Source organism: Erinaceus europaeus, chromosome 18 (genome assembly GCF_950295315.1).
Source record: "Erinaceus europaeus chromosome 18, mEriEur2.1, whole genome shotgun sequence".
Classification (NCBI taxonomy): Eukaryota; Metazoa; Chordata; class Mammalia; order Eulipotyphla; family Erinaceidae; genus Erinaceus; species Erinaceus europaeus.
This window is the reverse complement of record NC_080179.1, coordinates 74,848,187-74,918,131: the sequence shown is the minus strand read 5'-3', so window position 1 is coordinate 74,918,131 and position 69,945 is coordinate 74,848,187. Positions and strand designations below refer to the sequence as shown.

The 69,945-nt window shown below is 47.9% G+C and overlaps 3 protein-coding genes across 8 annotated transcripts in view; 2 read left to right on the top strand and 1 right to left on the bottom strand.

Annotated features, from left to right (window-relative positions):
- The window catches only part of FAM168B (family with sequence similarity 168 member B), a 34,664-nt gene extending 28,343 nt beyond the window's left edge, over window positions 1–6,321 (bottom strand). For 2 of the 3 annotated variants that reach the window (XM_060178184.1, XM_060178185.1), the window contains exon 1: window positions 6,058–6,282. The gene's annotated coding sequence lies outside the window, so the exon portion shown is untranslated. The other variant, XM_060178183.1, reaches the window with a different exon arrangement.
- A 5,637-nt stretch (window positions 6,322–11,958) lies between these two features.
- PLEKHB2 (pleckstrin homology domain containing B2) lies at window positions 11,959–43,368 on the top strand. Of its 4 annotated transcripts, none has more exons than XM_060178171.1 (8): window positions 11,959–12,085; window positions 27,214–27,258; window positions 29,367–29,519; window positions 30,418–30,520; window positions 31,584–31,623; window positions 32,547–32,636; window positions 33,256–33,376; window positions 40,617–43,368. In XM_060178171.1, exons 2-8 carry the CDS (start codon window positions 27,222–27,224, stop codon window positions 40,751–40,753), a joined length of 681 nt encoding a protein of 226 aa, XP_060034154.1. In that variant the 5' UTR covers window positions 11,959–12,085; window positions 27,214–27,221; the 3' UTR covers window positions 40,754–43,368. The 4 variants fall into 4 exon arrangements, with proteins under 4 accessions (XP_060034154.1, XP_060034156.1, XP_060034153.1 ...); XM_060178173.1 differs by having other exon boundaries at window positions 11,961–12,085; window positions 33,256–33,361; XM_060178170.1 differs by having other exon boundaries at window positions 11,961–12,085; window positions 33,253–33,376.
- Window positions 43,369–51,051: 7,683 nt separating this feature from the next.
- On the top strand, window positions 51,052–52,307 carry LOC103111608 (vitelline membrane outer layer protein 1 homolog). The gene is made up of 3 exons (XM_007520912.3): window positions 51,052–51,551; window positions 51,658–51,773; window positions 51,960–52,307. The coding sequence occupies exons 1-3, from the start codon at window positions 51,354–51,356 to the stop codon at window positions 52,255–52,257; spliced, it is 612 nt and encodes a 203-aa protein (XP_007520974.1). The 5' UTR covers window positions 51,052–51,353; the 3' UTR covers window positions 52,258–52,307.
- The last annotated feature ends 17,638 nt before the right edge of the window (window positions 52,308–69,945 follow it).

Sequence of the window (69,945 nt, the reverse complement as noted above, 5' to 3'; positions counted from 1 at the left end):
TCAGAAAGAAAAAAAAAAAGCTAAGCAAAGTCATGGGCCCTTCGGAATATAACTAAAATAGGCCTACTTTCTATAAAACGGAGACCCCGGGAGTCGGCCGGTAGCGCAGCGGGTTAAGCGCACGTGGCGCCAAGCGCAAGGACCAGCATTAAGGATCCCGGTTCGAGCCCCCGGCTCCCCACCTGCAGGGGAGTCGCTTCCCAGGCGGTGAAGCAGGTCTGCAGGTGTCTGTCTTTCTCTCCCCCTCTGCCTTCCCCTCCTCTCTCCATTTCTCTGTCCTGTCCAGAAAAAACACTATCATGTGTTTACTATCTTCCCACCAGCTTCCAACTACAATGCTGGCAGAGAGCAGGGGCCTGTACCCCAGTACTGCAGAGCAGTCAAGTGGGCAGGTCAATTACCAGCCGGCTTCACTTTTCCCCTGGGGAGCTGGGGCCTCATGTAAGCACAATGCCGCCACTCCAGGGCCAAATGTCCATTCAGAGAGAGAGAGAGCCAGAGAGCGACTACAACACTTCCCTTTTGGTGCCAGGTCTTAAACCTGAGCAGCAGATAGCAAGGCACATGTCCGGCCATTCCAGTCCTGCACGCCAGCTTTCTATAAACACGTGCCAAAAAACAGATAAAACACAAAGGAAAAATCCCACTCAAATGTTCAGCTCATCTGATTAAGAATATTCAAAACCGGGAGTCGGGCGGTAGCACAGCGGGTTAAGCGCAGGTGGCGCAAAGCACAAGGACCGGCATAAGGATCCCGGTTCGAGCCCCCGGCTCCCCACCTGCAGGGGAGTCGCTTCACAGGCGGTGAAGCAGGTCTGCAGGTGTCTCTCTTTCTCTCCCCCTCTCTGTCTTCCCCTCCTCTCTCCATTTCTCTCTGTCCTATCCAACAACGACAACAACAATAATAACTACAACAATAAAACAACAAGGGCAACAAAAGGGAATAAATAAATATTTTAAAAAATAAAAATAAAAAATATTCAAAACCAGGGGGCCGGGCGGTAGCAATAGTGGGTTAAGCACATATGGTGTAAGGATCCCAGTTCAAGCCCCCGGCTCCCCACCTGCAGGGGAGTCACTTCACAGGGGGTAAAGCAGGTCTGCAGGTGTCTGTCTGTCTCTCTCCCTCTGTCTTCCCCATCTCTCTCCATTTCTCTCTGTCCTATCCAACAACGACAACATCAATAATAACTATAACAACAATAAAAATAAGAACAGCAAAAGGGGAGAAAAAACTAAAAAAAAAAACAAGTTGCATTTGAATTCAAGCTACACAGCAGTTACATTTTTTATGAGGACTTTTGCCTCTCTTGAAACGAATCAAGCTTTTAAAATCTAAGTAAGGGGTTCAGAGGTGGTGCACTGGGCCGAGTGCAGACGTCACGGCGCACAAGCACTCTGGGTCAATCCCCCGGTCCCCACCTGCTGAGACAAAGCTTCACAAGGGCTCTAACAGTGTTGCAGGTGCCCCTCCCTAACTCCTCCGCCCTCTCAATTTCTCTTAGACTCTATCAATCAATACATAAAATATGAAAAATGAATGAATGTGGCTTTTAAGTTCCAGAGAATTTAAAATCATAGGTAATACGATTTACACACAAGGCTAAAAGCGTCTTGTCATGACGCCAGGGTCTCTCTGTGTCTATTTAGCAGCACCAGCAAGTGGACCGGTCGTGGAATCACACACGTGTGAGAAGGAAGAGAGAGGGAGAGACCACACACACACACACACACACACACACACAGCCCTTATCCCCTGGTACCACAGGAAAGCACTAAACACAGGGGAACTCCACCTGTGACGGATCTCTCACTTTCTGTCCCTCTGTCTTCCTAAAATTAAAAAGAAGAGGACTGTGAAGACATGATTAAGAATAGGCCAGGTATCAGATGGTGTAAACACTTGCTGATTTTAGGGCCAGTGATGTAGGTCAGGGGTAGAGTGCATGCCTGGCATGATGAAGCCATGGAGTCGATAGCTATACTGTTAATATCGGTAGGTATGGTGGGCCGGGAGGTGGCGCAGTGGATAAAGCATTGGATTTCAACCATGAGGTCCTGAGTTCGATCGCCAGCAGCACATGTATCAGAGTGATAGCTGGTTCTTTCTTCCCTACCTTTCTCATGAATAAATAAATATATTTTTTAAAAAAACACATATATAAGGTAGGAAATGATACCTTATATATGGTATGATAATAGAATTTTGTCTATATAACACTGTATGATGCCTCTGAAAATACACAGAAAGTAAAAGGATAAAAATGACATATTGGGAGTCGGGCGGTAGCGCAGCAGGTCAAGCGCACGTGGCACCAAGCACAAGGACCGTCGTCAGGATCCCGGTTCGAGGACCCAGCTCCCCACCTGCAGGGGAGTCGCTTCACAGGCGGTGAAGCAGGTCTGCAGGTGTCTGTCTTTCTCTCCCCCCCCCCCCCCCCCGTCTTCCCCTCCTCTCTCCATTTCTCTCTGTCCTGTCCAACAACGACGACATCAATAACAACAACAATAACTACAACAATAAAACAACAAGGACAACAAAAGGGAAAATAAATTTTTAAAAAATTCTTTAAAAATGGCACACTGAGGGGCCAGGTAGTGGTACATTCACTTGAGCACACAAATTATCTTGCGCAAGGACCCAGGTTCAAGTCCTGCTGCCCATCTATCTCCCCCTTTCCTCCCAATTTCTGTCTTTATACAGTAAAATTAAAATAAATCAAAAATATTTTTTAGGGGCCAAGCAGTGGTGTACCTGGCTGAGCTCAGTTATCATGCTCAAGGACCTGGGTTCAAGCCCCTGGTCCCCACCTGCAAACAGGAGGCTTCACAAGCCGTGAAGCAGGTCAGCAGGTGTCCCTTTCTCTTCCTCCCTGTCTCCTCTTCCTTTCTCAATTTTTCTGTCCTTTTTAGTAAAAAAAAAAATATATATATATATATATATATATATATATATATATATGAAAGTATATAAAGGGAGTCGGGCAGTAGCGCAGCGGGTTAAGCGCAGGTGGCACAAAGCACAAGGACCGGCCCAAGGATCCCGGTTTGAGCCCCCGGCTCCCCACCTGCAGGAGAGTCGCTTCCCAGGCGGTGAAGCAGGTCTGCAGGTGTCTGTCTTTCTCTCCCCCCTGTCTTCCCCTCCTCTCTCCATTGCTCTGTCCTGTCCAACGACGACATCTATAGCAACAGTAACTACAATTTTTCCTGCAACCTAAATATATATATATAACACATACATATATATTTTAACCAGAGCACTGCTCAGCTCTGGTGTGGGGGGACTGCACTGAGTCCTTGGAGCCTCAGGCATGAGAGTCTGTTTGCATAACCATTATGCTATATACTCCCACCTCCTAAATAAAATGTTTTCAAATAGACTACGGAACCAACTGATCGTCAAAAGGGTTTATTTTTCAGATGCATTTACGCTAGGGAGAGAGGCATGCTGCCTACCTGATTCCACCCCCAACCCGCAAAGATCATGTGCGAGCGCGTGAGAGCACTGCTCGGCTCTGGCTCTGGTTTATGGGTGTCGAGGAGGACCGAACCTGTGACCTGGAGCCTCAGTCTCGAGTCTCTTTGCATAGCCATTAAGCTATCTTGCCCCCCCCCCCAATACTCTTGGTGTGCGGTAACCCTCTTCACCTTCATTTTTTAAGTCATTTATTTACTTACTCTTGTTACCCTGATTGTTTTATCACTGTTGTGGTTATTATTATCGTTGTCACTGATGTCGTCCTTGTTGGCTAGGACGGAGATAAACGGAGAGAGGAGGGGAAGACAGGGGGGGGAGAGACAGACAGATACCTGCAGACCTGCTGCACCGCCTGGGAAGCGACTCCCCTGCAGGTGGGGAGCCGGGGGCTCGAACCGGGATCCTTAAGCTGCGCGCCCCCCCCCCCCCACTCCCTCCTTCATCTTCAGCACCACTCATTTCCCGCCTTTCAGAAACGCAAGTATCGGGGCTGTGAGGTGGCGCACCTGATTGAGCGTGCCTGTGCCAATGCACAAAGACCCAGGTTCGAGCCCCCGGTCCTGCAAGGAAAGCGTCACAGGTGGTGAAGCAGTGCTGCAGGGGTCTCTCCATCTCCCCCTTCCCTCTCAACTCCTGACAGTCTCTATCAAATAAAGATAATTAAAACATAAAAAAGTGGCCCGGGAAGTGGCACAGTGGGTAAAGGCGTTGGACTCTCAAGCATGAGGTTGCCGAGTTCAATCCCCGGCAGCACATGTAACAGAGTGATGTCTGGTTCTTTCTCTTCTATCATTTCTCATGAATAAGTAAATAAAATCTTTAAAAAAAAACATTAAAAAAATACAGGGAGTCAGGCGGCAGCACAGCGGGTTAAGCGCACGTTGCCCAAAGTCTAAGGACCCGCTTAAGGATCCCGGTTCGAGCTCTGACTCCCCATGGGGAGTCGTTTCACAGGCAGTGAAGCAGGTCTGTAGGTGTCTGTCTTTCTCTCCCCGTCTTCCCCTCCTTTCTACATTTCTCTCTGTCCTATCCAACAACTACAACAACAATAATTTAAAATAAAAAAAAAAAAAACACAAGGGCAACTAAAGGAGAAACAATAATAAATAAAAAAAAAGAAAAAAGACTGGAGCTCCGATTCCCCAGAGCCCTGCCCTACTAGGGAAAGAGAGAGGCAGACTGGGAGTATGGGTCCACCTGTCAACACCCATGTTCAGCGGGGAAGCAATTACAGAAGCCAGACCTTCCACCTTCTGCATCTCACAATGACCCTGGGTCCATGCTCCCAGAGGGATAGAGAATGGGAAAGCTACCAGGGGAGGGGATGGGATGCGGAGTTCTGGTGGTGGGAACTGTACCCCTCTTATCCTATGGTCTTGTTAGTGTTTCCATTTTATAAATAAATTAATTAAAAGAAAGAAGAAGAAAAAAGCAAGAAAGAAAAGAAAAGAAACGCAAGTGACGTGGGCATTCCCCGCTCTGACTGGATGGGCATTTGGAGCCCAGAGAAATCGCTGCAAAGCCCCCAGGCTCTCAGGGGGGCCTGGGCGCGCTGGCTCCTTCCTGCGGGACAAGGCGAGGACGCATCCCTGCACCGGCCTGGCATGCCCAGGGCCTCCTGCGGGCGGGGTGCGGGGGGGGGGGGGGGGACACGGGCGGGGCGCGGGCGGGATACAGGCGGGGGGGGGGGGGGACACGGGCGGGACACAGGCGGGGTGCGGGCGGGACACGGGCAGGACACAGGCGGGGTGCGGGCGGGACACGGGCGGGGTGCGGGTGGGACACGGGCGGGGTGCGGGCGGGACACAGGCGGGGTGCCGGCGGGACACAGGCGGGGTGCGGGTGGGACGCGGGCGGGGTACAGGCGGGGTGCGGGCGGGACACGGGCGGGGTACAGGCGGGGTGCGGGCGGGGTACAGGCGGGACACAGGCGGGGTGCGGGCGGGACACAGGCGGGGTGCGGGCGGGACACGGGCGGGGCGCGGGCGGGGTACGGACCGAGCCCGCGGCCTCTGCTGGGAGCCCGGCCCCTCTGCGGCCTTTCCTTCCCTCCTTCCCGCCCGGCCGCAGGCCCGTCTCCGGCGCGCTCGCACCCGGGCAAAGGCGGCCCGGCCTCCGAGACCCGCAGCGCGCCTCTCGGCGGGGCTGTCACGGCCCGTCGTCCCGCCGCAGCGAGTCAGCCGCTGAGCCCGACCGGCCCGGACCCGGGGCCGCCTCCCTCCGCGCTCCGCCCACGTGGGGCCCCGCGAGCTGCACCTGCCCGCGCGCGCCGGGAACGGGGCCGCCCCGCCGGGAGCGCAGGGGGCCCCGGGCCGCGGTCAGGCGCCGCCCCTCCCGCCGGCGGTCGCGTCACGTGGCGGCCGGGACGGGGGTCCCCGGGGCCGCCGTGCAGGGGCTCCCGGGGCGCAGCCGCCTCGCCGCCCGCGGACAAAGCGCCGCGCGCCCGCCGCCCGCCCGCCCCCCGCCGCCCCGCACAAAGCGCCGCACTTCCGGCCGGGCCGCGCCGCCACCGCCGCCGCCCCGAGCCGCGCTCCGGCCCGCCCGCCCCGCCCCGCCCCCACCGCGGCCGCCGCACTCACCGCGCCGCGAGGCGCCGCCCGGGCCTGGGAGAGCGCGCCGGCGGCCGGGGGGCTGGAGGGCGGGCGCCGCGGGGACCGGCTCCGCCGCACAGCTGAGGCGCGAGGCCCAGCTCCTCCGCCGCCGCCGCCGCCGCCCGCCGCCCGCCGCACTCCCGCGCAGGCTCGGCCCGACCCGCCTCTCGCAGCCCGCGCTCCCCGCCGCCCTGCCCGCGCAGACACCGCAGCCGCCGACCTCACTTCCGCCCGGGGCGCGCCGCGGCGGGGACGCGCGGGCACGTGATGAGGACGCGCCGGGGGCCTCGCGGCGCGGCGTGCGCGCTCCCGAGCGGCTGGAGACCCGGATGCAGAGGGGGCGGGGCGCGGCGGGGCGGGGCGGGGCGGGGCGCCCACGTGGCTCATTGGCCCCCGGGCGCTTCTCTCGCCTCCTGCCGCTCTGATGTTTGAAATGTTTGATTTTTTTTTAATTAATTAATTTATTTTTACTTATTTGTCTCCAGGGTTATCTCTGGGGCTCAGCGCCTGCACCATGAATCCCTACTGCTCCTGGAGGCCATTTTTCCCCCCTTTTTTGTTGCAGCCTTCTCGTTACTATTGTTGTGTTGGGTCGTGGGCTCATTCTTGAGCACCGAGCTAGTCTCTCCTCCATTTTTTATTTTTTTGCAGGTTTTTTTTTAAATTAATTTATTTATTTTCACTTTCCGTTGCCCTTGTGGTTATTATTGTTGTAATTGAGGTCGTCGTTGTTGCATAGGACAGAGAGAAATGGAGAGAGGAGGGGAAGACAGAGAGGGGGAGAGACAGACAGACACCTGCAGACCTGCTTCACCGCCCGGGAAGCGACTCCCCTGCAGGTGGGGAGCCGGGATCCTTATGCCGGTCCTTGCACTTAACCTGCTGCGCTACAGCCCGACTCCCCTGTTTAGAAATTTCTATACCAATAATAAACAGGACTAGTAATATATATATATATATATATATATTTTAAATATTTTTATAAAATTATTTTCCATTTTGTTGCCCTTGTTTTTTTATTGTAGTTATTATTGTTGTCGTCATTGTTGGATAGGACAGAGAGAAATGGAGAGAGGAGGGGAAGACAGAGAGGGGGAGAGAAAGACAGACACCTGCAGACCTGCTTCACCGCCTGGGAAGCGACTTTTGGGGGCTCAAACCGGGATCCTTACTCCGGTCCTTGCGCTTTGCGCCACGTGCGCTTAACCTACCGCATTAGCGCCGGGCCGAAACGTTTTATTTATTAATGAGAGAGCCAGAGCACCACTGTGGCACATGCAGTGTTAGGGATGGAACTAAGGGCCGCATGCTTGAGAGGCCCACTCTTTTATTTTTTTATTAGTGATTTAATATTGATTTACAAGATGGTTAGATCGGGCGGTGGTGCAGCCGGGATTAAGTGCACGTGGCGTGAAGAGCAAGGATCCGCACAAGGATCCCAGTTCGAGCCTCCCTCGAGTTTTACCCTCATCTCTCGATTTCTCTCTGTTCCATCTGATAGCAATAATAACAGCAACAGTAAACAACAAGGGCAACAAATTGAGAAAAAAAAAAATAGCCTTCAGGGGAGTTGGGTGGCAGCGCAGTGGTTTAAGCGCAGGTGGCGCAAAGCGCAGGGACCGGTGTAAGGATCCCGGTTCGAGCCCCCGGCTCCCCACCTGCAGGGGAGTCGCTTCACAGGCGGTGAAGCAGGTCTGCAGGTGTCTGTCTTTCTCTCCTTCTCTCTGTCTTCCCCTTCTCTCTCCATTTTTCTCTGTCCTATCCAACAACAATGACAGGAATAACAACAATAATAACTACAACCATAAAACAAGGGCAACAAGGGAATAAATAAATAAATATTAAAATATATATTTAAAATATAATATAACATTTATTTACTTAAAATATATATTTATAATATAAAATTATATTATATTTATAATATAAAATATATATATAGCCTTTAGGAGCATTGGATTTGTCGTGCAGACACCAAGCCCCAGCAACAACCCTGGAGGTAAGAAAAAAAAAAAAAAAAAGGTCTATTTTACCAAACACAATACAGACCTGATGCAGCCCCTATTAAAATTGTAAAATTGGGAGTCATGCAGTAGCACAGCGGGTTAAGCACATGTGGCGGGTTAAGCGAAGGACCAGCTTAAGGATCCTGGTTCAAGTCCCGTCTCCCCACCTGCAGGGGAGTCGCTTCACAGGCGGTGAAGCAGGTCTGCAGGTGTCTGTCTTTCTCTCCCCCTCTCTGTCTTCCCCTCCTCTCTCCATTTCTCTCTGTCCTATCCAACAATGACGACATCAATAACAATAATAACTACAACAATAAAACAACAAAGGCAACAAAAGAGAAATATTTTTTAAAAAGTAGAACATTTTTTTTTAAAATGTGGAATGTGGGAGTTGGCGTAGCACAGCGGGTTAAGCCACGTGGCACAAAGCACAAGGACCGGCCTAAAGATCCTGGTTCGAGACCCCCCAGCTCCCCACCTGTAGGGGAGTTGCTTCACAAGCTGTGAAGCCGGTCTGTAGGTGTCTTTCTCTCCCCCTCTCTGTCTTCCCCTCCTCTCTCCACTTCTCTCTGTCCTATCTAACAACAACGACATCAATAATAATAACAACAACAATAACTACAACAACAATAAAAATCAAGGGCAACAAAAGGGAAAATAAATTTTTAAAAAGTGGAATGAGTTTAAATTAATAGAAAAATTATAAAAACCCTTCGGTTAGTTTTCCCTATCGTTAACATGTTACACAATCACAGTATAGTTGCCCCAACTAAAAATTACTAATTGCTACTAAAATCAAGACTTCTTTTTTGAAATTACTCATTTTTTTCTTGAACTTTTTTTTTCCTGCCTCGGGGTTTCATCTAGGACATCACAATGCACGTGAGGTTTCTCATGTATCCTTTCAGTGTGATTTGTCTGATCTGTTTTTCATAGCTAGAGTGGGGCTATGTTTTTGTGGAAGTGCCACAGGAACCAGTGCCATTCTCATCATATATTCCCAGAGGTAACTCTTTTTTTTTTTAAAAAAAGATTTAATTTATTAATGAGAAAGATAGGAGGAAAGAGAGAGAAAGAACCAGACATCACTCTGGCACATGTGCTGCCGGGGATCGAACTCAGGACCTCATGCTTGAGGGTCCAAAGTTTTATCACTGCGCCACCTCCCGGACCACCAAAGGTTATCAACACTGAGGGATGCATTGGATCGACCTTCTCGTGGTGCATCCCGTGAGTACCCATGCATTGGGGAAACTGATGATCCTTCCTAGCCAACTGAATCCACATGGATCCCAGTCACTTTCAAAGCCAGCAACAAGCAGCTCCTGACAGCTTTCAACCTGACCTGTTGACTGGCTACGGAAGAAGGGCAAACGCTAGAAGAAGAAGAACACTGACTCATTACTGATCATGTTAACCTTGGTCATGTGGTTGGAATCATGCTTGTTAGGTTTCTGTGCTGTTCTTTTTGAGAGGAAGTCACCATGCACAGCCCATACTCAGAAGTAAGGAAGGTGAAAATTGCCATCTCTTCAGCCTGGGGAGATAGCACAATGGTTATGCGAAATGACTGTCATGCCTGTGGCTCAGAAATCAAGTACCACCATCGACTAGAGAGAATAGACACTTCCTCTGGATGGTTTGCAATTGAGTAGAAATCCTCTTGTCAACTGAAATAGTCAGCTCTGTGAAGCAATTCAAGGAGGAGTTTACTGAGATATTGAGAGTAAATTGAGGATTGAAAGCTGAAGAGATAGCATGGGCCTCCCCTTTCAGCGATGGTGTCATCCTTCTGACGTCTTAGTCTCAGTTATGTGTGGTTTGTATGGGTGCATTAAGTGCACAGAAACTTCACAATATCACTTTACTGGGGGTTAATGGTTTACAGTGCAGTTGTTGACACATGGGTACCATTTTTCATCTCCCTGTGAAAAGTGTCTACAGAAACACCTCCAATTTAGGGGCTTTGCGATTATCATGCATCAGGACCCCAAACTACGTAGTTCTTCTAATAGGGGTAGAAGGTGTCATCTAGCTACATGAGAAAAAATGTAATATATGACATCAAAAGTGATGGCTTGGGCTGGGAGATAGTTCAACCCATGCTTGTGTGCCCAGTGCGCTGGCCCAGAATTCAAACTGTAATATCCCATGGAAGTATTTGTGCACTGGGGACACTCCTGTACGAGGGTCTCTCTCCCTCCCCCCCCCTCTATATATATATACATACATATATATATCAAGTGAATGAAATATTCAGCCTGGGGATGGATTCATACACACTTGAGTTCTCAATATATGTGGGCAAATGATCTCTTATTCTGCACAGATCTGATCTGTGGAAAGAGCATAGGGACCAAAGTTTATACAGGTTTTGTTCAATTCTGGAGCTTACTCCTACAGATGTGAGAGAGATCCAGAGGGAAAGAAAGAAAGATAGATAGATCTGGTTTATGATGGTGGGGATTGAAACAGGGACCTCAGAGCCTCAGGTAGATAAAGCCTTTTGCAGAATCATTATGATCCTTATGCTGTGTCTCCTCCCTCCCTCTCTGCTCTCTCTCTCTCTCTCTCTCTCTCTCTGCTAGGCTTATCACTGGGGCTTGGTGCCTGCATGACGAAGCCACTGCTCCTGGCGGCCATTTTTTTCTTTATTCCATAAGACAGAGAGAGATCGAGGAGATAGAGAGGAAGGGAGAAAGACAGGCAGACACCTGCAGCCCTGCTTCACCGTGCTTCCTGAAGCTTCCCCTCTGCAGGTGGGGAACGAGGTGGGGCGGCTCCGGGGCCCTTGCACCTGGTAATTACTGTGTGCGCTCAACCGGCCGCGCCCCCCCCCCTTTTTTTTTTTTGCAATCAGTGTTGTGGTCGTTGGAATTTGGTGCCTGCACAATGAATCCACCGCTCCGGGCGGCCATTTCTCCTTTTTTTTTTTTTTTTAATTTTACAGGACAGAGATTGAGTGGGGGTGGGTAGGGAGGGAGGAAGACACTTACAGACCTGTCTCACTGCTTGCGAAGCTTCTCCCCTGCAGGTGGGGGGGTCCCCCCCCAGGATGACTCAACTGGATGTGCCACTGCGCAGCCTCCTCTTCTTTTTCTCTTTCTTCCTTTAATCCCCTCCCCCCCACTTCAAGTCTCTCCAGCTGCTGCTTCCGCAGTTTCCCAAAGCACAGACATCTCTAAAAAACATCCTCGGAACAGCAGGATTTGTTTTTCTTTTAGTCCACAGCCCTAAGGAAGGTTGACCACTTCTTTCATGTATTCAGTGACGTCGGACAGGATCAAACATATCTGTTTTATAAGATGTTATAATCTAATGCTTTATGTCTTATCTGGTCGCTGAAATCGTTCCAGCCTTGGCCTTGGCGACTCTTTCAGATCAGTTCCTGTGTCGCTAGACATGTCTGCGTGCACTCACTTAATTCAGGTGGTCTGCCCAGGCTCAGCCCTAGTCCTAGAGACACCGATTTTTCTTTTTTCTTTTTCTTCTTTTATTTTTTAAAAAAATTTCTTCATTGGGGAATTAATGTTTTACAGTCGACACTAAATACAATAGTTTGCACATGCAGAACATTCCCCAGTTTCCATAGAACAGAACAACCCCCACTAGGTCCTCTGTCATCCTTTTGCGACCTGTGTTCTCCCCCCACCCCCACCGGACTCATCTACTTTGGTGCAACCTGCCAATGCCGGTTCAGGTTCCACCGGCGCCCGCGTTTCGAAGGCGCCCTGCAGGCTTGCCGTAGAGGGGCCACCGGCAGCAGCAGCCGAGCCCCCTCGACCCAGCCGCTCGCCGGCCGCGCAGAGGCCCCGCCCCCTCAGGCCCCGCCCCGCCGAGGCCCCGCCCCCAGTCCCCGCCCCGCGCACGCGCGCTCTGCGCGTGACGTGACCCCGCGTCGAGCAGGGCGTGAGGCAGTCGGAGCCGAGGAGCCGCGGCGGCCGCTTCCGTTCGCGCTTCCCTTCCCTTCCCTTCCCGGTCTCGGTCGACGCCGGCGGCCGCTGTGTTCGCAGGTGAATGGCCGCGCTCGTCGGGGCCGCCCCGGGGCCCCCTCGGGCGAGACCCGCCTCCCGCCCTTCCGCGGACGCGCCCCTCAGCCCGGGGCCGGGCGGCGCGGGGGGGCGCCCATCGCGAGTCTCTCCGAGCCGACCCGCGACCCCCGCTGCCCTCCCCCTCCCTCCTCTCGGCCCCCTCCCCCCTCCCCTCCCCCGGCCCCTCCCCCGCCCTCGCCGCCGCCCCCCCTCCCCGGCTGAGCCGGGCTGAGCCGGGTGTTCGGGCCCGGGGAGTCTCCGGCGGGGGCGGGGCGGGGCGGGGTGTCCGCGGAGCCGCCTGAGGAGCCGGCGGTTGGGGGGCGGGGGGCGGGGCGGGGCGGCCTCGTGCGGCGGGGCGGCGGGGGAGGGGCGGCGGGGGCGGAGCTGTGGGGGTCGCGGGGGGGCGGGGCTGTGGGGGTCGCGGGGGGGCGGGGCTGTGGGGGTCGCGGGGGGGCGGGGCTGTGGGGGTCGCGGGGGGGGCGGGGCTGTGGGGGTCGCGGGGGGGGCGGGGCTGTGGGGGTCGCGGGGGCGGGGCTGTGGGGGTCGCGGGGGCGGGGCTGTGGGGGTCGCGGGGGCGGGGCTGTGGGGGTCGCGGGCGCGGCGGGGCGGGCGCCCCTCTGCGTCGTGACCTGCGGCCGCGCGACCGTTGCGCGTGGGCGGCAGCGCCAGGGGCGAGGTGGGTGGGAGGCCCTCCCTCCTTCTGCCCCCTCCCCCTTCTCCCCTCCCATCTCCCTTCTCCCCTCCCCCTTCTCCCCTTCCCTTCTCCCCTCTCCCCCTTCTCCCCTCCCCCTTCTCCCCTCCCATCTCCCTTCTCCCCTCCCCCTTCTCCCCTTCCCTTCTCCCTTCTCCTTCCCCCTTCTCCCCTCCCCTTCTCCCCTCCCCCTTCTCCCCTTCCCTTCTCCCCTCTCCCCTTCTCCCCTCCCCCTTCTCCCCTCTCCTTCCCCCTTCTCCCCTCCCCTCTCCCTTCTCCCCTCCCCCTTCTCCCCTCTCCTTCCCCCTTCTCCCCTCCCCTCTCCCTTCCCCCCTCCCCCTTCTCCCCTCCCCTCTCCCTTCTCCCCTCCCCCCTCCCTTCTCCCCTCCCCCTTCTCCCCTCCCCCTTCTCCCCTCTCCTTCCCCCTTCTCCCCTCCCCTTCTCCCCTCCCCCTTCTCCCCTTCCCTTCTCCCCTCTCCCTTCTCCCCTCCCCCTTCTCCCCTCTCCTTCCCCCTTCCCCCCTCCCCTCTCCCTTCCCCCCTCCCCCTTCTCCCCTCCCCTCTCCCTTCTCCCCTCCCCCCTCCCTTCTCCCCTCCCCCTTCTCCCCTCCCCTCTCCCCTCCCCCTTCTCCCCTCCCCTTCTCCCCTCCCCGTCTCCCTTCCCCCTCGTGCCCCCGGCTCTCTCCTTCCCCCTCATTTCCCTTCTCCCTCCCTCTTCCTCGTCCGTTCCGGGTGGGTGCGGGACCGTCCCTCCCCGTGGCGCAGCAGGTGGAGGGGGAGGTGGGGAAGGGCAGGTGCCCCAGCGGCGCCCCCTGCCCGGCGTGGGTGTGTGAGCCCGTGGGGTGACGGTGACGGGTGACTGACGTCTGCGCTCCCCCTCCCCCCGTTTGCCTGATGACGAAGCGCCGGTGCGGGGTGCCGGCTGGGCGGTCGTGCTCCGGGAGGGAGGAGGAGCGGAGAGGGACCTGGAGCCCCAGCTCGGGAGGCGCTACAGGTCGGGTACAGATAGATCTGTGCGTGTGCGTCTGTGTGCGCGCGTCTGTGTGTGTGTGTGCGCGTCTCTGTGTGTGTGTCTGTGTGTGTGTGCGCGCGCGTCTGTGTGTGTCTCTGTGTGTGTGTGTGTCTGTGTGTGTATCTGTGTGTGTGTGTCTGTGTGCGCGCGTCTGTGTGTGTGTGTGTGTGCGCGTCTCTGTGTGTGTGTCTGTGTGTGTGTGTGCGCGCGTCTGTGTGTCTGTGTGTGTGTGTGTCTGTGTGTGTATCTGTGTGTGTGTGTCTGTGTGTGTGTGCGTCTGTGTGTGTCTGTGTATGTGTGTGCGTGTGTCTGTGTGTGTGTCTCTGTGTGTGTGTGCGTCTGTGTGTGTGTGTGTGCACGTCTGTGTGTGTGTGTCTGTGTGTGCGTGTCTGTGTGTATCTGTGTGTGTCTGTGTGTGTGTGCGTCTCTGTGTGTGCGTCTGTGTGTGTGCGCGCGTCTGTGTGTGCGTTTGTGTGTGTCTGTGTGTGTGTCTGTGTGCATCTGTGTGTGCGTGTGTGTCTGTGTGTGTGTGCGTGTGTCTGTGTATCTGTGTGTGTCTCTGTGTGTGTGTGTGCGTCTGTGTGTGTGTGTGCGTCTGTGTGTGTGTGCGCGCGTCTGTGCGCGTCTGTGTGTGTGTGTGCGTCTGTGTATGTGTGCGTCTGTGTGTGTGTGTCTGTGTGTCTGTGTGTGTGTGTGTCTGTGTGTGTGTGCGCGTCTGTGTGTGTGTGCGTCTGTGTGTGTGCGTCTGTGTGTGTGCGTCTGTGTGTGTGTCTGTGTGTGCGTCTGTGTGTGCGTGTGTCTGCGTGCGCGTGCGTCTCTGCGTGTGTGCGTGTGTGTGCGTTTGTGCGTGCGTCTCTGCGAGTCCGTGCGTGCCTGTGCGCATGCGCGTGCGTGTATGTGCGCATGCGCGCGTGTGCATGTGTGACTACGTGTGCGCATGTCTGTACGTGTGTGCGTGAGTGTGTGCGCGCGCTCATGCTGGGGGCTGGGCCCCTCTAGAGTCCAGTCACTGCTCCTTTTTCTCTCCAACCAGAGCTCAGGCTTGGGGGACTGTGGGGCATGAGAGTCTGATAACCGGTATGCGGTCTACCCCCGCCCCGCCTCGCCCGCCTCGGTCAGGGAGACAGAGAGAGACAGAGACAGAGACGCGCTGCCCTGCCAGCTTTCTCCAGATGGGGTGGGGGCCGGCTGGAGCCTGGGCCTCAGGACTGCGCAGCGCACTAGCAGCGGTTGCTTCTGCCCCCAGGCCTTATCCCCCCACCCCCCCCCCCATTTTAATTAGCGGCAGGGACACCACAGCACCTCTCCTGGTAACTGAAGGGCTGACTGGATGTCGGTGACGCCAGGGCACAGGCTGCCGCTCCTGCAGCGCCTCTTGCTCCTTGGGAAGCCAGGCTTCTCTTGACTGCTCACCCTCTGTGCGCTGCCCTCACTGACCGTGATTGCTTTCTCCATTCCTTCACCTTTTTCTCATTTTTTTGTATGTTTATTTATTGGATAGAGACAGTCAGAAATCGAGAGGGCAGGGAATGATAGAGACAGAAAGACCCCTGCAGCACTGCTTTACCACTTGCAAAGCTTTTTCCTCTATAGGTGGGGACTGGGGCTTGAACCCAGGTCCTTGCACGTTGTAACGTGCGCTCAACCAGGCGCGCCACCACCTGGCCCCCCTTTACCTTTCTTTCTTTCTTTCTTTCTTTCTTTCTTTCTTCCAAGGTTACTGCTGGGGCTCCAGGGTTATCCATGAGTCCACTGCTTCTGGAGGCTATTTTTTTCCCCTTTTGTTGCCCTGGTTGTTTTTATCGTTGTTGTAGTTACTGCTCTTATTGCTGCTGTTGTTGGATAGGACAGAGAGACATGGAGAGAGGAGGGGAAGACAGAGAGGGGGAGAGAAAGACAGACACCTGCAGACCTGCTTCACCGCCTGGGAAGCGACTCCCCTGCAGGTGGGGAGCCGGGGGCTCGAACCTGGATCCTTATGCCGGTCCTTGTGCTTTGCGCCACGTGTGCTTAACCCGCTGCGCTACTGCCTGACTCCCCTTTACCTTTTTTTCTTCACTAGAAGTCTAAAGAAAATACTTTATTAGTGGGGAGTCGGGCGGTAGCACAGCTGGCGCCAAGCACAAGGACCGGCGTGAGGATCCCGGTTCCAGCCCCCCACTCCCCACCTGCAGGGGAGTCGCTTCACAGGCGGTGAAGCAGGTCTGCAGGTGTCTGTCTTTCTCTCCCCCTCTCTGTCTTCCCCTCCTCTCTCCATGTCTCTCTGTCCTATCCAACAATGACAACATCAATAACAACAATAAAACAACAAGGGCAACAAAATGGAATAAGTAAATAATAAAAAAATAAAATACTTTATTAGTTTTAGTGACTAAAAATTAAAAAAAAAAGTATTAAAAATGTTGAAATGGAGGCCAGACGGCGCACCTGGTTAAAAGCACATGTTACACTGCACAGTGACCCACGTTCAAGCCCCTGGTCCCCACCTGCAGGGGTAAAGCTTCATGAGTGGTGGAGCAGGTCTGCGGGTGTCTCTCTTGTCTCCCTCTCCCATCTCAATTTCTCTGGCTTTATCCAGTAATAAATGAGTATATTGAAAAGAAGCTTTCTTATAAGAATATTAAAATAGGGGTCTGGGCGGTATTGCAGCGCAATAGTAGTGTAAGGAACCCGGTTTGACACCCCCCCCAGCTCCCCACTTGCAGGAGGTTCGCTTCACAAGTAATGAAGTATGTCTTCAGGGGTCTGTCCTTCTCTCCCCCTCCCTGTCTTCCCCTCCTTTTTCAATCTCTCTGTCCTATCCAACCGCAGCAAGAACAATAGCAATCACAATAACAACAAGGGCAACAAAAATGGGGAGAATGGTCTCCAGGAGCGGTGGGTGGTTCCTAGCAGTCACTGAGCCCCAGCAATAACCCTGGAGGCAAAAAAAAAAAAGTTAAAATGAAACTATTATTTAGTCTAGGAATTCCACTCATGGGAATATATCCCAGAGACCTGAAAACACTAACTTAAGAGGTTATTGTGCCCCATAACAGCGTGATTTATAATAGCCAGAACACAAGTACCACTAGTGATGAGTGGATAAAAATGCAGGCCTAGGCATATACATAGGAGGCATGTTATTCAGCCATAAACATGAGAATAATCCATGGCTACATGAATGAATCTTGAGGGCATTATGCTAAGAGAAGTTCAAAAGACAAATATTCAATTATATGTGGAATCTAAAAAAATCTAAAAAAAATAAAGTGCATAGAGAACTTAGATAAGATTTGTGGTTATTAGAGTGAGAGGAAGGGGAACTATTCTAAAGTGTTCCGTTCAACTTGAAGTTACAAAAAGGCAAGTACTTTGGATGGCATGTACCATATGTCTAGCTGTGTAGTGAGATAATTTCATCACTAGGTTTGTATGTAATGATGAATTGAGATTGTTGTCATACTCTGCTCTCAAAATAATTCAAGCCAATATATCATAACTCACACGCTTAAGTATATGCTTATGTTACGGTGTATTACTGCATACACCATAAGCATACAGTGCTGTGTCAGTTACATTTCAATAAAATTGGAAAATAAATATTTTAAAAAGTGGGCTCATGGAACCAGACATTCTCTTGGTTGTTAATGACTTCAGAATTATTTATTTTTAAAGGTTTTTAAAAATTCATTCATGAGAAAGATAGGAGGAAAGAAAGAACCAGACATCACTCTGGCACATGTGCTGCCAGGGATTGAACTCATTACCTCAGGCTTGAGAGTCCAATGCTTTACTCACTGCGCCCCCTCCCGGACCACAGTTACTTCAGAATTTGATCATGGGGACAGAAAGCTGAAATTTCTTTTTGATTTCTTTCATCCTTCAGTGAGTTCTTGTGTGTGGCTAGTTACTAATTGGTTGGGGGGTCAGGGAGGATAGCTAAATGAGTTAGACCACCGACAAGCATTTCTTAGGCGCCGGAGGGCCCTGGTTTAATCAGACACCATTATAAACCCAAGCTGAGTGGTGCCTGGTGTCTTTCTCTTTCTTAATAAATCTTAAAAAGAAAAAAAAAAAATTGTTGCTGGTAGTGGGCCAGTGTCCTATATGAACTGATCTCTAAATGATCATGACCATGACCTTTCTTGTACATTGGTTCTTCTTATTGCCTTCCTATTACATTCTTAAACGGGTGTTTTCCTCCCCTTGACAATAAAGTAGCTTTTTTTTTTTTTTTTCCCCCAGGAAGTAGCTCTTATCGTTAAAGTAAAGAGGAAGCCAACTAGAGTAGCCAGAATATGGTGAGGCAGTTGTAAATTGGTAAATCTGAATTGTAGTAAATGGGACAGAATGAATATATTTGTACTGTGTTCACATTTAGTGTACTTACTGCAGAGCTATTTGGGCATTTTACCTTGTCTAATTCTCACAGTAATCCCTTGAGGTTATTTAGTAATGTCAGATTGTACAGGTACGAAAAGGCTTAGAGGTTTAGGATCTTACCAGTTAGTAAAAGGCAAGGTAGGTTTCATACTTGGAACCAGCAGAGACCAAAGGCAGGTACTTTCTACCTCTTAAATAGGTTGTTTTGGATTCACTGCTTGCAAAATAACGAGTTCATGTTTAAAATAATTTAAATTGTTAAATACAGCTCATATGTCTAATATTTCTATAGATTTTATTGGCATGTGAATAATGTGGCCAAACCTGCAGCAGGCTTGCTGGCGTCCCGTTCTCAGTAGATTTAAGAGCAGGCCTTAGACTTCATCTGATGAGTTTCAGTCTGTGCTCCAGGATAGAAATAGTTAAAATGTTGACATAAGTTATGAAATGGCGTGGCAGTCAGCAGGGTAAGCAAAAAGCTATTCGAGTTTTCTTTTTAAAAAAATTTGTATTTATTTACTTTTTCCCATTTGTTGCCCTTGTTTTTTATTATTGTAGTTGTTATTGATGTCCTCGTCGTTAGATAGGACAGAGAAATGGAGAGAGGATATTCGAGTTGTTTTAAGGACTAATTTGGTTTTGTAATCTGAAATAAAAAAAATTTAATTTTGCTTGTCTTTTTTTTTTTTTTTTTTTTAACCAGATCACTGCTCAGCTCTGACTTATGGTGGTGTGGGGGATTGAACCTGGGACTTGGAGCCTCAGGCATGAGAGTCTCTTTGCATAACCATTATGCTATCTACTCCCCCCCCCAACATTTTCTTTCTTTTGGTACTTCATTGGTTCCTAGTTCCTCCTGGCTTACTCTTTCGCTTTGGAAAAACATTCTTCATGCGCCCTGTCCAGAAACAAGGTGCATGGAAGAGAAGTTATAAGTCTTCCAATGTTCGCATGGATGGCTTTGTCTACTAGGCTAGCAGTTTTGGCTGAGTATGGGATTCTGACTTGGGAATAATTTTCTGTCAGCATTTTGATCATCAACTTAGGCAGATCCTATGTTATATATATGAATATTTATGTTGCAGAGGTTTCTGGAGTGCACTTGATCACTCTGCTGACTTTTTAAAATTCAGATGGATGGATAGCTGCATAACAAATAAGCAGACTGAAGCACCCCTAATTTTATTGTAGTTCTCCTCATGTGTTAAGGCTCCAACCTGCGCTGTGTACATGGGAAAACAGACTTGCTTTGGTGCAAGTAGACTTGTTTTTGGTTCACCTTACATGGTGAATTCATCATCTCTAACCTATGATTTTTCCCCCCCTTTTTAATCTCTAGAAGTCTTAATGTCACTTGCCTTCAGATTTCTAAATTTCAGCCATACTTTGCTCACAATCTTTGTAAATTCGCCCTGTTTGGCACCTAGTGGATCATTTGTGTCAAGAAATGTGCACTATTTTAGGAAACGGTTTATTTATTTTCTTTTTTTACCAGAGCACTGTTCAGCTCTGGCTTATGGAGGTGTGGGGGATTGAACCTGGGACTTCAGCGCCTTGGGCATGAGTCTTTTTGCATAACCATAATGCTGTCTACCCCCACCTGGAAATGTTTACATAGAAATTCTTGAGAAAGACACCTGCAGACCTGCTTCACCACTTGTGAAGCGATTCCCCTGCAGGTGGGGATCCGGGGACTCGAACAGGGATCTTTAAGCCACTCCTTGTGCTTTGCGCCACGTGCGCTTAACCTGCTGTGCCACTGCCTGACTCCCTGCTAATATAATTTTTAAGTTTCTTTTATTCTTGACTTATGTGAGTTTTTTAAAAAATTTTTTCCCCCTTTTTTTGCCCTTATTTATCGTCGTTATTGCTGTTGTTGTTGGATAGGAGAGAAATGGAGAGAGGAAGGGAAGACAGAGGAGGGGAGAGAAAGACAGACACCTGCAGACCTGTTTCACTGCCTGTGAAGCAAACCCCCTGCAAATGGGGAGCTGGGAGCTCGAACCAGGATCCTGATGCCGATCTGTGTGCTTTCCGCCATGTACACTTAACCCGCTCAGCTACTGTGAGATTTTTTTTTTCATAATTAAAAAAATTTTTAAATTATTTTTTAATGTTTGTTATTTTATTTTTGTAACCAGAGCACTGCTCAGCTCTGGCTTATGGTGGTGCGGGGGATTGAACCTGGGACCTCAGAACCTCAGGCATCAGTCCCTTTGTATAACCATATGCTGTCTACGCCCGCCCTTTAAATTTATTTTACATGTGATTTTTCTCAAGTGTCCTAATGATGTTTACTGTGTGCTGCTATTTAAGATAGCAAACACTGTTGAAAGTCTGTACTTTTTTTTTTTTTTTTTTTTTTTTTTTGCCTCCAGGGTTATTGCTGGGGCTCCGTGCCTGCACCACGAATCCACTGCTCCTGGAGACTAATTTTCCCATTTTGTTGCCCTTGTTGTTTTATTGTTGTAGTTATTATTGTTGTTGTCGTTGTTGGATAGGACAGAGAGAAATGGAGAGAGGAGGGGAAGACAGAGAGGAGGAGAGAAAGACAGACACCTGCAGACCTGCTTCACCTCCTGTGAAATGACCACCCTGCAGGTGGGGAGCCGGGGGCTCGAACTGGGATCCTTAAGCCGGTCCTTGTGTTTCGCGCCACATGCACGTAACCCGCTGCGCCACCGCGGGACTCCCTGCTCTGTTACTCTTAAAACTGTAATGTCTCATCCCTATTGTGAGCTGTGCCTGGTAACCCCAAGACCAAAGGTAACCCCTAAGACCAAAGCCTTTTGCGTTTTTGACCCTCTCCAGGAAGGAAATTCTTAAGATTGGGGCGGTAGTTGCCATTATTTTAGAGGGCCTAGTAGCAGCTCTTCTTCTTTTTCTTTTTAATCTTTAAATATTGTTGATTGAATAGAGACAGAGAAATATAGAGGAAAGGGTGAGTGAGATAGGTAGAGAGTCACTTGCAACATTGCTTCTCTCTCAAAGCTTTCAGAAAGGATAGAGAAGTTAACCAGTTTTAGGAAGGACACCAAACAACTAAGCCAGTGGACGTGTCAAATTTGAAACAGTACAGTGCATTAAAACTAAAGGAGGCTCAGAGAAAGCATCTTAGTGTTTTTGGCAGTAAGACAGGTAAGGCATATCTTTTGAGGTTTTCTGTTCCTTAATTGTAATCAGCTCATTTTCAGGGAACACTGGTTCCCTTTAGAGAAGACCAGTATCGGAGATAAAAATCTGGGCGCTGGCAGACAAATGAGACTGTTCCATGTAATGACTAAAGGCAGACAGTATGATACCAGATAAGAAGCCACTTGAGTCAAAAGAATTACCCCTTTTCAAAAAGTCATGAGATTCTATTGTTAATTCCAGCTTAAAATTCTACCTTGAGCATTTTAAGGGTAGTTACTATGTTTTGGGATGACGACATCACTGAATAATAAAGAATAATCACTGATGATTATTCTTCATCAGTCTATTTATATTGAATTTTTTTCCAGTCCTTTTTTAATTAGAAAAATGAACCTTACACAAATTGTAAGTTTCATCAACTTTTTCATCAGTGACTCATTTGTCACTGATGTCTCTTTATTGCCCCGAACAAGACTGAGCACACATTAGGTGTTCAAAAATAATGAGTGATTGAAAATAAGGATGTTACTACTACTAGTTTAATATTTTATTTATTTATTGGGTAAAGACGGAGAGATTAAGAGAAGGGGAGATAAAGAGGGAGAGAGACATTTGCAGCCCTGCTTCACCTCTTGTGAAGCTTTCCCCCTGCAGATGGAGACCAGGGATTTGAACCTAGGTCTTTGTACACTATAATGTGTGTGCTTAACCAGGTGTGTCACCTCCTGGGCCAAGTATGTAATTATTATTAGAAAACTTTAAAAAAATTATTTATTTATTGGCTAGAAACAGCCAGAAATTGAGCTGAAGGGAGGAGATAGAGAACGAGAGAGTCAGAGTCAGAGAGACATCTGCAGCTTTGTGAAGCTTTTCCTCTGCAGGTGGGGACCAGGGGTTTGAACCCTGGTCCTTGCACATTGTAACGTGTGCTCAATCAGGTGTAAAGTTTTTTTTTTTTTTTTAAAGATTTTTATTTATTCATGAGAAAGATAGGAGAGAGAAAGAAACAAACATTACTCTGGTACATGTGCTGCCGGGGATTGAACTCAGGACCTCATGCTTGAGAAGTCCAATGCTTTTATGTACTGTGCCACCTCTTGGACCACAGGATGTAATTATTTTTATACCTTACATCCTTTTGGAAATAAATGATTGTTTTGGTTTTCAGTTGCAGGATGTCAAATATAAACCATTTTAATAAGAAATTGGTTGTTTGGTTTAATAGAAAGCTTTGCTTTGAGGTAGGTTTCTGGATTAGTTAGTTGAGTGGCTGACTTAAGCAATGTCAGCTTTCTACTGTCAGCTGCCCTTAGGCTGTTTCCTTCATGGTCAGAAGTGACTGGCAGCAGCTTGTCTGTTCACATTCTAGAAGAAATGGGAGAGACTTTCTGGATCTAGTTCAGGTGGGGCTATGAGAGAGACGGGGAAAGATAGAAAACGTCCTTTCTTGATAAAGATAAGATACTTAGATGGGGTGGGGGAGAGGGAGACTCATACTTTTTTTGAGGTGCCCAGTTGGACATTTGCTCTGTTCTATTTAATTTGCAAACTTGAAAGAGTAGGGTTTGTGGTCCGGGAGGTGGCACAGTGGAGAGAGCATTGAATTCTCAAGCATGAGGTCCCAAATTCAATCCCTGCAGCATATGTACGAGAGTTATGTCTGGTTCTTTCTCTCCTATCATTCTCATTAATAAATAAGTAAAATCATCTTTAAAAAAAAAAGAGAGAGAAAGGTTCCCTCCCCCTTCTCCCCAGAGCCTGCTCTGGCGTATGATGATGCCAAGGATTGAACCGAGGATCCATAGTGTCTGTTGCATAAACTGCTCTATTATTTTCTGAAGAAACAGGTTTTAAGGCCTTAAGAGCGTGTCTAAAATGCTAAAATGGTAAACAAAATTGGCCCATTATCTGAAAGCTTCCAAAACCTAATCTATATCCATTTCAGAATATGAAAGTAAATATATATGCAAATTGTTAGAAATAAATAATACAGGGAATGGTAAAAGAAACTGGACATCCTTAATTTGGATGTATGCACAGTATTCATTGACACAGTATCGCCACTCGTTCACATTTACTTACTTTTTTTTATAGTTTTTCTCCCCTTTACCATCAGGTCTAACTGGGGAGCCTTTGTGCCTGTACAGTTTCACTGCTCCTGTCGGACTATTTCCCCCCCTTCAGATAAAGGATGAAAGGTAGAGAATTGTAGAGACAGAGAAGGAGAGATACAATGGTACTTTTTCACAGCTTGTGAAGCTTCGTCCCTGCAGCTGGGGAAGTGGGTCTTGAGCCCAGGCCCTCCCTCACATGTGACAGAGTGAGCCGTCTTCCTTCCGGGCCCATGCTTAGACGTTTTATCACCTTTTGGAAGGCAGCTGTGCAGGTGTCAGCTTTTGTGTGTTTCCATTCTCATACTGTCCTCCCACTTTGCTTTTCACATCGGCACAGTGATCTGTCCCTGTGAAACTACATGCTGTAGTCCTCAGGGTAGGCACTTTGGTTGTGCCGAGTGTATGCTGATGACCCTCTGCATGTAAGCACGTCAAGGAAAGCTGTGTTGAGCAGTGGTGTGACTGCTGGGTGGGTCAACGTATATAAATGCGTTTTTAATAGAAATTGTAATAAAGTGGTGTTGCTGTAGTAATTTTTAGAACATTAAAAATAATCTGGGCAGAGGAGACAGCATAATGATATAATGGTTATACCAAAGTCTTGCCTGACTGAGACTATAAGGTCACAAATTTAATCTTCTGCATCACCATAAGCCAGAGCTAAGCAGTGTTCTGGTGTTTCCGTTTCTTTCTCGTTAAAAGAAGTAAATATTGGGGGTTGGGCAATGATGCACCTGGTTAAATCCAGACTGCCCTCCTCCATACACTGGATTCCGTTACCTTGTTTATCCGCCTTCCGCAAGTGTTTAAAGTCTGAATAGGTGACTGTCAGGCTCACTTTCTAGAAGGCTGCAGCAGTTCTCATTCCTGCCATATGCTTTTTCTTTTGTGTGCATCTTACTCATTTGCATTTTGCATTTTGTCTTTTGAATTAAGAGAGAAATGAGTATCTTCTGAGTTTATTCCCCATTCATTTTTTTTTTTAATTAACTGCCAAATGTTTGCCACTTTTGTTATATGGGTTTTACAAGTGTAGGAAGCTGGCTTATTGCTGTCATGTGGTTGTAAATGTTTTTTCATAAAATCTTTTTGCCTCTAGTTGCTGGGGCTCAGTGCCAGCCCTAGAAATCCACTGCTTCTGGAGGCCTCCCCCCCTTTTATTTGATAAGACACAGAGAATGAGAGTGGTGAGTAAGTGAGGCTCCTGCAGACCCACTTCACTGCTTCTGAAGCACCCCTGCAGGTGGGGAGCAGGGCGCCTGCCGGATCCTGGCACTTGGCGCCCTGTTCGCTTAACTTGGTACACCACCGCCACCCTGCGTGCCCCCCCCCCCTTTTTTTTTTTTTTTTTACCAGAGCACTGCTCACCTCTGGGTTATGGTGATTTAGGGGATTGAACCTGGGACTTTGGAGCCTCAGGCATGAAAGTCTCTGCATAACCAGTATGCTATCTACTCCCACTTTTATTTTTTTTAAATTAATTCCCGTTTGTTGCTCTTGTTGTTTTATTGTTGTAGTTATTGTTATTGATGACATCGTTGGATAGGACAGAGAGGAGGGGAAGACAGACACCTGCAGACCTGCTTCACCGCCTGTGAAGCGACTCCCCTGCAGGTGGGGAGCCAGGGGCTTGAACCAGGATCCGTCAGCCGGTCCTTGTGATTTGAGCCACCTGTGCTTAACCCATTGTGCTACCGCCCGACTCCCCACTTTTTTTTTTAATATTTATTTTATTTATTTATTCCCTTTTTGTTGCCCTTGTTGTTTTATTATTGTAGTTATTGTTGTTGTTGTCGTTGTGGGATAGAAATGGAGAGAAATGGAGAGAGGAGGGGAAGACAGAGAGGGGGAGAGAAAGACAGACACCTGCAGACCTGCTTCACCGCCTGGGAAGCGACTCCCCTGCAGGTGGGGAGCCGGGGGTTCGAACCGGGATCCTTATGCCGGTCCTTGTGCTTTGCGCCACCTGCGCTTAACCCGCTGCGCTACCGCCCGACTCCCCACTTTTTTTTTTTTTTTTAAGAACATTCCTTTTGAAATTTTATTTTATTTATTGGTTAGACACAGAAATGAAGAAGGAAGGGTAGTTGGAGAGGAAGAGACAGAGAAATACCTACAGCACTCCTTCACCACTTGAGAAAGCTTCCCCCACAGGTAGGAACCTGGGTCCTGGTGCATTTAACATGCTTCCTCAACTGCCTGCGCCACCAACTAGCCCCACCATTGCTTTCTGCGCTGTTTGATTCCTCCCTCCCTTCCTTTCACTACGTTAATAAGAAGGAACAAGATGGGGGCCAGGTGGTGACGCACTTGGTTACGCACACACTTCACAGTGTGCAAGGACCCAGGTTCAAGCCCCTGGTTCCCACCTGCAGGGGGAAGATTTCCTGAATGGTGATGAAGCAAGGCTGCAGGTATCTCTTTCCCTTTCTATCCCCCCATCCCTCTAAATTTCTCTTCGTTTTTAATAAACTAACTGAAAAAAAGTAATGTTAAAAAAAATTAAATAAAAAAGAAAGAAAGAAGAAGACCCAGAGCGCCATTCTGGCACTTGTGATGCTGGCGATGGAACTCACACTTTATCCGCTGTGCCATCTCCCAGACCACTGCTTATTTTTAGGTGACGCTAGAATTTGAACATAGGGTCTCACACATGTGAGACATGAGATGAAATTGGTTGCCAGAGGAACCAAACTTGAAACTAGAAAGGTTTAAAACTTTAATTTCTCTCTCCCTCTTTTAACTTTTTTGTGTTTGCTTATTTGAGACAGAAATTGAGAGGGATGGGGAAGATAGGGAAAGAGGCAGAGAGACACTTGGCAGTCCTACTTCATTCATGAAGCTTCCCCCCTGCAGATGGGGACCAGGGGCTTGAACCTAGGTCTTTGTGCACTGTAATGTCTGTGCTTAACCAGGTGCGCCACCACCTGGCTCGTTTTAAAACTTTTCAACCGGGATTGGGCAGTAGCTCAGTGGGTTAAGCGCACATGGTGCAAAGCGCAGGACTGGCATGAGGTTCCTGGTTCGAGTCCCCAGCTTCCCACCTGTAGGCGGATCCCTTCACAGGCGGTGAAGCAGGTCTGCAGGTGTCTGTCTTTCTCTCCCCCTCTCTGTCTTCCCCTCCTCTCTCCATTTCTCTCTGTCCTATCCAACAACAGTAGTAATGACAACAACAGTGGTAACAAGGGCAACAAAATAGGAAAAGGGGCCTCCAGGAGCAGTGGATTGGTAGTACAGGCACTGAGCCCCAGCAGTAACCCTGGAGGTGTGCGCACGCGCACACACACACACACACACACACACACACACACACACACTTACACACACTTACACACTCTTTTCAACCGTTCTGCTATGTCTCAGGAAGAAGAGTGGGACTGGAAGTTGAATTCACTTACCAATGAGCAAATGAAGTAATTAATTATGCCTCCATTATGGTAGCCCCCATACCTTGTCCTTTGTGTTCTTTATTTGGGTACTCCTTTTTAATAAACAGATGAAGTGTTTAATAAACAGTAAAGTGCTTTCCTGAGTTCTGTGAGCTATTGTAGCCATTTTCAGTCAAAGTACATGGGTCCAAAGTGAGTACTCCTGTGGAAATCAGTCTTAAAATACAGGGTCTGATGCTCATAACTCAAGCTTGTTAAGTGTCAGGATCAAATGAAATGGAGAGCAGGTTGGTTTCTTGAGAGCTGGAGAATCGGTTGTTGGTTTGGAAAACTCTACATTTGGTATCATAAGGGCTGCGCTCTGTCTGGGTTTAATCTTGAGCTGTTTTCTTTTAACCCCTGTAGGTGAAAAGATGGCGTTTGTGAAGAGCGGATGGTTGCTACGACAGAGTAAGCACTGGACACAAGCCCTTTGAATGGGATTTCACGCTTCCCTTAGGACATGTCTTTACTTTGATCTGAAAGCAGATCACATTTGAAAATGCGCAGCACTCGCACTAGACTGTCGCTTAGAAAACTTCAGAGGTTGGGGCTGGGTGGTGGCACACTTAGTTGAGTGCACATGTTACAACGCACGAGGACCCCTGTTTGAGCCTCCAGTCCCCATCTGCAGTGGTGAAGCAGAGTTGCAGGTGTTTCTGCCCATCTCTGTCTCCCCTTTCCCTCTCGATTTCTGACTGTCTCTAGCCAATAAATAAGTATAATTAAAGAAAACTTGAGAGCTTTAGAAAGTTTATCTGCACATAAGAGTCCTCCTTACTTGTGTTGACAGGAACCAGAAACTGGTAGTCCCTTCTGCCTTCTCTTGTCTCACCAGGATGTTTCGTTACTAAAACCAACCTGAAGCTTTGCTTGACTCTTAACTAAGCCTAGCTGATCTATTGACATGGAGATACTGGGTTTTTTTGTTTGTTTTTTTGTTTGTTTGTTTTTTTGTTTTTTGTGGGAAATATCTCACATCTGGTGGTTGAACAGTGCATGAGATCTGAAATACTGGAGTCTTTGATTATAGGGTTGAAGATTTAGTCTGAGGGGAATGATTATATTTAAAACTAAATTCTTCCTTCTGTTTCCAGAGAAGAAAGGACTATTGGGGACATAATTCTTTACTTAGAGTATCGAGAGTCAATTTCTTACAGTCATCTCATCTCTGTGGGCCTTTATTTTTTCTTTTTAAATATTTATTCCCTTTTGTTGCCCTTATTATTACTGATGTTGGTGTTGTTGGATAGGACAGAGAGAAATGGAGAGAGGAGGGGAAGACGGGGGAGAGAGAGACACCTGCAGACCTGCTTCACCGCTTGTGAAGCGACTCCCCTGCAGGTGGGGAGCCGGGGGCTCGAACTGGGATCCTTATGCAGGTCCTGGCGATTTGCGCCTCGTGCGCTTAACCTGCTGTGCCACCGCCCGACTCCCTCTTTTTTCTTTTCTTTTACACCAGAGCACTGCTCAGCTCTGGGATATTTATGCTGGTCCTTGCGCTGTGCACCAAATGCGCTTAAGCCACTGCGCCACCGCTGGCCCCCAGGCCTATCTTTAAAAAAATATTTTTTTATTTTTGCCACTGTGGTTATTGCTGGGGCTTGGTGCCTGCACTATGAACCCACTCCTCTAAGTGGCCATGCTTTCTTTTTTTTTTTTTTAACCTATTTTATTTGAGGACAGAGAAAATGAGAGGGGAGGAGAGGAGGGGGGGGATAGAAAGATAGATACCTGCTCACCTGTTACACCATTCATGAAGCATCCCCCCTGCAGGTGGGGAGCTGGGGCACGAACTCAAGCCCTTGCACAAGTTTAATGTGTATACTCAAGCAGGTTTACTATTGCCTGGCCCCTAAAAAGATTTACTTGTTAACGTAAGAAAGAGGAGAAATAACTAGAGTATTGCTTAGGCACATGGGATACTGGGGATTGAATTTGGGACTTTGATGTCCAACACTTTCATCTGTTGGTTCGGTACACCATTTTTTTTGAATTAAAATTTTTAAAATTTATTACCCCTTTTTTTGCCTTGTTTTTTTTATTGTTGTTGTAGTTATTGTTGTTGTTGTTGATGTTGGATGGGACAGAGAGAAATGGAGAGAGGAGGGGAAGACTGGGGGAGAGAAAGACACCTGCAGACTGTTTCAGTGCCTGTGAAATGACTCCCTTGCAGGTGGGGAGCCGGGGGCTTGAACCGGGATCCTTAACTCTGGTCCTTGTGCTCATGCCACGTGCGCTTAACCCACCGCGCTACCACCCACCCCCCCGACCCCCCCCCCCCCCGCCCATACACCTTTCTTTTATACATTGTGTGCTTATCTTAGGCTTACACCTGAAGGGGGGTTCATTGTGTTCACGCTACTGGCGTTTGGTTTTTATTTCCATTTTGATGGAGTGGGTAATTGCAGGTTTACTCTGGAGGCCAGAGAAAAGTTTTCTTTGATTTTGTAATCTATAGATTAGAGGATAGAGTTGTTGCTGTTAGGACTCAACGCCAACGTTTCCCACTTTTTCAGGTACTATTTTGAAGCGCTGGAAGAAGAATTGGTTCGACCTGTGGTCTGATGGCCACTTGATCTATTACGATGACCAGAGTCGGCAGAGTGTTGAGGATAAGGTTCACATGCCGGTGGACTGCATCAACATTCGGATGGGCTATGAGTGTCGGGGTAAGTGGGTCTGTCTTGGCCAGTTGCTATCATCTACTGTACCCATTCACGATGGATTTAAATCCTTTTCTTAACTTCGCTCTTATTAACAGACTAAGAAGGTTTTTATCTGGGGAGTGGTGACTACAGTGGGATTCCGTACACTCGATCGTGAATCTGTTTGTTGACATGAGTTGGGTCCTTCAGTTTATGGTCTTTGCTCTGATGCGGAAAGCTATGGAGAAATAATGAACTAGAGTTTTGGGTACCTTAAGAAGAATGAAGCCTTCTATGTGATGATGTTAAACTCTGCTTGTAACTACTGGTGTTTGTAACTTCTGGTCTTATATATTAGCTTTATTTTATTTTATATTATTTTATTTACCAGAGCACTGGTCAACTCTGGCTTATGGTGGTGCGGGGGATTGAACCTGGGCCTTGGAGCCTCAGGCAGAGTCTCTTTTACATAACCATTAAATGATCTATCCCCGCCCCTGTATTAGTTTTCTTATAGCCTAAGTCTCCAAGGATCAGTTTTTGAAATCCCATCCTCAGATATCATAGGTATTTGTGGCATACAGAGATACTTAAAAATAAAATCAGATTTTCATTTTTAAATTAGTCATCTAGTTTGATGCTCTTGCATCCTGTTAGAGCTGATACTTTGTCACTTTTGCTGTATAGGAGTTTATTATTCTGATGTCTGGATTGTTCTTTAAAAAAGGCCTACTTGTTGTCTCCTGAAGTATATTTAATTATACTGGTGATGTTTCATGCTTTCTGTATAGCAGAGCAAAGACGTTTTGTAATTGGAACATTCTAAATTGCTGGTTGTGGTTATCTGAATTGTTAGGTTTAAGACATTATTGTAACCCTATGTAAACATATATCCCTTTATTCTACTTACTTGTTTTCATAGATATTCAGCCTCCAGATGGGAAGCCAAAGGACTGTATGCTGCAGATTGTCTGCCGAGACGGGAAAACCGTTAGTCTTTGTGCAGAAAGCACAGATGATTGTTTGTAAGTTTTGTTTTCTTACTTGTTTCATTAAAACTTTTTGTTTTGTTTGTTTGTTTTCTTTAATTTCCAGTTATCAGGAAGAGGGGAAGAATGGAAGTGCCATTTCCCTTGAGGGAGCAGAATTAGTGACTCAGACTGTGTGAAATAAATGTAGCTGATGCAGCCCTCCTCCCCTGCCCTCCCCTCCCCTCCCAGGTTTATTAATTAATGGTAGAGAGAGAGGGGAGAGAACCAGCCAGAACATCACTCTGGCATATGTGATGCTGAGGATCAAACTCTGGGCTTCATGAGAGTGGTGCTCTAGACTCTTTGTGCCACCTGTCAGCTGCAAACAGGCCCTTTCCCTTTTCTGTTAATCCTGATTTTAGTTCCTGCAGCTCAGACAGGATTCCATAGTATGAGAATATATTATTCCTTGTGCATGTCTCAAGTAAGTTGAATTGGGACTCAGGTCAAGAAAGCTACTTATTAAAAAGCTTGTCTAAACTCTTTTTCAGAAAATTGGTTCCCAGTGCAGGGTTTGAGATAGATGTTGGCTTACCTTTTTTTTTTTTTTTTTAAACCAGAGCACTGCTCAGCTTTTGCTTATGCTCAGGCTTATGGTGGTGGGGCAGGTATGAACCTGAGACTTTGTATCTTCAGGCATGAGAGTCTGTTTGCATAATCATTATGCTGTCTACCTCTGTCTGATGTTGAATTACTTTATTTATTTACTTATTTACTTGCCTCCAGGGTTATTGCTGGGGCTCGGTGCCTGCACCATGAGTCCACTGCTCCTGGAGACTATTTTTTCCCCTTTTGTTGCCTTGTTTCATTGTTCTTGTGGTTATTGTTATTGATGTCATTGTTGTTGGATAGAACAGGGAGAAATGGAGAGAGAGAGACACCTGCAGACCTGTTTCATTGCTTGTGAAGGGACCCCTCTGCAGGTGGGGAGCCGGGGGTTCGAACCAGAATCATTATGCTTTGCCCTTATATGCCCTTAACCTGCTGCACTACTGCCTGACCTCCATTGGATTACTTTAAAAAATGAAATACTACTTTCTTTTCTTTTGTTCTCCAGGGCCTGGAAATTTACACTCCAGGATTCCAGGACAAACACGGTAAGTTGCTAGTGGTGGTCCCAGTCATGCTTTCATGTAGTTTTGCTGTAACAAGTACAATAGGGCATTAGAAAAGTGAAATAAGAAAGATGGGCTTTTGGGCCACCTTGCTAGCCCTGAGTAATCAAAAGGCAAAATAGATTGTGTATAGAATGTAGCTTTGACTGCTACATTTCAGATGGTAGCTTTTTCTTTCTAAAATATTTGTATTTTATTAAAAAATTATTATTTATTTTCCCTTTTGTTGTCCTTGTTATTTTATTGTTGTTGATGATGTCGTCGTCGTTGTTGGATAGAACAGAGAGAAATGGAGAGAGGAGGGGAAGATGGGGAGAGAAAGACAGACACCTGCAGACCTGCTTCACCGCCTGTGAAGCGACTCCCCTGTAGGTGGGGAGCCGGGGCTCGAACCAGGATCCTTACGCCGGTCCTTGCGCTTCATGCCATGTGCGCTTAACCCACTGCGCTACCGCCCGACCCCTTTAAATATTTTTATTAATATTTATTCACTGGGTATATAGAGAGAAACTGAGATTGGAAGAATGACATAGGGAGAAACATAGACACCTATAGCACTGCTTCACCACTTGTGAAGCTTCCCCCTGCAGATGAGGACCAGGGACTTGAACCAGGGTCCTTGCACATGGTGCTAGGTGCTTAACTCAGGTGCGCCACCACCTGGCCCTGGGGTATTCTTTGTTAATGGAAGGACCATTGAGAGTGATCCATTTAAAATGCCAGGATAACAGGGCATGGTTCTTGAATAATGGAATGCATTAGACACATTAAAAACAAGCAAGCCGGTGAAACAGTGGAGGGGCTGCAGCATGTAGCATGATGGAAAGGACGCATGCACATGCCGTAAGAAGCTACACTTGCTCTGTGCTAAGCCACTTCTGCTAATGCTTTCTATTTCCTTACAGGCCTATGTTGGCTCCGAAGTCATGTATGATGAGACAGTTGTGGCGTCTTCTCCGCCTCCTTACACGGCCTATGCCACACCAACCCCTGAGGTGAGCAAATTTTTGCAATATAGAATCCAGGCAACAGAAAGAAAGATGCTTTTTTTTTTTTTTTTAATAACTACATCTTTTTTAAACTGTTCTTTTTTTTTTTTTTTTAAGACTATTAGCTTTTGCTTTTATAAGATAAAGCAACTTTTTAAATATGATTTTTCTTTTTTATTATTTATTTTCCCCTTGTTTTATTATTGTTGTAGTTATTGTTGTTGCTGTTGATGTCTGATGCCTCAGGCATGCAAGTCTTTTTGCTGGAGAGTTGAGCCGTAGCGCGGTAGTGCAGCAGGTTAAGCGCATGTGGCCAAAGCTCAAGGACCGGCGTGAGGATCCTGGTTCCTTAAAGGATCCCGGTTCAAGCCCCCGGTTCCCCCACCTGCAGGGGAGTCACTTCACAAGTGGTGAAGCAGGTCTGCGGTTGTCTATCTTTCTCTCCCCCTCTCTGTCTTCCTCTCCTCTGTTTCATTTCTGTCTATCCTATCCAGCAATAATGACTACAACAAAAGCAAGGGCAACAAAAGAGAATAAATAAATATTTAAAAATGTCTTTTTGCATAACTACTAATGCCAGTGAGTTTAAAATTTTGTCTCTGATGAACTTACTTCTTTTCAGCAGGCATATGGCTATGCTACATACAGTGGTGTATACCCAACAGGAACCCAGGTTGTCTATGCTGCGAATGGGCAGGCTTATGCAGTACCCTACCAGTACCCATATGCAGGTAACCCATATGCAGGTAACTCATAGCAGCCTTCCATACCTTCTCTGCATTTAGTGTGTGTTTCAGTAAAACCTGAATAATTTTTGTTTCTCCATTTATGAGTAAGTGCTGATAGACCACAGGGTAGTCTGCTTAGTCTGCTTTTAACAGATGGCTCATTATAAGAAAGAGGAGATATCAGTGCATTGCTTCCAGCAAATTATGGTGTCAACCTGGAGCCTCAGGCATGTGAGTCATATACTCTAGTGCTGGACTCTATCACAGACCCCTGGCTCCTTTAAAAAACAACAACAACAACTAAGCATTATTTATTTATTTATTTAAATTAATTTATTCCCTTTTGTTGCCCTTGTTTTATTGTTGTAGTTATTGTTATTGATGTCATTGTTGGGTAGGACAGAGAGAAATGGAGAGAGGAAGACAGAGAGGAGGAGAGAAAGACAGACACCTGCAGACCTGCTTCACTGCCTGTGAAGCGACTCCCCTGCAGGTGGGGAGCCAGGGGCTCGAACCGGGATCCTCATGCCGGTCCTTGCGCTTGGTGCCACCTGCGTTTAACCTGCAGCACTACCGCCTAGCTCCCACATTTTTTATTTTTATACTGACTTAGAACAGCTAGAGTAGGTTGATTGTTAACTCTTCATACTGTACGGGCTGGCAAGATACATACTGGGGCAGGCATTTGCTGTGCTATGCATGTGACTCAGGTTCTGACGTGGCCTCCCACACTAGGGGAAGCTTTGGTGCTGGGGTGTCTTTCCCTTTCTCCCTGTTTCTCCGTCTCTGAAAAGTTGATCGGCGGTGGTGAAGCTTTGACAGCAGTAACAACAAATACGTCAGTATTCACATTAGTTGCCGAGAGAATTTGCTGGAAGGATTCACTCATATAAAAGAGCACCAAGACCAGTACTCACTTAAGAGATATGAGGAAGTCTTTCTCCCGCTGGGCCCTTCTGCTAGTGTCTAAGAGATACGAGGAAGTCTTTCTCCCGCTGGGCCCTTCTGGTAGTGTCTTAAGAGATATGAGGAAGTCTTTCTCCCGCTGGGCCCTTCTGCTAGTGTCTAAGAGATACGAGGAAGTCTTTCTCCCGCTGGGCCCTTCTGGTAGTGTCTAAGAGATACGAGGAAGTCTTTTTCCCGCTGGGCCCTTCTGGTAGTGTCTAAGAGATACGAGGAAGTCTTTCTCCCGCTGGGCCCTTCTGGTAGTGTCTTTAAGAGATACGAGGAAGTCTTTCTCCCGCTGGGCCCTTCTGGTAGTGTCTTTAAGAGATACGAGGAAGTCTTTCTCCCGCTGGGCCCTTCTGGTAGTGTCTTTAAGAGATACGAGGAAGTCTTTCTCCCGCTGGGCCCTTCTGGTAGTGTCTTTAAGAGATACGAGGAAGTCTTTCTCCCGCTGTGCCCTTCTGGTAGTGTCTTTAAGAGATACGAGGAAGTCTTTCTCCCGCTGGGCCCTTCTGGTAGTGTCTTTAAGAGATACGAGGAAGTCTTTCTCCCGCTGGGCCCTTCTGGTAGTGTCTTTAAGAGATACGAGGAAGTCTTTCTCCCGCTGTGCCCTTCTGGTAGTGTCTTTAAGAGATACGAGGAAGTCTTTCTCCCGCTGGGCCCTTCTGGTAGTGTCTTTAAGAGATACGAGGAAGTCTTTCTCCCGCTGGGCCCTTCTGGTAGTGTCTTTAAGAGATACGAGGAAGTCTTTCTCCCGCTGGGCCCTTCTGGTAGTGTCTTTAAGAGATACGAGGAAGTCTTTCTCCCGCTGTGCCCTTCTGGTAGTGTCTTTAAGAGATACGAGGAAGTCTTTCTCCCGCTGGGCCCTTCTGGTAGTGTCTTTAAGAGATACGAGGAAGTCTTTCTCCCGCTGGGCTCTTCTGGTAGTGTCTAAGAGATACGAGGAAGTCTTTCTCCCGCTGGGCCCTTCTGCTAGTATCTTTAAGAGATACGAGGAAGTCTTTCTCCCGCTATGCTCTTTAAGAGATACGAGGAAGTCTTTCTCCTGCTATGCTCTTCTGGTAGTGTCTAAGAGATACGAGGAAGTCTTTCTCCCGCTATGCTCTTCTGGTAGTGTCTTTCAAAGATTAGTGCCACTGAGAACACCTCCCATTTTGTAAATGAAGTAGAAGCCTTAAAGGGATTTAAAAAAATTTTTTTTTTTATATTTGACATCTCATGTGCTTCTTTCCTTCACCTAAAACAGATTTAGGTGTGAGTGAGTGGTCTGTTCACCTGGCCCTGGGAGCTGTCAGTCAGTGGAGTTTTGCAGAATAGAGGGAAGGAGAAAACCTTGAGTCTGTAGCTGACAGTCAGGGAGAGAGTTGCCAGGCCATCGGATGAGCAGGACCGTGCTCGGATCTTAGTTACTGGGTGAGGTCAGGTTGGGCAGGTTGGAGTAGGCGTGGCGTGTCAGATTGATACACGGGAGAGGGAACCGCTAAGTCAGAGCTCTAGTGAGTTTGGGAGTCTGATGGGGCTGAATATGTCATTAGCAAGTTGGGTGGTTACTGATTTAATGCTACAGAGAAACCCAGGGGGCAACCAGAGGTTTGGATTTGACCAGAGTCCGAAGTGTCGTTGAGTTGCCGTTATTTCCCTTGTCCTAGAGTTTCTGCTCAGCTTGCTCTGGAATCTGTTGTACTTCATTCACTTACGAAGGATTCTACTGCCTAGCTGGACTCATTTCCGGGTCGGGTTGAAAGCTAATAGAAAAATGAAAAAGTCAGAACTGTGAAATTCTGATGCTAGACAGCTCTCTTTGTTTGAATTACTATTCCATGTGAAGTAAGTTTCTTTTCTCTCTCTAACCTGGACTGTACATGTGTGCAGTTCCATTCTGGCAGACTTTTTTTTTCTTTCCCCTTTTAGTTCCTCATAGAGACGGGACTGGGGTGGGGGGAGAAAGGGGGGACAGCACAGCACCATTTCACCTGAGACCCCCGGTGCTGTGCATGGTGCTGCCTGCTCCCCACCTGCAGGGCACCATCCACTTGATGGGGACCATGAACAGTGAGGTGGGCTTGCGGCTGTCTTTATCTTTCTCGTCCTCTCTCTAGCCCCCCCCCCCCATCCTCTCAGTTTTTCTCTGTTCTATCTAATGAAAATTAGGGAAAAAAGAAAAAGGGGAAAAATGGCCATTGGTGTGGTGGGTTTGTAGTGCTGGCGCCAAATATCCTTAATGGAAAGAAAGAGAGGAAGGAAGGACAGAAAGAAATGCTAGCCTTGATGATTGCTGTGGATTTTACTTAAATTCTTCATTTATGTGGACACATTACTGTTGAATTAGTTTCCGCCTCTTCTGGGTTAACTTAAATAGTTGGGTCAAGGAGGAAGGTTAATTATAAGCTCATATTAGCTATTAGACTATATAGCTGTGAAGTATAGAACTACATTCCTAGTTAATAATTTTTAGTCATGCAAAATAAACACTAATTTAAATTTTGCTTTTCCATGTGTGTTCTGTGCCTCACACATGTATGATCTCGCTGCTTCCTGGGTGCTTTTTTTTCATTTAGATAAACAAGGACAGAGGAAGAAACTTGACAGCATCTGAGCTTCTACTCATGTCATCTCTCTCTCTGTCTCTCTCCCCCTCTTTTAATTGCCATTAGGGTTATCGAGGGGCTCAGTGCTAGCACTACACACTGACTGCTCTGGGTGGCCATTTTTCCCCATTTTATTGGATAGGACAGAGAAGTGGAGGGGGGATGTTGGGGGAGGGGGTATAGATAAGGGGAGAGAAAGATAGACACCTGCAGACTTGCTTTTTATTGCTATAGGTGGGGAGTGAGGGCTCGAATCTGGGCCATTCGGCATGTTAACATGTGCATTCAGCCAGATGTACTATCACCCATATAGCGCCTTTCATGTGCAGGGCTCAGACCTGCACTGTGTACACAGAGCTCTCTCGGACCATAGACGTTTTTCTCTGGCTTTAGTATTTTTCCCATGAAGACATGATTAAAAATGAAGAGCACCCAAACTAAGAGACCCCTCAGAATGGGAGAAGATCTTTACATGCCATACATCAGACAAGAGGTTAATAACCAACATATATAAAGAGCTTGCCAAACTCAACAACAAGACAACAAATAACCCCATCCCAAAATGGGGGGAGGACTTGGACAGAATATTCACCACAGAAGAGATCCAAAAGGCTGATAAACACATGAAAAAATGTTCCAAGTCTCTGGTTGTCAGAGAAATGCAAATAAAGACGACAACGAGGTACCACTTCACTCTTGTGAGAATGTCAGACATCAGAAAAGGTAACAGCAGCAAATGCTGGGGAGGTTGTGGGAACCCTCCTGCACTGCTGGTGGGAATGTCGATTGGTCCAACCTCTGTGGAGAACAGTCTGGAGAACTCTCAGAGGCTAGAAATGGACCTACCCTATGATCCTGCAATTCCTCTCCTGGGGATATAGCCTAAGGAACCCAACATATTCATCCAAAAAGATCTGTGTACACACATATGTTCTTGGCAGCACAATTTGTAATAGCCAAAACCTGGAAGCAACCCAGGTGTCCAACAACAGATGAGTGGCTGAGCAAGTTGTGGTCTATATACACAACGGAATAGTACTCAGCTGTAAAAAATGGTGACTTCACCGTTTTCAGCCGATCTTGGATGGACCTTGAAAAAATCATGTTGAGTGAAATAAGTCAGAAACAGAAGGATGAATATGGGATGATCTCACTCTCAGGCCGGAGTTGAAAAACAAGATCAGAAAAGAAAACACAAGTAGAACCTGAAATGGAATTGGCGTATTGCACCAAAGTAAAAGACTCTGGGGTGGACGGGCGGGGAGAATACAGGTCCAAGAAGGATTCAGAGGACCTAGTGGGGGTTGTATTGTTATGTGGGAAACTGGGGAATGTTATACATGTACAAACCATTGTACTTACTGTTGAATGTAAAACATTAATTCCCCAATAAAAAAAAATAGAAAAAAAAATGAAGAGCAAGTTACATGAGCATATTTAGGTGTATAGCGCATGCCTTGACTATGTGAGGCATTGGGTTCAATCTCTGATATTATGTAGTAATAATAATAATGTATCTTCATTTAAATGTTTATTGGATAGAGACAAATTGAAATACAGACTGGGGAGACACAGTACTGCTTCCCCATTTGTGACACTTCTCCCCTGCAGATGGGGACCAGGGGCTTGAATCCTTGTTCCTTTTGCATTGTAATGTGTGCACTCCACCAGGTGCCCCATTGCCTGGCCCTTGTTAAATATATTTAAAAATTTTTGTCATTGTACCTTCTAGGTTTCTTTTATTTTTATAAAATGGAATGTTGACAAGACTATAGGATAAGAGTGGTACATTTCCTCACAGTGCTCCGTATCTAGTGCCCCAGAGCTCTGTATCTCCTCCCCTCCCCTGACAGCTTTCTTGTTCTTTATCCCTCTGGGAGTGTGAACCCAGGGTCATTGTGGATGCAGAAGGTGGAAGGTCTGGCTTCTGTAATTGCTTCCCCGCTGAACATGGGCGTTGACAGGTCGATCCATACTCCCAGCCTGTCTCTCTCTTTCCCTAGTGGGGAAGGGGTCTGGGGAAGCGGAGCTCCAGGACACATTGATGGGGTCATCTGCCCAAGAAAGTCAGGTTGGCATCTGGAACCTGGTGGCTGAAAAAGAGTTAAGATATAATGCAGAACAAATTGTTGACTAATCATGAACCTAAAGGCAAGAATATTGCAGATGAAGACTTGGGGTCTTGGGGTCCCCGTTTTGGAGAAAGCTAGCAGGCCTATTTTATTGTATTCCAAAGGGCCCATCACTTGACTAGTTTTTGCCTGAGCCTGACATCTGCTATGCAGGTGGACCCAAGTTATTGTCTGGGGAGATGGTGTCAGAGTTGGACCTTCCAGATCTTTACTCGCACAAAATTCCATGACTTCCAACACACTCTTTAATAGCTCAGAAACACAAGAGAGGAGAGACACCACAGCATCGCTTAGCCAATAACGGTGCCATGCTGGGGGCTCCAGCTCAGGTTTCTGCGTCTCATAAACTACTCCAGATGAGTTGTCAGTTCAAAATTTATTGTTTTATTTATTTTTAAAAATTTTAAAAATATTTATTTATATTCCTTTTTGTTGCCCTTGTTTAACATTGTTGTGGTTATCGATGTCGTTGTTGGATAGGACAGAGAGAAATGGAGAGTGGAGGGGAAGACAGAGAGGGGGAGAGAAAGACAGACACCTGCAGACCTGCTTCACCGCCTGTGAAGCGACTCCCCTGTAGGTGGGGAGCCGGGGGCTCGAACCGGGATCCTTGGGGGATATTTTATTTAGTTTTTTAAGGTTTTACTTATTTATTAATAAGAAAGACAGGAGAGAGGAGAAAAACCAGACATCACTCTGGTCCATGTGCTGCTGGGGATTGAGCTCGAGACCTCACATTTGAGAGTCCAGTGCTTTACCCATTGCCATCTCCTGGACCACAAGGTTTATTGTTTATCTCATGTGGAGTTTTATGAGAGAGAATCCACCACTCCAGTACATGCAGTGTGGAGAATCAAGCCAGGACAGGTGGTGGTACACTTGGTTGGGCGCCCATTACAGTGCACCAGGACCTGGGTTCAAGTCTCCAGTCTCCACCTGTAGGAGAAAAGTGCAGCAGTGGTGCCGGTGTGTCTCTCTTTCCGTCTCAGTCACCCCCTTCCTCTTGATTTGTCTGTCTCTTTCCAATAAATAGAGATTAAAGGAAAAAAAGGAATCAAACTGGAAGCTTCAGGCATGCAAGTCTGTTGCTCTACCAACTGTGCTATTTCCCTAGCCACCACTATGTACAAAGTAAATAAAAGTGGTTTGCGTGAATATTAATAGACTTTCTGATGAATTTTTTGTTTTTGTGTCTGAGGAAGGTCTTGAGTCTGTGGGCTTTGTGTATGTCCTCTGCTGTCCCCCACCTTCTTGTCTGACGAGTGCTGTCCGGAGGAAAGCTGTTGGAGAGCTAGAGGCTGGACTTGGAAGTTTCATTAGGAGTCCGATGTTTGCTGTATAGTGAATTTGGAAAGCCGAGCGCTTCGGCTTTTCTGTTAGTCTCACCCAGGAGTGAACATGTCTTCTCCCCCAAGCTAGTCCGGTCTGTAATTAGTTGTGGAGGAGAGGTGAAGAGCACTCACTGGTGCCACCTACCAGCTATCTAGATGGACATGGATAATTATTCTCCTAGATTCCCACTTAAGTGAGCCATCGTTTTGAGTGAGTGTTGGGCTTCACAGCGTCTTCTCACAGATTTGTTTTTCCTTTCAGGACTGTATGCACAGCAGCCTGCCAACCAAGTCATCATCCGTGAACGTTACCGGGACAACGACAGTGACCTGGCCCTGGGCATGCTGGCCGGAGCGGCCACAGGCATGGCCTTAGGGTCTCTGTTCTGGGTCTTCTAAATTCCCTGACATGTGCATAGCTTCTGACATCTGTGTGCAATATGTCATTTTCAGGGCATTTCTGTTTGTGATACATGTTGTAAACATTGGTTTAACAGTTGTTTTAAAGGTAGTGACCTCATATTTACAGCTAATCCATGTAAGTCCCACAGAGAAAGCTCTGGACTGCTGTTGAGTTAGAACACACACTCCTTGAGGGCACGCATCCCAGGGGGTACCTATGCGAACACACCTGTTTTAAGGCATTTTTCGTTGTTAGACTTAGGCGTAGTATGTAAGGGGTAATTTATTTTCAGTCCTGTGCTGGGTGGTGTATAAGTGTGGCAAGGAAGACCCCAGTTTCTTTCAGTTTCATGACAAACTTGCGAACCTCAGACAGAACTGCTGCCTGCTGCTATGGGAATGGAGGCTGGTGAGCTCAGGGAATTTCTGGAGGCAGTGCTGTGAGACCTGCAACCTCTGGGCCCTGTGAAACTCCAGCAGAGCAGGCTGCTCAGGATGAAGCTGCTGGCCAGGGAGAGAGGGGTGTCTGTCCCCCCTTGTAAGGTGACCTACCTACCTACCTACTTAACTCCCTCCCTCCTTCCCTTCCTTTCCTTCCTTTTTTTTTTTTTTTTTTGATTGCTTTGGGAGCAATTCCTGAAAGTATTCCAAACTGTGGATTTATTTAAGCCCTAATGTTTTAGAAACTTAAAAAGTTAGAAACAAGTATGTGGAGGTAGATTTGTTTTATTTAGAGACAATGTGATTTTTGTGTCTGCTTTCAATATTTTTTATTGCCACTTAAGCCTACTTAGAGCTTATTTTTCTACTTGCTGAGAAGGCAATATTGCAAGCATGATGAGGGGTGTGAAGTGATGGTGTTGATCTTTAAAGTCTGCTCGAGGTTATGTGGTGCAGAGACTGCTCTGCTCTGTTCCACCTTCTAGAGCAGTTCCGGTGCATGTCCCCTGCCCTCTGCAGGGCAGGGCACCACAGCTGTCCCATGCAGTGGGGACCATGAAGCCCTGGTCGAGGTGTGATGGGGGTTTGGGCCAGGGCCATGGGAGGGACTTAGGTCTGAGTGGTGACGTGGACAAGAACAGGAACAGCGTCACACAGCTTGACCAGGACATTAGCCTTGCTTTTCACCCAAATGTCACAGAGAAGCTTAAGTCATTGTATTTTCAGCTCCAAGTATGTGTTGTGTGGGGCTCAGGACACCCACTGTCTTGTTACTTCTTTATCTCTCTACCTATGTGTATGTTCAAAGATCCTAAAATTTATTCCAATTTTCTCTCCTGCATGTTTCAAAACTTGTACTTTTGCAAAAGGAATTTGGCCAGTGAAGGTTCCTGACCCTGTACTTCACATGGCTCTCTTTCCATAGAAAACACTCCTCGTAGCATAGACTCTCTTTCTGTGTGGCCAGTTCTATCTTCACACCCTTGTTTTTCTGGTCAGCTGAGCTGGGTGGGATTCATTCAGCAGGTCCCCAAAAGAAGCCTGATTGATGCCAGATGCACTTGTGGTGAGCACAGGTCTGTCTGGCCTGTTCTGACTGAAGAGAGACGCTCTACAGCCGAAGGAAGTGCCTGTGGTCTCTGTAGAAGCTTTACATGGCGGGAAACCGGCCGTCTGTAACACTCGACTGATTGGCTCGTTGCTTTGAGGATTTCAGATTCTTTGTAGTAAGAAATGACTTTGTTCAGATAAAGATCATTAAGCTGTGTGCTTTACTTGTAAAATATTAAACAGTTTTTATTGTTGTATTGGCCTGTTAATATTGAATGGGGATTAGCTGGAGCTGTGGAGTAGGTTAGGTCACTGAAATGTCCTTGATGCCGTCTGACCCTTGATTAAAGGGTAGCGCTGAGGGCTGAAGCTTGGGCGTGTGTACTATTCCTCTCCACATGGCAGCCAGCCCCACTGGACACACCTGAGTCTGGAAATTCACTGTCAGTAGGGATGAGTTTCTGGTGTGAAATGTTTGCTGCTACAAAGATGAGCTGAGATGGAAAGAGGAGGTGAGTAAGTAAGATCAGGCCATTGTTCCCAAGCCCCTCAGACTTCGTCTTGACCACCTCATTTTGGGTATCGTCAACCAAAAGGCTAGGCACAGTGCAAGGCACCTGCTCAGGGTTGAGTAAGCACACTGACTTTAAATATTGGGACGGAAGACACGGACCATTGATGCTGTACACATGCTGATCTGATTACTTTCTACCTACATTCCTGGATTTAACAATTAGATAGTCAAGAGATGTGGGGGAGATAGCTGGTTTATCCTGCATCACTTGTGAGACAGCCCTGCCCCAGAGCCCGTGATTGGGACCATAGAGAACTTTGTGCACCTGAGGCAGTCTGACCTGATCATATCAGTTGAGTTGCCTAGCCTGGGTGTACAACCTGTCATGGAATGCGCTTCCTTCCTCCTCAGAGCTGACCCTTTTCTGACTTCTTCCCTGTCTCTGTTGGTATTCTTCCCTGTCGGTATTCTTTTGTGTCCACAGAATTGTTTTTCCTTGTATGTGCAAATTGTATATTTGGTAGTGTGTGTGCTCAATGGGTGTGCCGCTGCTGGCCCAAGTTGTGTATTTGAAAATGTTAATACATTAAATGGTTGTTAACCTCAAGATGTTTTATTGTGACTTCTGTTGTCTTATAAAAACTACGTATTTAACATGCTGCCAGCTTTTTCCCTTCTGAACATGGCCAATAAAAATGCCATTTACTGGACATTTCTTAAATTGTAGGGCATGTATTACCACTTAGAAAACAGTAGCTCATTGAATCGTGACAGATGTAATCAGGCAGGTGTCCCAGTTCTAACAGTATGACATCATTTTGCAGGACTTCTGAGGGACTCTCCCATTAGTCTGCATCTCCAACACCATGCTAAGACTAAGGGGGAGAGAGTCAGATACCGCTGTGCACGGAGACTTGCCAGAGTCCCTCCTTAGACGACAGTGGAGGCTCATTGTCTCAGGTTCCAGACCCCAGGAGGGAGACCTCCATCCTGTCACTCTGCCACTGCAGCCTCTTTCCTCTGGATTCCTTGGCGGCTTCTCAGGGAGTTGCTGCTTGGCGCTGACAGGACGGTGGGGAAGTCCTCCTACCTTGCACTTGCCAGTGCTGAGACTAGTTGCCTGACCCCGGCTCCCTGTGCAGTCTGAGGTGGAGGCTGCCCAGAGCAAAGCTGCTGGTACAAAGCGACAATTATCAGCACCCAGGAGGAGGTGGGCTTGACGTCACCTCTATTTGCTTAGTATTTGCTGATTGATAGAACTGGTGCCTGCAAGTCACATGCTGTCTGTCACATTTTGTTTTTGCTGATTAATTCTTGCCTTACCAGCCCATGGGCAGATTTAGACATGGCAGTCCATTTGCCCTTTCCAGAAAAGAATGGTCATTTGATCCATTTGTTCTTGAGTACACTATGGCTTTGAATATTTGCTGGACGTGTGGCAGATTTTATGACTGCTTCTGATTATTCCTATTCCCTTTCCCCGATGAGGGTGATTTATTTTTGCCTGTTGCTTTTGTTGACTTTTGGTGTTGTGTCATCTACTGGGAAAATAGACCCTACTTCACTTGGGTTGTGGCGGGGGGCTTGCTTTGCTTCAGGAACAGAGAGCGCTGGCTGCTTTAGGCGCTGATGAGAAATGCATAGTCCTGGGACTTAGGCCAAGGTCGGATGATACTGCATTTTCATCAGCTGCCAGGAAATGCTACCGCCTTTACCCTGCTGCTACCTTCCCCAGGCCTATTCTTTTAAAATTAATGTATAAAATGGAAACACTTGACAATACCATAGGATAAGAGGGGTACAGTTCCCACTACAACTCCATATCCCATCCCCTCCCCTGATAGCTTCTCTTTCTTTTTTTTTTTTAAATTTTATTTATTAATGAGAGAAAGAACCAGACATCACTCTGGTACACGTCCTAACAGGGATTGAACTCGACCTCATGCTTGAGAGTCTAGTGCCTTAGCTTCTGCACCACCTCCCGGACCACAGCTTTCCTATTCAGAATTTAGCCCTCTGGGAGTATGGACTCAGGTTCATTATGGGGTCCAGAAGGTGGAAGGTCTGACTTCCATAATTGCTTCCTCGCTGAACGTGGGCGTTGTCAGGTGGATCCACACTCCCAGCCCAGCCCTACTGTTTACTATTGTTTCCATCCCCCCCCCCCCTCAGGGCGGAAGCTTCCTTTAGTGCCCTGGGGGCAGAGCTCAAGCCTGAATTGCACACCGTCCAAGTGAGCTATTTTGCGATTGGTCTTCGTAAATGAGAGGAAGAGAGAGAACCAGAGCACAACTTGGCTCATGGGATGCGGGGATCAGACTCAGGGCCTCATGGTTGAGAGCCCAGTGCTCCGCACTTCCTCCGCCCTGCTGCTCTGCTGCACTTTCAGAAGCATTTCTGACCCCAGTGTTCTGTGATGACCCACGCCTAGGAAGCCCTATGCCCCCAGTTCAGCACTGCCAAGAGGAGCCCTGGTAAGCAGGCATCTGCTAACTGTGTCATGGGCTGTTCTCTGCCTGGTTACTGGGAAATCAGCCCAGAGGCACCTTGAGGGGAGAGGGACTCGATTCCTCAGGATGACACTTTTTAAAATTTCTTTACTGGGGAATTAATGTTTTATATTCGACAGTAAATACAATAGTTTGTACATGCATAACATTTCCCAGTTTTCCACATAACAATACAACCCCCACTAGGTCCTCTGAGGATGACACTTTTTTTTTAAGTAAATATTTATTCCCTTTTGTTGCCCTTGTTGGTTTTCATTGTTTTTGTAGTTAATATTGTCATCATTGTTGGATAGGACAGAGAGCAGTGGAGAGAGGAGGGGAAGACAGAGACGGGGAGAGAAAGACACCTGCAGACCTGCTTCACCGCCTGGGAAGCGACTCCCCTGCAGGTGGGGAGCCGGGATCCTTATGCCGGTCCTTGCATTTTGCGCCACGTGCGCTTAACCTGCTGCGCTACCGCTCGACTCCCGGATGACACTTACTAGGGTTTTATACCCCAGTGGGTAGTGAGCCTGGGTGCTTCTGACAGCAACTCCTACCCCCCACCCCAGCCCCTTACCTGAACCCAGGACAGCACCTTACAGAGATGGGAGAGTCCTACTGTGGGGAAGGGTTCCTGCGTGGTGGGAGAGGCCCCATGTGGGTGTCACCACAGCCACCCAGCTAGAGAGGGCAGGTGGGAGACAGTCTGGGACTGTCCAACAGCAGGGACTCCAGGCAAGAGCTGAGGGCATTGGGAAGGGACAGCAGGGCCTCTCTGAGCCTCAGTTCACCATGCTGTCACCAAGCCAAGTCAGGGTGACGATACCACACAGCCCTCTCCACACAGGCTTCAAGAGTGGGCCAGGCCTGCAGCAGCACCTGAGGCAGTGAGAGGCGCAGACTCTGGCTCAGCCTTCAGGTTTGAGCCACCACAGCCCCAGTCCAGAGAACTGCTGGTACAGAGCAAACTCCTTTCACGTCCTCTGCCCTCCTCTCATGCTCCCCGCTGCCTCCCTCCCTTCCTCCTGCCTGTGGTGAGTGACTGCATTTCACTTCCTTCAGGTGGGAGCTGGTTCTGAGATCCGCCACTGGGTGTCAGAATGGCCCCATGAATGTCCCTGATGTTTGCCCAGCCTCTTGTCTCAGGCCTGCAGGGGACTTTTAGCTCAGAAGGGGGACGTGAATGTTCCCAGCTGTGACCATGGACTGTGAGCTCAGACTGACAGGGACGCAGAGGTCACACAGGCTCCGGTGTTATATAAAAATATATTTATGGGCCGTTTTTCCTTCAAGCTTGGCAGCTCTCTGCACCAATCCACCTTTCAAGTTCTTTTCTCAACTCTGACACCATCTTCCAGACAATGTTTTTAGTCCATCTCTAAGTTAACTATCAAGCTCAAGCAAAAATTACTGGTCATGAGCCCCTAGAAACATACCTAAACTAGATTTCCTAACTTCTTTCCACCCTAAGATCCATTTTTTAATTGGTTTATGTTTTTTTAATGCTTATTTATTCCCTTTTGTTGCCCTTGTTGTTTTATTGTAGTAATTATTGTCGTTATTGATGTTGTTGTTGTTGGATAGGACAGAGAAATGGAGAGAGGAGGGGAAGACAGAGAGGGGGAGAGAAAGACACCTGCAGACCTGCTTCACCGCCTGTGAAGCGACTCCCCTGCAGGTGGGGAGCCGGGCGCTCGAACCGGGATCCTTACCGGGATCCTTACCGGGATCCTTACGCTGGTCCTTGCTTTGTGCCGCCTGCGCTTAACCCACTGCGCCACCGCCTGATATCCTAAGATCCATATTCTCATGTGCTGTATTCCTACTTTTTGGTCCTGTTTATTGAACATTTTGTCCTGCTTTATGTTTTACTGCTTTTCAGAAAAAAAAAGTTTTTTTTTTCTTAAAGGTTTCAAGGCTTTCTCTGCAAAGTCTAAGTCTTATAAAATAAAATAAAAAGCGGGTTGGGCGTTAGCGCAGCGGGTTAAGCGCAAGTGGAGCAAAGCACAAGGACCGGCGTAAGGATCCTGGTTCGAGCCCCTGGATCCCCACCTGCAGGGGAGTCACTTCACAGGCGGTGAAGCAGGTCTGCAGGTGTCTGTCTTTCTCTCCTCCTCTCTGTCTTCCCCTCCTCTCTCCATTTCTCTCTGTCCTATCCAACAATGACAACAATAATAACTAAATAAATAACTGAATAAGTAAATAAAATGTTAAAAATGAATAAGTATTTTTTAAAAAGGAGGACTGGGGAAATAATTCACTTGGAGGGTTCAGTGCTTTACTGTCTGCACCACCCTGGTTCAAGCCTGGCTTCTACCACATTGAAAACCATTGAAGGGAGTCGGGCGGGAGCGCAGTGGGTTTGGTGCAGAGCCCAAGAACCCTGGCTCTTCACCTGCAGGGGAGTCGCTTCACAGGCGGTGAAGCAGGTCTGCAGGTGTCTGTCTTTCTCTCCCCACCTCTCTGTCTTCCCCTCCTCTCTCCATTTCTCTCTGTTCTAACAACGATAACATCAGTAACAATAGTAACAACAACAATGAAAAACAACAAGGGCAACAAAAAAGAAAAAAAAAAAAAGACCGGGGTGTAAATCTCCCAGTGTTTCCCTCAGGTTTAGGTGGTGGGGTGGGAGGGGGGGCCTGTGGGAGAGAAGAGCCCTGGGGGTAGACCAGTTGTGTCTGGGAGAGCTTCATGTGACTGAAACGGACAAGATAACTGTCCCGAGAGCCAGCCACTGTCTCATAGGCCAGGCTACTCAGAGGCCCCTCGGGTTTGTGGTAGAAGTTTGACTGAAGTTACACAAAAGAAAGAATTGCATATGGTGAAAACGTTCAAGAGTAGAGGGTGCTCTGTGCTGCTGTCTACAGGCCCCGGGCTGGTGCGGGCTGGAGCCCTCATGTTCCCAAGGGGCCTCCCTGACCTGCCTCCCCTCCCCTGCTGACGTCTGGCTGCAGACAATGGCAGAGGGCAGAGGAGGCACTTGAGGTCACTCAGCACAGATGGCCTCTGGTCACAGCCCAGGTCACACAGCACAAAGGTCACTGGGATGTAGGTTCCTGAGGCGCTCCCAGGAGAAAGAGAGGCTTCAGGGAACAGCTGGCCAGTCTCGTGGGAACTGAGAGCTGAAATGCATGGAGACCCTGGGGCTTCCCAATGGGAAGGCGTCCTGTCTGCACTGGGCTGAATCTTCTTTCAGCGTCCCAGCTGGATACAACATCTGCTTGTCTGCTGTATTCAGCAGGGCACCTGTCGTAGGGTGGAGTCCAAGTTCCTGCTTGTTTGAGATGACAACCACTAGGGTGAGGAGAGCTCTTTCCAGAGACACCAGCCGTGAGCTGTCTTCTGTGGCCTCTTCTTTGGCGGGGATCCATCTCGCTGTATCCTGGGCTCAGAACAGTACTCCAGTGTACTGAAGGGTCCTACAAAACCCCACACTCATGATTTTATCCACTTTCTAATTGCTCTAGATAGACCTTTTAGGGCTATTTAATTAATTAATTTATTTATTCTCTTTTGTTGTCCTTGTTTCTTTGTATTGTTGTAGTTACTATTATTGTCATTGTTAGATAGGACAGAGAGAAATCGAGAGAGGAAGGAAGTCAGAGAGGGGAAAAGATAGACACCTACAGACTTGCTTCCAACACTTGTGAAGCGACTCCCCTGCAGGGGGGGAGCCGGAGCCTCAAACTGGGATCCTGATGCGGGTCCTTGTGCTTTGCGCCATGTGCGCTTAACCCGCTGTGCTACTGCCTGACTCCCAGGGCTATTTTATTTTATTAAAAAAAATTTTAAATATTTATTTATCTATTTTCTCTTTTGTTGCCCTTGTTTTTCTATTGCCGTTGTAGTTATTATTGTTGTTATTGATGTCATTGTTAGGACAGAGAGAAATGGAGAGAGGAGGGGAAGACAGAGGGGGAGAGAAAGACAGACACCTGCAGACCTGCTTCACCGCCTGTGAAGCGACTCACCTGCAGGTGGGGAGCCGGGGGCTCGACCTGGGATCCTTACTCCGGTCCTTGCGCTTCGCACCACATGCACTTAACCCGCTGCGCTTCTGCCCGACTCCCTTTTAGGACTATTTTAAACAGTACTCGTGAAGAGTGGGCATCTTTGGTCAAGATTTCACGGGACAAGTTTTTGCTTACTTATTTTTTTTCATTGAATTTGATGCTAACTGTGGGTTTGTTATATATGGTCTTTTTTATGAGCTATGTTCCTTCTTATTGCAATGATGAAGTTTCTTTTTCTTTTTTTCCCTAGCCATAAGTGGTGCAGAATCCTGTTGAATTATTTTTCAACGCCTGTCGGTATGATCGCGTGGCTTTTTATCTTAGTTGTTGTTGAACTGTGGTATCACATTGATTGAATTGTATATGTTAACTTATCCTTGTGTTTCTGGCATGAATCCCGCTAGTTATTGTTGGATAATTCCCTTGCTGTGTTGTTAGGTTCAATTTGTTAAAATTTGTTGAGTATTTTTGCATCAATGTTCATCAGGCGTTTTATATGTTTGCTTCTTTCTTCTTGTCTGTCCTGCTTTGGGGGTCAGAGCGATAGTGGCCTTGTAGAAGGCGTTTGGGAGTATATTTCCCTCTCTGACTACTTTTTTTCCCCCTCCAGGGTTATCGCTGGGGCTTGGTGCATTCACTATGAATCCACTGCTCCTGGTGGCCATTTTTCCCCCGTTGTTGTTGTTGTTGTTGTTGTTGTTGTTACTGTTGTCATCGTTGTTGGATAGGACAGAGAGACATGGAGAGAGGAGGGAAGACAGAGAGGGGGAGAGAAAGACAGACACCTGCACACCTGCTTCACTGCTTGTAAAGCGACTCCCCTGCAGGTGGGGAGCTGGGAGCTCAAACCAGGATCCTCATGCCGGTCCTTGTGCTTCACACCATGTGCGCTTAACCGGCTGCGCTACCGCCTGGCCCCCCTGTTGCTGATGTTCTTAACACAAATTTAAGGCAGGTGGGGTTTGCTTTTGCTTTTGCTTTTGTAAATTGGGAGTAAATTGTAAATTTTTTTTTTTGTAAATTGCTTTTGTAAATGGAGGGATGGCCATTCTGGGCAAGAGTTCTGGAAACAATGTAAGAAACAGCAGCTCTATTCTCAGTCCCCACTCCCCAGAGAATGCTTCTGTCTCTCTATTGCATTCTCCCCTGGGTGAGGAGTGTAATAAAAATAGGATATGTCTTGCTTTGAGCTGGTCCTGCTCTACCCTGCTTTTTTGCAAAGCAGTACACTATCCAGCTGAGCTATTAGGTCAGCCCTTAAACATTATTCATTTTATTTTGATGAGAGAGATAGAGGTAGATAGATAAATAGATAGGGAGAGAGAGAAACCAGAACTCTGGTTTATGGTGGTGCTGGGGATTGAACCTGGGACCTCAGGTTCAAAAGACATGAACGTCTTTTGCGTGACTATTATTCTATCTCTCCAGTCCTCCACCCTGCTTTTTGCCACCAGGGTTCTCAGTGAGACTGATTGTCTGCATGACTCTACCCTTACAAATGGGGCTCTCTCACAGGCTGGGAGTGTGGATCCACCTGTCAACACCCATTCTCAGCGGGGAAGCAATTACAGAAGCCAGACCTTCCACCTTCTGCATCCCACAACGACGCTGGGTCCATGCTCCCAGAGGGATAGAGAATGGGAAAGCTATCAGGGGAGGGGGTGGGATACGGAATTCTGGGGGTGGGCATTGTGTGGAATTGTACCATCATGTGTGTGTGTGTGTGTGTGTGAGAGAGAGAGAGAGACAGACAGAGAGAGAGAGAGGAAGTACGATCACATGCCATGTGAAATCCCCAGTTCCCTCACCTGCAAAACAGGGTGATTTCCACATCTGAATGTATTCAAGGATCGAATACACCTTTGCTCACCACAATGCTTGACCTGCACTTAGCAGATGAGAAGCTGGTGCTTATGTTAATCCCTGGCTCTAGTCACTCACTGCCCCTCCTCCAGAGACAAAGAGGTCCTCTGCAGTGCAGAGCAGAGTGCAGGATTCCAGAGTGGATTAGTTTTTGGTGTCACTTAATCCAGGCGACCCTTCTGCAACTAGAGCCCTGCTTCCCCCACCAGCTCAGAGCCTGAGGGATGGCTGGGCACACAGGCACCTGTCTGCTGCTGCTGCTGCTGCTGCTGCTGTGGGTGGTGTGCTGTGGGTGTTCGGGGTCCACGGGCCTGAGTGGCTACACCTCCTCAGTGGAGGTGGCCAACGGGGGCCCCTGGGGCGACTGGGCCTGGCCTCAGATGTGTCCAGAGGGATTCTTTGCTAGCGGCTTCTCACTCAAGGTGGGGTTTGGATTCAGTCCCGGGACAGGAGTGGGGACTTGGGACTTGTGGGGGGGGGGGCACCCCAGAGCTGAGAATGGCAGTCTGACCGGTGCTCCCCACCCAGGTGGAGCCCCCCCAAGGTACCCTTCTGGACGACACGGCTCTGAATGGGATTCGGCTCCACTGCTCGCGTAGGACTGCAGAGTGCAACACACACCAGGTGGAGTCCCAGGCCGGCAGGTAGGAGGGTGCAACTAGGGGTCCCCCAGGGGATGGGACGTGCCCTTAGCTCCCCTCTTGGTGGGCAGGTCCCAAGGGTGCTGGCGGACAGATGCAAGGCTGTTCTTGTGCAAGAGTGAAATCCTAGGGCTGGGCGGGCTGGAGGAGTTCAGGGGCCATCTTCAGAGCTGACTCCCTCCTCTGCAGCTGGGGCGCCTGGAGCCAGCTGCAGTGGTGTCCTGATGGTAGCTTCCTCGTGGCCTTCTCGCTCTGTGTGGAGGCTCCAGGGGCCTTCGGGGACAACACAGCAGCCAACAACGTGCGCTTCCGCTGCTCTGATGGTTCAGAGCTGCAGGGGGCAGGCCTGCTATGGGGAGACTTCGGGGACTGGAGCGAGCCGTGCCCCAAAGGTGCCTGCGGCCTGCAGACCAAGGTCCAGACACCCAGGGGCCTCCTGGACGACACTGCGCTCAATGACGTGCGTCTCCTCTGCTGCAGCGGCTGAGCCCCTTGCCCTCCTCTGCCCCAGTCATTAAAGCTTCCCCAGGGACTGGGGCAACTGCGTCTCCTTGTCTTCTTCCTGAGCCAGCCATCCCAACTTGGGTCCAGGCCAGCTGCTTCCTGAAAGGTGAAGGGGCCACAGTTCAGAAAACACATCATCAGGCTGGGGGAAATAGCATAATGACAGAGGTACCAAGGGTCTCAGGTTCAGTTCCCAGCAGCACTATAAGCCAGAGCTGAGCAGTGCCTCAGCAAAATATGCCGGGCTAGCTTCGCGGGGGGGAGAGAGACGACCAGGGACTCATGGCTAAGCTGGGAACGCAGTTCAATCTTCATTGATGAGCGGGGATGCAGTGCAATCAATCAATCTCTATTCATTAGAAAATCCTTCCTTTATATCTCCTGAGGCGGAAGTGTCAGGAAGAGGAAGTATGTAGGATAGGGGGTGGGGAGAAGGAAAAAGTGTGAGAACCAGTGGGGATTCAACGGTGGAAAACAGGCTGTGACTAGGAGAGGGGGCGGAGTGGAAAAAGAGCGCAAACCAGTGGGGATTAAACCAGTGCGGGTCTCAAACAAAACAATGATTATGCAAATAGACCACAGGGTTAAGCAGTGCAAGCGAACCTAACGTGATGATCAAAACAGAAAGGGTCTTAGAAGCAGAATTAAAAGCAGACCAACAAAAATACACACAAAATACACACAAAATACACACACACACACACACACACACACACACACACACCTCTACACCTGCTACCACTACTACCACCACACCACCACCACTACCCCTACTACCTCCACCGCTGCCACCACAAGATCTCACCCCTAAGTTAAGGAAGTGTCAGGCCTTAAAGCCAGCCCCCACCCCCGCTCTGTTGCATGCTCCATGCTCCATTGCTGACACTTCTTCTTCTTCTAGCGTTTGCCATTGCTGACACTATGGTCTATTTACATAATCATTGTTTTGCCTGGAAGATCCCCACCATGTTATCTCCTCAGGGTATTGATAATTCAGTTAAAACCATCGCAACAGTTGCTAGGGACGCTTTCACCTTCCCAGCATGCCTTTTGCCTCTCTCTACCCCCTTACCTAGCCAATCTCGTTCCCCACTTGCCACTTCCATTTTTGCCCTATAAGCCTGCTGCTGTTCCTGGTTTCGCTATTTTTTTCTCTTCTGCTTCCCGACCTGGAGAAGACCTGGAGAAGGGCTGGCATGCATAGTGGGAGGTGGCCATTTTGCTAGCTCCACGTGGCCTAAAGCCGCTGTGCTCATAGCCGACTCTGGGGCGTCTACATCAATAAAGATTTGCGTTCCCGCTCCACCATGAGTTCCTGGTCTCTTCTCTCTCCGGCAACGCTAGCCCGGCAAGGAAGTCCCTGGCCTTCTGCTGACACTGCCATTAAATGCTCAGGTTGTTTCCTTTCAGAACCACCAATGACCCTAGATGAATGGTACAATGAAGCCAGGCTTCAGTTTTCAGAGTTTTAAGTGCTGAGATGTCTTCTTCTACACTTCCCTGCCCACCCCCACACAAACAGGGGCTTTCTGTATCTGGGCTCCTTGCAGGGCGTTCTTACTGCTCTGTCAGCATAGAATTCCCCAGGTGTCCAGGTAGTGGGCTCTCTCGTCAGATTTCAACTGGCTTTCTGTCTTTCCTGTTCTTAAAAAGTCCCTCTGTGATAGGTGTCTAGGTGTCTGCAGGACATTCAGCCTCAATTTAGGTCCTTTCCCCTGATCCTGTATCAGGACCCCAACAGCCTCCTTCCCATCCCTCTTCCTCCTTCCCCATAGTCCTTTGCTTTGGTGCAATACGTGCACCACATCCAGGGCAAGTTTCATTCTCTGCTTTCCCTTATTGTCCTTGTTTCTTAAGTTCCACCTGTGAATTCGTATTGACCTTACCATTAATCCTCCCAATAAACTGTAAAGAGAAAAACTAAAACTCCACCTCCCCAAGAAAAAGAAAGGAAGTTATCTCCATTAGTTAATAGCTAGCCCATTAGCAAAATGTTTGAAAGAGCTTCTTGGTGTCATCTTTATGGTGTTTATTTCATATATTTCAGCTCTGCTTTTTATTAAGTCACTCCTTCTGCTAACCTTTGGGTCTATTGGTTCCTTGTTCAGTTCTTTCAGATGTGATTTGAGATCTTTCTGCTTGTGAATGTGGGCCTTTATTGCTATGGGATCTTATTATGTATGCTGCACACCACAGGATCTCATGGCATGCTTCTTCATTTTATTTATTTTATTGTTATTCTCAAGTTAATTATTAATTATTTATTTTAAGAACTTTAAAAAAATGTATTTATTTTCCCTTTTGTTGCCCTTGTTGTAGTTATTATTGTTGTTATTGATGTAGTCATTGTTAGACAGGACAGAGCGAAATGGAGAGAGGAGGGGAAGACAGAGAGGGGGAGAGAAAGACAGACACCTGCGGACCTGCTTCACCACCCGTGAAGCGATTCCCCTGCAGGTGGGGAGCCGGGGTCTCGAACCGTGATCCTTAAGACAGTCCTTGTGCTTTGTGCCAGCAGCGCTTAACCCACTATGCTACCACCTGACTCCCTTAAGAACTTTTTTTTTTTTGCCTCCAGGGTTATTGCTGGGGCTTAGTGACTGCACCATGAATTCACTGCTCCTGGAGGCCATATTTCCCCCTTTTGTTGCCCTTGTTGTTGTAGCCTTGTTGTGGTTGTTATTGTTGATGTTGTTCATTGTTGGATAGGACAGAGAGAAATGGAGACAGGAGGGGAAGACAGGGGGAGAGAAAGACACCTGCAGACCTGCTTCACCGCTTGTGAAGCAACTCCCCTGCAGATGGGGAGCCGGAGACTCGAACCGGGATTCTTACACCAGTCCTTGCACTTTGCGCCATGTGCACTCAACCCACTGCGCTACCACCCGACCCCCAAGAACTTTTTATTTGTTAATAGTATGTTACAAAATTGTAAGATTACAATTTGTAGTTCCACACTACACCCACCACCAATGTTCTATATCTCCACCCTCTCAAAGATAACCATCATAGTTCTCACAGTCTTCCAAACAGTTTGCTTGTTTCTGTTTTCTTTGGATTTTTTTTTTTTGGCAAGTTCATATAAATCAGATCTCTAGATTCCACATTATTGTCTTTCATCTCTTTACTTATTTCACTAAACATAGTCACCTCCAGTTCCATCCATTTTGTCCTAAAGGACACAATATCTTATTTTTTGATTGCAGAGTAGTGTTACATAGGATGTTCATTTCTAATTAGTGTTTGATGGGCTTTCAATGGGTGCATAGATGTTAATAATTGTTAAGACCTCTTGATTGACTGATCCTCTGAGCACTAAGTAATGTCCATCTTTATCTTTTAAAATTTTATTTATTTTAAGGCCTATCATTTCAAATATGAGAATAGATGTTCCTGCCCTTTTTTTGGTGGCCCATTGGCTTGTATGGTAGTTTTCTATTCTTTCACTTTGAGTCTGTGTTTGTCTTGTTGAGTTAGGTGGAATTCCTGCAGAAAACATGTGGTTGGGTTGTATTTTCGGATCCATCTTCCTACTCTGTGCCTTTTATTAGGTGAATTCAGGCTATTGACATTTATTGATATCATAGATTGAAGATATTTTAACATCATTATTGTAATTTTTAGTGTTCTGATATGTGGCATGTTTATGGTGATCTGATTGTTTATAGGAGACCTTTCAGAACTTCTTTCAGGGCAGGCTTCGTGATAGTTGAGTCCTTCAACTGTTGCTTGTCTGGAAGGTTTTTGTGCCTCCATCGAGTCTGAATGACAGTCTAGCAGGATACAGTAGTCTTGGTTGAAAGCCTTTCTCATTGAGCACTTGATAGATATTTTGCTGCGATGGACCACTACAGAGGAAGAGCAGCAGGAAGGATCAGGGAACTCTGAAGGCGACCACCGGGTGGGTCAGGAGTCGGCGCAGGGGAGAACAGAACACACCACACTCTGTTGGAGGGTGAATCTGAGCTCCATTTTATTTCAGTCAGTGAGAGTTTATATATCTTTCAGTCTAACATAAACAATATCTGGAACAGAAAGTAAAGCTCATTTCTTGATTAGATGGCCTTGCGGTTTTACATAGAAATGTCGTACTTCATGGGGTGATGCATTTCTGAGTAACAGGCTTAGCAGATAGTATTTTATGTAGAGTTGGAACATATTTCATAAGAGGAGGTAAGTATTACTAAGAATTTTTCCTAAAACTTTATGTATTTGATGACCCTTAACTTTGTCCACCTCATTTCCTGTTCATCTGTATCTAATTTGGGAACAGTGGCTGTTCGTCCCCGATTACACGGCATCATTACCATGTACATAATGAAAACAATAATCAGAATTTCCAATTTAGATCTGCTCAGGATGCCAAGACCCACTCCCAGAATTCTTCTTCCTTGAAGAGAGTTTTCCAGGGTGCTGACCCTGTCAGACCCATCGTTCTATATTTGAGTGGAGCATGACATCTTGCCATTCTCTTCTGGCCTGTAGTGTTTGTGTGGAGAAGTCTGCTGCTAATCTTATGAGTCACCTCTGTAGGTGACTCTTTGTTTTTCTCTTGCAGCCTTCAGGATCCTTTCTGTATCCTTACTCCTTTTCATTCTAAATATGATGTGTCTTGGTGTCTTTAAGTCTGGGTTAATTCTGTTTGGGACCCTCTGGGCTTTTTGAATCTTTATGTTTTTGATGTTGTCTAGACTAGAGAAGTTCTCAGCTATTATGTCCTGTAGAATGCTTTCTTCCTCTCCATCTCTTTCTTCCTCTAGCAGGCCTATAATGCATATATTACTTCTCTTGAAGTCATCCCATGTGTCCCTGTTGTTGTTTTCAGTACCTCTTAATCTCTTTTTGAGTTCTCTTACTTCTTTCTTAGTTATCTCTAATTCATCCTTGATCTTGCTAATTCTGTTTTCTGCCTCATTTATTCTATTCTCTCTCCCCTCTGTTGTGTTATGTAGGCCAGCTATTCTGTTACCCTGTTCTGATACTGTTTTACCTTGTTCAGCTAGTTGTGCACTTAGCTCAGCTATTTCAGCTTTCAGCTCTCTTAATAACCTTGAGATAATTAGTGTTTTCTTCCAGAGTCTTATTTGCTGTTTCTCCATTTCTGATGACAGTTCTTTCAAACTCTTTCTTCACTCCTGTGACTAGTTCCTCAGTTAGCATTTGGATGTTGATCTCATTCTTCTGTGCTTCTACCTTTGGAAGGCTTTTAGCTGGACTTTTGTCCTGATTCATTTCTCCAATGTTTCTCCTTGGTTTAACCACTATTATAGTGTCTTATGAGGTCCTTCTCCCAGTATTTTTCAGTCCACTGACCACTCTTGCCTGGATTGACTTGTGTCTAAGTAAGGTATTTAAAGAGTTCACAGCTGTAGAAATTTATAGCTGTTTCAATGTTATCACAATTAAATTGAAGCACAGTGGCTATTAAAGCCTCTTTTTTTATTTCCCTGTAGGTTATGGTAGCCTGAGGGCTTTTTACCTATAAATCAGTTTTTTAGCTTAACCACTCACTCCTGACCAAGAGATAAAGCAGAGTGGGGGAGAGATAGCACAGTGGTTATGCAAACACAACCCCACACCCCAAGGATCCAAAGCTTTGGGCTCAAATCAGCTGCTCTGCCAAGCTGGGAAGCACTGCTGGGCCCTATGAGTCTAGGTTCTGAGGCAATTATTGACCATGTTCTCATCAGAAGAACAAGGTGGAAAGGCTCCCACTACACAGCCCCATCACTAGACAACTGGTTGTAGATCTTATCCTGAGTTTCCTGGTCAGTTCTTTGTTCCCCCGCCCCCCATATCAGCACAGGGCTTCCCCCCTGCTGCTCCAGCCTCTGAGGGTGGGAGCAATGGAGACTCACAGTTGCATTTGGTGAGTCTTAGGGGAGTCCTCTCCTCCCTTCAGCCATCTTTTTGTTGGTAAAGCAGACTTGATGTGGCTCCTCAAGTGGCAAACTGCCAAACTCTTACCAGCTGCTGGGGAGTAGATAATGGGCTTTAGCCCCAGGAATCTCCTCTTAGGCTCTTCTCTGTCCACGAGCCACATGTGTTTTCACTCACCAGGGACTTAGTGAGTTCCCAAAGTAGTCTCAGTCTTGTCTTGTCTTGTTGTAGTCTCAGTAGATTTTTAAAAAATTATTATTTATTCCCTTTTGTTGCCTTTGTTGTTTTGTTGTTGTAGTTATTATTGATGTCGTTTTATTGATGTCATTGTTGGAGAGGACAGAGAGAAATGAAGAGAGGAGGGGAAGACAGAGAGGGGGAGAGAAAGACAGACACCTGCAGACCTGCTTCTCCGCCTGGGAAGCGACTCCCCTGCAGGTGGGGAGCTGGGGGCTCGAACCGGGATCCTTACGCCGGTCCTTGGGCTTTGCGTCACCTGCGCTTAACCTGCTGCGCTACCGCCTGACTCCTGTCTCAGTAGATTTTTAATATTCCTTGTTCTTCAGAGAAGTTTTCCAGTTGACTAATCATTAACCTAAAGGCAGGAATATCACAGATAAAGATTTGAGGTCTCCATTTTGGAAAAACCTAGTAGGTCTATTTTAGGTATATTCCAAGGGGCCTATGACTTTACTAGTTTTTGCCTGAGCCTGACATCTAATATGCAGGTGGGCCCAAGTTATTGTCTGGGGAGATGATGTCATGGCTGGGAAAAGGGCTAGAAAGCTGGATCAGGGAAGAGAGTAGCTCTCAAATATGAGAAAAGTGTGTAAATATTGTGGCTGTACACCCCATTGGTTTGACCTGAGGCCCATATTTAACACAGAAGCCTTGGGCATTCTGATTTTGTTTCAATTTATCAATGCCATCTTAATACATGTAACACTTTCTATTACATTTACAACCTAAGAAGTGAAATTCTTCCATTAGTGTAATTACAGTAAGATCTTCAGAGTCTGCTATGACTTTTAGTTTATTGATCATATGTATTGGGCAAGTTGAAGGAAATTCCCATCCTGAAATGTTGTCCTTGTGTGAACAGACATGAGACCTACAGTGATGATAGGGTTATAGTTTTTATTAATGAAATCAGAAATGTATATATATTTGGTTCTTCAGAAGCATTTTGTTTCTTATTTCCAAGTCTCTCTGCAATTACTAGTTAATAAAGACATATTTTAATATTCTGGCAGAAAATTGATGTTCTTTCCAATCTGTGCTATGAAACATATAATATGTGAGAAGAAATTGAGCTCTCTTTCATTTCTGAAAAGGAAAATGGATTTTCAAAAATTCGGCTAATTACCAAGGGTAATTTTCCTACTAGTTTAACGCTGACTTTCTGCAAATCTTTGTTAGGAAAGATTTTTTTTTTTACTGGAGTATTCTCTGTTCCAGTCTCTTGGAAACAGAGTTGGCAGTCAGCTGAGGTAAAGAACAAGCACCTCATCACAGACCCCTGCGAGCGTCAACCCGGCTTTGACCTAGCACGTTATGACTGGGCCCTCCTCAATCACTATCGAACAGGCCATTGGCCGGTGCACCGCTATGTTCCATCGCTGGGGAGCCAGAGACGACCCGAACTGCCCCTGCGGCTACAGACAGACTATGACCCATATAGTCAACGACTGCCACCTCTCCAGATTCAAAGGAGGTCTCGAAACTTGACATCAGGCTCAACCTGACGCTGTTGACTGGCTACGGAAGAAGGGCAAACGCTAGAAGAACTGGAGTATTGCTCAGCTTTGGTTCTTGGTGGTGTGGCTGATTGAACCAGGGACAGTGGAGCCTCAGGCATGAGAGTCTCTTTGCATAACCATTATGTATGCCCAGATGGTCTCTTTTTGGAGCAAGGGAAGATGTCATATATTCTAATGACTGCCTGGTCTTTAAGACTGCCTCAGTAGCCAGCTCTTGTGCAGAGCCCAGGTGAGGTCTGCATGGCTTTGGAACATCAGTCTAGGGGACTCGTCTGGGAAGATAGAAGGACAAGAAAGGTCAGATCCAACCGGAGAAGCTCTTTATTCTCCTCTGGCAAGTGCACAGCTTGCTTACAGAGCTCAGGGGTGTGACTGCTGTGGTTCCTCCCACTAACCTCATATTTCTGGAAATAGTGTGCATGAAACATCATTTGTTTTCTCTGATACCTGGCTCATCTCACTTCCTGGTACATGGGGGGGTGGGCTCCTTGAAACTGGGTGTGGCCTGAGGGTTAGTACTGGGGTTAGGAACAAGCAAACAAGAAATTGAGGATGGTCCTGTGATGTGTTTGGCCAATGCCAGCAGTGACCAGTGGAACATAACTAAAGATTCTGAAGCCATTGAAGAGATCATAAAGAACTTTATGTCGTTTTGAGCCCCTGGCTCCCCACCTGCAGGGGAGTCGCTTCACAGGCGGTGAAGCAGGTCTGCAGGTGTCTGTCTTTCTCTTCCCCTCTCTGTCTTCCCCTCCTCTCTCCATTTCTCTCTGTCCTATCCAACAACGACAACATTAATAATAACTACAACAGAAAAACAAGGGCAACAAAAGGGAATAAATAAATATTAAAAATAAAGAACTTTATGTCAATAAATGTGGTACACTAAGTGAAATGATCTTCTGAAGATCTGTGATGTGCCCAGTTGAACGCACATTAACACAGCTTCCTGCTCTGGCTCTGCTCCAGCCCACCTCCATGCTGCTGCCTTAGCCTCTCTGGAAAACACACATCAGTCTCTGAGCTTCCTGGCCCTAAGCCTCCAGGTGCCCACCCTTGCTTCTCTGAGCACTGATTGCGGACATGCAGGCGGCATCTGCCCTGTAGTCGTCTTAATCACAGGCCTGCCCCTCCCACCCTGCTGAGCCCTGACGTTGTCCTCATCCCCTCAGGCAGTGGGCAGCTCGGGGTCCTTCAGCAGCAGGCCTTTACTTACCTCTTCCAGCACAGTTATTGCTGGAGTACAGTGACTGTATGGCTCCACCAACCCCAGCAGCCTTTCCTTTTTCCTTCCTTCCTTCCTTCCTTCCTTCCTTCCTTCCTTCCTTCCTCCCTTCCTCCCTCCCTCCCTCCCTCCCTCCCTCCCTCCCTCCCTTCCTTCCTTCCTTCTTATGTTTCTTTCTTTCTTCCTTTTTTTTTTCTCCAGTGTTATCACTGGGACTCAGTGCATGCACAACAAATCTACTGCACCTTGTGGCCATTTTTTCAATCTCTTTTTTATATATGATAAGACAAATGGGCATAGGGAGGAAGGATAGAGGAAGGGAGACAGCGAGGGAGAGTGAGGGAGAGAAAGAGGGAGGGAGAAAGAGGGAGAGGGAGAGAGAGGGAGGAGGGGAGAGAGAGAGAGGGAGGGAGGAGGAGAGAGGGAGAGAGGGAGAGGGAGGGAGGAGGAGAGAGGGAGAGGGAGAGGGAAAGATAGAGGGAGAGGGAGAGAGAGAGAGAGGGAGGAGGAGAGAGGGAGAGAGAGAGGGAGAGACAGAGGGAGAGGAAGAGGGAGAGACAGAGGGAGAGGGGGAGAGAGAGAGAGAGAGAGAGATGTCTGGAATATTGCTTCACTGTTTGTGAAGCTTCTCCCCTGTAGATGGGGACCCAGGTTTGAACCCAGGTCCTTGTAACATGTGCATTCCACAGGATGAGCCACCCACCCAGTACCCCTGTGATTTTTTTTAAAACGTCAAATCATTTTACTAAATGATTTCTTTTTTTTTTTTTTTTAATATTATTCCCTTTTGTTGCTCTGATTGTTATAGTTATTATTGTTGTTGGAGAGGACAGAGAGAAATGGAGAGAGGAGGGAAGACAGAGAGGGGGAGAGAAAGACAGACACCTGTAGACATGCTTCACCGCCTGTGAAGCGACTCCCAGGCAGGTGGGGAGCCGGGGGCTCAAACCGGGATCCTTGGGCCGGTCCTTGTGCTTTGTGCCACCTGCGCTTAACCCGCTGCGCTGCCGCCCGACTCCCAAGTTTTTTACTTCTTTATATATTTTTTACTTTATGTTAGACAGAGACAGAGAAATTGAGAGGGGAGGGAGAGCAAGAGAGGGACACACCCACCCAGCTGTGAAGCCCCCACCCTGCAGGTGGGTCCAGGGCCATGAATCCCTCCTGGGCCTTGTGCCCGGTGATGTACGCACTCAACAGGTGTGCGAGAACCAGGCCCAATAACTTAATTTGAAAACGTGAAGTAAAAGAAGAAAACAGTGATAAGATAACAATTGAAAACTTTATTTGAAAACTTACAATAAATACAAGCAAACAAAAATAACGTAAGTAAGAAGGGAAAGAAACCCCAAAGCGCACAGGTCCGCAGTGTCAGCATGGCCGGGTCTCACTTCAGGGAAACTCAGTGTCTCCTCCTGGGGGGCCTCAGAGGGTGTCCCCAGGCCCAGGTCTCCCTGTGGGGCCTCACGGGGAGGTGCGGCCATGGGGGGTCCTGCCTCCGGAGTGGGGGAGGGAGCCTCTGGTGAGGGCTGAAGGCCTGGAGGCCCAGCTGGAGGGGTGTGACCTGCCCGGAGGTGGCCCTGGGGGTCCAGCTGCTGCAGGCGCCTGCGTGGGGGCTTGAGGGGCGGCGGCACTGGGGCTCTCAGCCCCTCCTGGGGTCCCTCGGGGGCTGCCTTCATGAGCACAGTCTCTCTGCGGGGCCGGGGGGCCTCCCTGCCCCGGGCCCTGTCTTCCTCTGCAGGCTGGGAGGGAGCGGAGCCCATGTCTGCCCTCTGCTGAGGCCCTTCCTGGGTGCACACCTGCAGGGACAGAGGCACAGTGGTTAGAGCCTCCCTGGCTTCCAGCTGCCATCAGAGTTGGGGACAAGAATGGATGGCCTGCCCCGGGCTGCCCTGTTACCTTGTTTCTTTCACAAGATGCTCTGGGGAGCTGAGTGGACTCCTGTGTCACCCGCTGGAGACCTCCTGTCATTTGTGGGCCCTTGGGCTCTTTTCTCTGGCTCCTTCCGCCTCCTCTCCTGCGAATACAGCAGAACATCTTGCCACTGGGACTGTGCAGGCCAGTGAGCCGGGACACTGCTGTGTAGACAGTGTGGTTACCTGGTGACCAGGGTTCCGAGTCCGTTGGGTTCCACAGGCGGAGTGAGGTCACTTCCTGGACCCCTTGATTGGGCTTCCTGCTCATAACTGACTCCCACATGGCCCTGGGGACTAATGACTGTCACCCTGCAGCCCTGTGTCATGTACACGTGGAGTGACACCGTCACACACACCCTAAAGGAACGAAAGAACTAAATGAAGAGACAGACACACTAGAATTATTGGACATTTTCAGAGTCACTCACCCCAAGAAACTGGAATGCACATCACACACCCCACAGGGAGTCTCCAGACCGGCTGTGAGGACACAAGTGTGGACACAAGCCTCATCTCTCCAGAGCAGATGAGACCACAGAGCCACCTGGAGCTCCCCACCACCTTGCCCTCCATGCGCTCAGGGGCCACTCTGCATACCTTCCTGCAGTGTGGGCTGCTGTGAGCCCAGAGCCCCGTGTCCCTGTGGACTCAGAGGAGGCTCCATTCCAGGGTGGACAGCATCCCCTTGGCCAGGCCAGCACCTGCTCTGACCAGGGACAGCCTCTTCCCACCTGTTCCTGTCCACCTGGGAGGTGGCAACAGCCTGAGCCCAGGCAGCTTCCCTTTCTGCCACCACCTTCCAGGGTGCCCCTCACTCAAGACCTGCCGGGAGACAATATTCAGAGAGCAGAATGGGACAAGGCAGAGGCCCGGCTTCTAGGAGCGGGCCAGAAAGAAGGCTCTGCTCTCTAGTCTCTCTCTCTCCTTGTCCTCCCTCTCTTTTTATTAGTGATTTAATATTGATTCACAACATCATGATACGACAGGGGTATAATTCCCTACAGTTTCCACCACCGGAGTTCTGTGTCCCTATTCCCTCCAGTGGTTCTCCCACGGTCCCAGATATGGGCTGATTCTGTGACCATAAATGTGTCTCCTTTGTTCAGCGGTTCTGCCTTCACTTCCTTTCTAGTTCACCCTACGTCTGTTCCTACTTCCAAATGTCTTTTCTTTTTCCCTCTTCTCTCTTAGATGGGCAGAACCATGCCAGGCACTGTCGGAGTTTTCCAGATTGATTTTCATTGACGATATAAAAACAAGACTGTCTGCACACACTGGTCCTGGAGGCATGGGGTACAGAACCCTCTGCTATTCTTCCTCTGTAGTTCAGTTCTCTGAAAGTAGGGACCAAAATTCTTTCTTTTTTTAAAAATTTTTTATTTAAGAAAGGATTAATGAACAAAAACATAAGGTAGGAGGGGTACAACTCCACACAATTCCCACCACCCAATCTCCATATCCCACCCCCTCCCATGATAGCTTTCCCATTCTCTAGCCCTCTGGGAGCATGGACCCAGGGTCATTGAGGGTTGCAGAAGGTAGAAGGTCTGGCTTCTGTAATGGCTTCCCCGCTGAACATGCGCGTTGACTGGTCTGTCCATACTCCCAGTCTGCCTCTCTCTGTCCCTAGTAAGGTGGGTCTCTGGGGAAGCTGAGCTCCAGGACACATTGGTGGGGTCTTCAATCCAGGGAAGCCTGGCCAGCATCCTGGTGGCATCTGGAACCTGGTGATTGAAAAGAGAGTTAACATACGAAGCCAAACAATTTGTTGAGCAATCATGGATCCCAAGCTTGGAATAGTGGAGAGGAAGTGTTAGGGAGGTACTCACTGCAAACTCTAGTGTAATCCTGCTTTCAGGTATATATTTTGCAGTAGTTTATGGATACGTGTGCACATAAGCTCTCTCTCACAGAAACTGGTGTATATCTAGGTTATGGGACTTTGTTAGAAAGTGAACTACCTGAGATGAAATTAGAGTGTACTATAAAAGGAAAGGTCTCACCCGAGTAATGAAGCTGAAGGGTTGTCATTCCACACATGAAGTGTCTGGACACAGTCTGAGGTGAAGCATGTTGAGGTGGCAATTGTTGCGTTGGTTAGGTTGTGATCGGCGGATGCAATGTTATTTGGTTTGGATTGGGAGAGGCATACGGGAAAGTGGGCCCTATCCAAGGGTTCCAGGACTGGGGGAAGTAGGGGCTCTATAGTGGAGATGTGAGGTTCCTGCTGTCTTAGGGTTCAAAAAGACAATCGATAGTTAATGTTATCATCACATTATTTGTTAATTGGGTTAACTTTGAAAAGTCCTTTTGTTATGGTTTGCTGTACAGTACCCAGTATCTTGTATATAGCTATGCTATTGGATGCTTCTAATCTACTTGGTCTAGGCTTTTGAGAGAGTCCGCGTATCAGATACACAGCCTATATATTAAAAGGATTCAGTTTGTGTTTTGAGAAACTTTGAGACATACAATTGATTTTCCCCCTCTCATATAAATTAACTACTGATTTATATGTCTACATTTTGCTAGGAGTGTACATAAACACCATTCCCACCACCAAAGGACTGTGACCTATCCCTCCAGCCCACTCCCACCCCCCACTGGCCCAGGAATTCTTTCCTTTTTTAATGATGAGTTTGCATTTTCTTTCTTTCTCTCTTTTTTAAAAATATTTCTTTATTTTCCCTTTTGTTACCCTTGTTGTTTTTTATTGTTGCTGTTGTTATTTTTGTCATCGTTGTTGGATAGGACAGAAAGAAATGGAGCGAGGAGGGGAAAACAGAGAGGAGGAGAGAAAAACAGACACCTGTAGACCTGCTTCACTGCCTGTGAAGCGTCTCCCCTGCAGGTGGGGAGCTGGGGGCTTGAACTGGGATCCTTGTGCCTGGTCAAAAACTGCTGCGCTAATACCTGATCCCTAAGTTTTTTACTTCTTTATATATTTTTTACTTTATGTTAGACAGAGACAGAGAAATTGAGAGGGGAGGGAGAGCAAGAGAGGGACACACCCACCCTGTTGTGAAGCCCCCACCCTGCAGGTGGGTCCAGGGCCATGAATCCCTCCTGGGCCTTGTGCCCGGTGATGTACGCACTCAACAGGTGTGCGAGAACCAGGCCCAATAACTTAATTTGAAAACGTGAAGTAAAAGAAGAAAACAATGATAAGATAACAATTGAAAACTTTATTTGAAAACTTACAATAAATACAAGCAAACAAAAATAACGTAAGTAAGAAGGGAAAGAAACCCCAAAGCGCACAGGTCCGCAGTGTCAGCATGGCCGGGTCTCACTTCAGGGAAACTCAGTGTCTCCTCCTGGGGGGCCTCAGAGGGTGTCCCCAGGCCCAGGTCTCCCTGTGGGGCCTCACGGGGAGGTGCGGCCATGGGGGGTCCTGCCTCCGGAGTGGGGGAGGGAGCCTCTGGTGAGGGCTGAAGGCCTGGAGGCCCAGCTGGAGGGGTGTGACCTGCCCGGAGGTGGCCCTGGGGGTCCAGCTGCTGCAGGCGCCTGCGTGGGGGCTTGAGGGGCGGCGGCACTGGGGCTCTCAGCCCCTCCTGGGGCCCCTCGGGGGCTGCCTTCATGAGCACAGTCTCTCTGCGGGGCTGGGGGGCCTCCCTGCCCCGGGCCCTGTCTTCCTCTGCAGGCTGGGAGGGAGCGGAGCCCATGTCTGCCCTCTGCTGAGGCCCTTCCTGGGTGCACACCTGCGGGGACAGAGGCACAGTGGTTAGAGCCTCCCTGGCTTCCAGCTGCCATCAGAGTTGGGGACAAGAATGGATGGCCTGCCCCGGGCTGCCCTGTTACCTTGTTTCTTTCACAAGATGCTCTGGGGAGCTGAGTGGACTCCTGTGTCACCCGCTGGAGACCTCCTGTCATTTGTGGGCCCTTGGGCTCTTTTCTCTGGCTCCTTCCGCCTCCTCTCCTGCGAATACAGCAGAACATCTTGCCACTGGGACTGTGCAGGCCAGTGAGCCGGGACACTGCTGTGTAGACAGTGTGGTTACCTGGTGACCAGGGTTCCGAGTCCGTTGGGTTCCACAGGCGGAGTGAGGTCACTTCCTGGACCCCTTGATTGGGCTTCCTGCTCATAACTGACTCCCACATGGCCCTGGGGACTAATGGCTGTCACCCTGCAGCACTGTGTCACGTACACGTGGAGTGACACCGTCACACACGCCCTAAAGGAACGAAAGAACTAAATGAAGAGACAGATACACTAGAACTATTGGACATTTTCAGAGTCACTCACCCCAAGAAACTGGAATGCACATCACACACCCCACAGGGAGTCTCCAGACCGGCTGTGAGGACACATGTGGACACAAGTCTCATCTCTCCAGAGCAATGAGACCACAGAGCCACCTGGAGCTCCCCACCTCCTTGGGACTCAGAACTCTGGTAGTAGGAATGGTGTGAAATTTTATCCCTGCTGACATCATTTTGTAAAACAATAGTGAATCACTAATAAAAAAAGAGGAGACTTCTCATAGAACTTTCATGCTTGTCACCACTGATGCATATGGCACTCACAGAGACTCCTGCCAAGCTCAGCCTGGGCAAGTCCAGCTCTCTGACTCTCCAAACTGGCAGATGTGACATAGTCTTTTGTCAGGGCTCCCTCTACACATTGATGACAAGTAAAGCTAAGCTACTTTGCATATACCTATAAATCATGTTTTCCCCCTCTTTTTTTAATTTGTAAAATGGAAACATTTACAAGACCATAGGATAAGAGGGCTACATTTCCACACATTACCCACCCGCAGAGCTCCATATCTAACCCCCTCTCCCCTGACAGCTTTCCTATTCTTTATCCCTCTGGGAGTATGGACCCAGGATCATTGTGGGATGCAGAAGGTGGGAAGTCTGGCTTCTGTAACTGCTTCCCCGCTGAACATGGGCGTTGACAGGTGGATCCAGACTCCCAGCCTGTCTCTCTCTTTCCCTAGTGGGGCAGGGCTCTGGGGTAGGCGGGGCTCCAGGACACATGGTGGGGTCGTTTGTCCAACGAAGTCAGGTTGTTGTCATGGTGTCATCTGGAACCTGGTGGCAGAAAAAGAGTTAAGATATAATGTAGAACAAATTGTTGACTAATCATGAACCTAAAGGCATGAGTATTGCAGATGAAGATTTGGGGTCTCCATTTTGGAAAAAGCTAGTAGGTCTATTTAGGTATATTCCAGAAGGCCCATGACTTCACTAGTTTTTGCCTGAGCCTGACATCTGATATGCAGGTGGACCCAAGTTGTTGTCTGGGGAGATGGTGTAATAGTTGGAAAAAGGACCAGAAAGCTGGATCAGGGAGACAGTAGCTCCCAAACATGGGAAAAGTGTATAAATATTAACTCTAAAACCCACTGGTTTGATATGGGGCCCATATTCAGCACAGGAGCCTATGTAACCTCTGCATCCCTGTAGGTCTGAGCTCACATTCTGTGGTTACGACTAGGAACATTCCAGGCTGCACTAATTTCAGGACCCATCTTCCTCGGGTGGTAGGTACAGTATGTTGTCCAATCTCCCTTTGGAGGTTGTCCAACAGTCCCTACCATTATTGATTCACATTGAGGACAAGGTCCTATAAGGGCCCACAAAGGGGTCCACTATGTTGTTCCTGATGGAGCTGACTAGTGACAGTGGCTAGAAGGATCTGTTAGAGGTCTAGGTCCATCATCATGTCTGTGTGGGTACCCCAGGAATCCCTGACTAGGGCCCCTGGTGATGGGATGACCTGGTAGTGACGTAGTCATCGTTAAAGTGTGTTGGTCTCTTTACTTTGTCTGACAAGGTTAGCTTTGGAGTGATTGGGGGACAGTCAGTAGGAATTAGGTGAGGAGGGTATCTAGGTCTAAGTAGAAACTATTTCATTAGGTACTTTAAGGCGTCTTTTTAGTTTTTTCTACTATCTTGCTTCATTGTTTGACTCACTGCAAACTGTTGTACACTTTTCTTTAAGGTATACATTTTCCCCTAACTTATGGATACATGTACATATGCCCTATCCCATAGGCCCTGGTCTATGTGTAGGTTTTGAGGTTTTTGTTAAGAAGTGTGCCACTCGAAATGGAGTTAAGGAGTCCTATGAGCCAGGAATGGTCTCACCAGAGAAATGAAGCTGAAGAGTTGACACTCCACGCCTGACGTCTCTGGACACAGTCTGAGGTGAAGCATGCCAAGGGGGTACCCGTTGCAGTGACTGGGTTGGGATCAGCAGATGCAGTATCAGTTGGTGTGACTCGAGAGAAGCATGCTGGAAAGTGAGCTCCACCCTAGAGGTTTCAGGACTGGGAGAAATATGGGCTTGATAGAGAAAGGGGAAGGTTCTTGCTTCCTAAGGGTTTAAGAAGGCAGTAGATAGTTATTGCTATCACCAAATCACTTGTCAGTTGGGCCAACTTTGAAAATCCCATTGTTAGGATTTACTGTATCACCATAATTTATGACCTTTTATGCTATTTATATATAGCCGTATGTTATAAAGTAACGCCACTAGTTGCTTCTGTTCTCTCTAGTCTAAGCCTTTTGGAGACAATCTTTCAAAGAACAAGTCATTATTAGAAATGTATTAACAATTTGACCCCACTGTTAAAATTCAGTCTGATTTCCAATATGAAGTCCTAAGTGCTTAGATTGAAGGAACATGTACTCAGCCTATGGTCTTTGCATCAAAAAGTTTGAGACATTCAATCCATTTCCCCACCCCCCTCTCATATTAACTAAATAGTTATTGAGATTGTAAGTTAATAGGAGTGTATATTAACACCATTCCCACCACCAAAGGTCTGTGTCCCTCTGCCTTCTCCCCATCCCCTTTCCCCCCAGTGAAACTGAACATCTACCCTCACTCTCCACCCAGAGGTTTTTTACTTTGGTGCCCTACTCCAAATTTAGTCAAA

What these genes read in the sequence shown, in the direction of transcription:
- PLEKHB2 (XM_060178170.1), top strand. Translation starts at nt 27,222, where the DNA reads ATGGCGTTTGTGAAGAGCGGATGGTTGCTACGACAGA. An exon ending in GATGGGCTATGAGTGTCGGG is followed by an intron (nt 29,520 to 30,417) that starts GTAAGTGGGTCT and finishes TTGTTTTCATAG; the next exon opens with ATATTCAGCCTCCAGATGGG. An exon ending in TGCAGGTAACCCATATGCAG is followed by an intron (nt 33,377 to 40,616) that starts GTAACTCATAGC and finishes TTTTCCTTTCAG; the next exon opens with GACTGTATGCACAGCAGCCT.
- LOC103111608 (XM_007520912.3), top strand. Translation starts at nt 51,354, where the DNA reads ATGGCTGGGCACACAGGCACCTGTCTGCTGCTGCTGCTGCTGCTGCTG. An exon ending in CTAGCGGCTTCTCACTCAAG is followed by an intron (nt 51,552 to 51,657) that starts GTGGGGTTTGGA and finishes CTCCCCACCCAG; the next exon opens with GTGGAGCCCCCCCAAGGTAC. An exon ending in GTGGAGTCCCAGGCCGGCAG is followed by an intron (nt 51,774 to 51,959) that starts GTAGGAGGGTGC and finishes CCTCCTCTGCAG; the next exon opens with CTGGGGCGCCTGGAGCCAGC.